This window comes from Cryptomeria japonica, chromosome 9 (genome assembly GCF_030272615.1).
Source record: "Cryptomeria japonica chromosome 9, Sugi_1.0, whole genome shotgun sequence".
In the NCBI taxonomy this organism is placed as follows: domain Eukaryota; kingdom Viridiplantae; phylum Streptophyta; class Pinopsida; order Cupressales; family Cupressaceae; genus Cryptomeria; species Cryptomeria japonica.
In genome coordinates, this window is record NC_081413.1 from 392,316,005 (window position 1) to 392,388,093 (window position 72,089).

Consider the following 72,089-nt stretch of genomic DNA (forward strand, 5'->3'; position numbering starts at 1 on the left):
AACAAATATTTTAAGGAATTAATTAAATATTTAGGTTGATTGATTGTTAAACAATTGCAATTCCCATGTAGCTTAATTACAACTTTCCAAACATGATACATTTGAAAAAGGTAAATGAATACCTCTAGAAATAACTAATTAAGAAACTTATTTATCTTACAAATGCGTAAATAGACCTAGGATTATTTTTTAACAATGAAAAGGGTACAAAAAAAGATGTTTGAAATATATGATTGATACCTTAGACTTCAATTAGTATATAAGAAGAATGCCAACATTTGTTTGGTAAACAACATTGATTGGACAAGCTTGATTGATGATTGAAAGAAAACAACTCGGTATATTCTCAACATGGGATTGGAAGGTGACCCCATTCAATAAGAAGAAAATGATTGTTGCCATATCTTTTATTAGAGCATAATACTAGCATAAATATCTTAAATACATGTATCTAAAAAATGTTGAGAGATATAGATTTCAAGGGACTTCTAACAAACTTGTGACATATTTTGTATGGGTGCCTCAAGATTGATATCTTCCAATATCTTTAAAAATTTTTTTTAAAAAATATCTATGTTATTTAGGTTTCTGACTTTTCAAGCTTGGTATACCTAGATATATCACACTACCATCACCTATAATTGGGCATGATGAAAACTTGATGTATAAATAGCCATCAAATTTATGTTATATGGTTTTTTAATCCACTCACTCTATTACAAACCCCTACTCCCATTATAGTTACACCTCTTAGTATAACAAAGTAACACAAATAGTTGTTTAGAATGCATTCTAACTTAAAAGAGATTTGGTCAATATGGGTTCCCCTTTTGAGAAATTGACAATAATCTATTTGACAAACCATATTGTATCAAATATGATGAATCCTATTTTGCATGAGTGGTCCAAGAAAATTTAACTTCATTGTAAATTTATCCAGGAATATGTGCAAAATAATAAAATAAAGATGCAATTAATTTCAAGCCAATCAACTTGCAAATGATATTACAAAGTCATTGTCTTCTATCAGATTTGATTAGTTGTATAATAGACTTTTTATAGAGACAATACATACAAATTAGGCATGAGGGGACATGCTATAAATTAGAATAAATAAATTAATAGATATAGTTAATTATTATTAGGTCATCACTTCACACTTAGGGTAAGGATGTGACAATCTTTTCCCTCCCCTATCCTACCCCCAAATTTTGTTATAAACATGTTCCCTTTGGGATCCTTATGCTGAGCCATTTATAGTTTTTAATACATATTTTTAGCTTCTAAATCAAAAGCATAATAAAAAAATTATTTTACCATAGTTCAAGAGTTTTGTGTTTAAATGGATATACCTATATTCCATACTTTTGAAGATATATGGTGTTGATCTTGAGTATTTATTATATTATAAAAGACAAGATAGATAAATGTAGTTTTTAAAGACATAACTTAGCCAACAATTTGTCATATTAGACTCCATTGTCTTTAAGCATATTTGTTAGGTTTTGTGCTCCATTCGTTTTCAATTTTTTAACCAAACTCATTTGGAGTTGATAATTAACCCCATAACTCTTAGAAATCACCTAGTACCAAAACACTTATCACATCTAGAGAAAAAATGCTATGATTGATATACTATGCAACCTTGACAGAGATTGATCCATAGAAAAATTTAATATAGTTACAATGAACACAATGAATGCCTATAAAGGAATAATGATAAAACACTAGATCTAAACCTAAGGCGAAGATTAAGTTAGACCATGACAATTGTCCTCATCCAATGTAATGAGACAACAAGACCTATATTTATCTCAATATAAATATAGAAAAACACTCATAATTTTATCTTAAATGTAATAAAGTAATAGGGGGTGTAAGTAATTAGTGATTGCTCAATAAATTACTAAGATGATTACCTAATTAGTCTAACACAACCCCTTAAGATCAACTTCAGGAGAATCTAAAAACCTAATGATGAATGCAAAGATGGATGCATGGATACATGAATGGGTGGGCTTTAACTACAAGGCCTAATGAGGTACCCATGTACAAAGAAATACAATTTCTCATAATCAAAGAAAATGAGAAAACCAAATGGTAAAAAAAAAATCCCTAAAGAGAGAAAAATGAAATAACTACACTCACTAACTCTTTTGACTGCAAAATCCAACGAAAGTCCAATAATTAATTGTATTGTTGGGTACCTGTGTATTGAATGTGAATATATATTTTTTTAAATGTATGCTTGACGTTCGTCGAAATTGTGACACTCCTTGATTTTCGTCGTTATTTCAACACACTTAATTTTTTGGGCTAATGGGTATATGGTTAGCGCTCGTCTATACTTGCAACAGTGCACTGGCAGTTATATTTATCATTGAGAATGGTTTTCAGATATGATTTTATTGAACAAGGAGTTCTAACAGGGTTGCAGATCGAATTAGTTCACTGGGAAGACTTATCGCAACACTGGACGTGTTTTCATCATGATTTATGCCCCTATTTTTGTTGCAATTAATTGTCAATAGTAGAGTTAGATATTAGGCATGTGATTCATGACCTTTGAGGGTCTTTTACCTTCTATCAAATTAAATGTATGCACTTTTGTGGTTGAATCTTCAACTTGATCCACTGTAATCAAATTTGCATATACTTGGGAGCTTTAATAATGGTAATTCTAAACTTTATTGGTTGAATGCTAAGTTCTTTAATGGCAAACTTCAAGTTGCTGTTGCTCTGGGTTGGTAAAGAAAAATCATGTCAGATAATATTATTCCAGAACAAAATGAAGAGACAATTGCTAAATTGTGGGCTATATTGAAAAGAAAGGGTGATGGGAAATGTTATTGTTCTTGCAATAATTGCAAGGGCTTAAAGATGAGAAGAATTTTACTCACAACAGCTCAGAAACATTGTAGGCAACATGGTCACGTTGAAGGGGGGCATTATTATTGTCTATTGGTAAGTTATCCATTATATGTCTTTATATTGATTGAATTTGTAAATGTTTATATCGTTTTAACATTTTATATATATATATAAGAAATCACTTGATCATAATCATGGTTTATTTGTGTTGATCATTATTATAAAGGTGGGGCGCCCTAGGGCACATGATATGGATTATCACGACCCAAAGAATGTCATTTTGCAAGCGGAGGAACATGGAGCTGTTAATATCGAAGATGAAGTTAATGATCCTATGGAAGAAGATGATCATGCACAAGAAAACACAATTGAAGATGATGGTACAAATAGATTGATCCATGACACATTTAGTGGCACAACTAATCATGATAATCAAGATGACTTTGATGATGTTCATTATTTACCTTTACTTGAGAAGACATACGAAACCCTTTATGAAGGCTCCCAAACAACTCTTCTCTTTGTCGTATTGTTGTTGGTGAACTTGAAGGTTATGAATGGTTTATCCAATAAAGAAATCTCATGGATGTTAAGGTATGTCAAATATGTCATCTTTTTTCATCTATTTTTGTTAGTTCATCACTAGTAATAAAGGATGAAATATGTACCATTAATATTCTTTATATTAATAAATTATTTTTTTGTTGTAGATTGATAGGTGAATTTTTTTTACCACCATCAAATATTTTACCTCGCTCATATAGAGATTTATCTACCATTATGAAAGATATTTTAATGGAGTATCAAGCAATAGATGCATGTCCCAGTGATCATATTATATATCATAAACAACATGAATTTGCAATAGAATGCACAAAATGTCATATTAGTAGATATCGAACAGATCAAGTAACAAAAAAGGTGCCTCACAAGGTTCTTCGTTATATTCTCATTATTCCACATATGCAACGAAAAATGTCATGCCAATCATGCAATGAAAAATGTCATTCAATTAAATAGCGATGGAGACCAAATTAATATAAGTGCCCTTCCTTGGTTATTAACAGAGCATAAAAGCAATGCTATAAAAGAAGTCATACAAAAAAGTGGATTTCCCACAAGATTTTCTGCGAACATAAATAATATCATAACAAAGAAAGGTGAATTTGGGTCAAGGATGAAAATGTATGATTGGCATACCTTCGTTGAGGTAATTATTTTGGTATATTATATATATTTTTATACTGCATGTACTTTTCAATGTATTATGTTTACTAGTTTTGGAAAAATAATGAAAAAATCATTTTATAATTGTTACAGTACATTCTACCTCTATCTCTCCCATACAACTTTGACAACAATGTCAAGAAAGTTATATATGATCTTGGAAAATACAGGAGGTAAGTAGCGATATTTGTTCAATTCGTTGTATAGATCTTATATTTGCCATTTGTTTTACTTGTTATGTAATATATTGTATATTTTTGTTAAATCTCGTTAATATATTTGTGCCTTGAATCACTTGTAGATGGTTGTCATCTAAAGAAATCCATAAAGAAGATATAAATTATTGGAAGAGAAAAATTCCTCATCTATTGTGTGAAATGCAAACGTGTCTACCTTCGATATTTTTCAATGTGCAAGAACACTACCTCATACACCAAGTTGAGGAGATTGAATTGTGTGAACCTATACATACAAGGTCAATGTGGATGGTTGAGAGGCACTTGAAATTTTTGAAGGCTTTGGTTAGAAAAAGAGAACATCCCGAGGGTTCTATGGTGGATGGATATATGGTATACCAAACCATGGTGTACATTACTGAATATCTTCCTAAGTTCGCAGCAAATATCTATGTAGATCGCATTTGGGATCCTAACTCCATTAACAAATTTGAAGGGGAGTACCTAATGGGGAAAGGTAGATTGAGGAAAGTGAGAGGTAATTATAAGATGGGTGATGGAGATAAATTAGAATAAATTTTACATTGCCTTCAATTGCTTGAAAAGAAACAATAGAGAACTAGTCCAAATGAAAGAATCTTCCACAAACAAATAGAAAAGTAATGGTATTGTATTACTCTAGAAAATAAGTCTTTCACTGCTGAAAAGTATTAAAATCTTAAAAAGTGTTGATGATCAAATATTACAATTCAAATTTCATATATATAAGAAGAAGACCCAACAAAGGTGTCTCTTTAGATTGTCTTTTGGCAAATAATTAAACTAGCGATCTTAAATAAACTTATACAACATTTTAATCTTCTCCTAACATTGACTTAGCTGCTGAGAGATGTTTTTTATACTCCTCCAAGGTGTTGGTTCTCAAATCAATAGATAGTCTGATTGAAGTTATCTATGTCAGCTACCCAACCCTCAATGTTATAATTTGATATCTTTTATTATAGTTAGTCTAATTTATAATTTTTTATTTTTAAATTGTTTATATTTCTAATTTACAATTTTATTAAATTATATAATTATTCTATATAGTTTAATAAGTGACACACTAATATAATATATAATAATTTTAATTTACAAATTATTTTATATATATTAAAAATTAAATAATATACATTATAAATAAAAAATAAATATTATTATATTTACATTTATTAATGGTCTATAAAGATGTGAAGTTTTAATTTAAAATTATTTATATTTCTAATTTACAATTTTATTAAATTATATAATTATTCTATATATTTTAATAAATGACACTAATATAATGTATAATAATTTTAATTTATAAATTATTTTATAATGTTAATTATTAAATTATTTTTAATTATATAGTAAACAATAATATAAATGAATGTAAGGATTGTCGCTTATAATTATTTTTATAAATACCTATATAAAGTTTGTAATCCCCCAAATTAGATGTCATAGTTTTTAATTTAGAGTTCAGATTTTAATTTAAAGTTCTCAATAATATAAAGTTATAAAAAATAAGGAAACGATGGAAAGCGTATTCTCGTATTTCTCAAGCTTTATCAGTTGCAGAAATGTTATTTCCAATTTTTTATTTATAATTCCCAGGTGAAACAGTTAGACAAGGTGAGACTCTTATTCAAAATGCAAACAAAAATATTTAAGGTTTCAATTTTCAGCAATACAGAAAGTCATTAAGGTTTTACAGAGGTCAAAATGTCCGGCAAAAAATTAAGCACAAAAATTTCAAACCCTAACTGATTCCATGCAAACTATACCCAGAATCGGTCTATTTTCACAGGTGATTTTTAGTGTTTATGTCATTTTTTTAGTCAAGCAGATATTTCACAATTTTTAAACATGATTTTGCAAAGTTCTACCCACAATTAATCGGCCAAATTGCGGCCAAAGTCGTTGACTGATAGTCAACGATTTTTTGGCCCGACTTTGGGAAAAAATCAGCATTTTTGACGATTCGCGATTATTCATGATTAATTGTGACTCAATATTGAATTTTGCTTCTTTGTCCACAACACAATTAGCATATAAGAGAACTGGCTTCTATATTAATTTCAAAATAAGAGTCTTTGCTTGAACATGTGTATGAAAATTATTGATAATGTCTAACTTGTCACTCCTAACTTTTGTCTTGCAAATGATTACATCAAATATTTATAATATATCATAGGGTCATGCCCTTTAAAAAGTGTCTTTTGGAAATAAACTAAGAGATTAACTTAAAGGAAACTAATCATTATCTAGTCAAGCACAAGTGTGCTTTGGTCAAATGCTCCAAGTACTCTTTGTTGTAATGGCTGTCACAGTAGTGGATTGTATCTCTTGCTTCAAGCTCCATTGTCACCATGTCCTCCACGTAGTCCACCACTATGTTCATGTTTCCTCCTTTAACTGCTTTCATTGCATTCATGAATACTATCTGACAATCTCGAACCCAGTCCATTTTCTTGTTCAGGACTCCGTCTTCATTGAGAAGGGGTGGGATGCCATTTGATCCATCTCCTATAAAATCAACACTTTTAGACCTTGACACCTCTAGATATTCTTTATGTGTTTTGATCAATTCTTCATAATTTTTAACAGCATCAAGGTCCACCTTGTCTTTCCCTTGGAGCTCCTCAATCCCATCTTGGAGTCTTTTCTCTAACCTTTCATGCTCCTTAATGGCCGATTGGTTCTTTAAGTACATTTCCCAATATTTATCCATCCATACCATATAGTTGGTAAACCTTTTCTGAACAATTAAAGATAGTGTCTCATCCTTGACACTTTTTAGCTAGGCGCGAAGCTAGAGAATTTCTTCATTAAGCTTGCTAGCTTTAGTATGTGGCTATGAGCTTTCACCTTATGTTAACAATTTATGTGGCTCTTTTTGCTTTAGTAATTCTTTTTAATGATCATTTTATTTACTCAATCTTATTTTCTCTAGCCTACCAAACTCCTTCTCTTTCAACAACAATTGAATTTGAGCTTTATTGAACTTAGCAACATAACACCCAGACTAGCAGTGACAATTAGATTTGTCTCTCCTACCTCCAATGTCATGATGTGTGTTGGTCCTCGCAATTGGAATAGCAACTAGGTTCTAACAACTTAGCTCAGGGATTAGACATCCTTACTAAGCAGCTACCTCTCATTTAACAAAGGTTCATTTACTTTATCAACCAAGGACGTAAACTTGAAATGGGTTGGCACTGTGTGTGCACTAAGCTCAAATTGCAGCCATTCTATCCTACTGCTGGAAAAGGAAATTCTCTAAATAAAATATGTAGAAACATGATGACTGAACACTTTGTTAAAAATCACAATTGAAAGTAACTTAATCAAATGCTACTTATGACAACGTTCTGGTCAGCGGACATGAACTAATCTGCCTACTTTGGTTGCAGGAATAGACACAAGAACTATTTCCTATGGCTGCAGGAATAGTCGAATAACAAAACAACAACTATAACAAAACAAAAATTAACCGAAAAACACACAAGGACTACTCACCAAGTGGGCCCCCTTGAGTGAGTATATCCAGAACTTAGATAACAACTGATAAGCTCAGAACACCATTATTTTATTTACTTCAAATTGATTACACATACATAAGTCTAAAAACTGAATACTACTAACTCTATGGTCATTTTGTCTACCCCCGTGAGGAGATAGAGACCTTTTATTTATAATAAAACTTATAGAAAACTCCTAACTGATCAACCCATGTCCCAAAGGAATAGGTGAGTAGGACTTATTACATTAAAAGAAGAAGTTGGCACATGAATGCAGAACAACAACTGTTCTACTACTGAGAAAATATAATGCAACCTCCTTCCTAGATTTATGTTCCATCAGGAACAAGCATGAATGCTCCATAAATCACTCTGTTGAGGAAGCGGTCAATTGGTTATGACCTTATTCAATGTTGCTCCACTTTGACTGGGTCTACATCCAGCGACACATTGATGTGTCTTTTAACCACAAGCTTAGTCATCCTTTCATCCTGAATGACCCTGTATAATGGCGTTAATGTGCACACAAGCATGTGTATCCATTGATGTTAACATAACATAAATTAAACCATATTTTAGATTAATTCAGATAATTTTCATAGATTGGTTGTATAAAGATCTTTAGATAACAACCTCTGGTCTAGGATAAATTAGGTCCAAAAATACTAAAAAGACATCAACCAGGAAAGTCCTATGACCCATACATTATCCAAACATATGACCAAAGCAAGAATTATATGACAATCTAACAAAACGGAGCCATTATTTTGGCTCATCATCGCCCCCTAACCTAGCTTCTTTTTGGTCCTCCAACAACAAGAAAATTTCTAATTCTAGCATTAATTATGAAATTCCCAGGGGTAACCTATCCAGAACCTCCTATAGTCAAGCTCCAATAGAACCCTTTCATTTTTTCCAACCGTGTCCATTTGGAGCGCTCTGTTGCTTCTTCATAAGGTGGGTCATTATCCCTGCATCCCATCAGTGGCCATAGAAGGGTGGTTGGAAGCTAAGGATCAACCAGTGTCTTCCTTTTGTTCTTCCCAAATGTATATATTTGGGTGCTTGTCTTTGTGTTGCATGATAGTTTGACAAGGAATGTGGCTCAAACTATTTCAATTCATTAGGTAGAATATTCCATCATTGTACTAAATGTCCAACTACCACTGGATCGTCAACCATAGCCATTTTCTCATACTATCTGAATACCTCTTCTCTCAGGGGTAGAATGTTATTCCCATAATTTGGTCGATACAGAATTTTTTGCCAGTCATAATAAATCCTTTTTGGATTCTTTGATTCAACTCTCAATGGAAGTGAGAGATCAAGTTCCTCTTTCTTGTGTGTCCTAAATTATTCTCTACTAGTAATTTCATTTTGAATCCATGACATGAGAGCCCTTAGTTGAATATATCCAATGTAGAGCAGAGGATTCCAGTTAGCATCATCAGGGACAACATAGTTATGTAAAGAGAACTCACAAAACAAATTTTTGATGGCTACAGGAGACATTTGATAGACATAGTAAAAATCCCAAGGTGTTTCTAAAGAAGGACTCAGGTCCCCTACAATTCTCATCAACTAAAAACAAGTATGATGCTCTTTCAAATACAAAGAGTAGACCCAAGGTGGCACTCTGCACTGCATTAGTTGTGGTATCATAGTGACTACCGTATCCACCTTATTTTTAAGCTGAGCAATTTCCTCATCTTTTTGTTCAATCACTTTTTTATTGTTGATCAATAAGTTTTTGCATCTCTTCTTTTTCTAATTCCCATTCTCTATAGAAGGAAAGAGAAACAACATGACTAATAAGAAAAGAGGGTGGTCTGTGAACTGGTGCTCTAGGTTTTGACTTCCCATCTTCGCCTTCTATTTTAGTAATCTGTTCTACGATGGAGGCCAAGTTGCCAAGCCCATCCAAGTCCACACCTTCTTGATGCTGTTCATGAGGGCTTCATTTCTCTATTTTTTCACCCTTATCTCCTTCTTTACTAGGTTCTTCAGGTTCCTTAACCTAGTAAGGACTGCTTGGTTCTTTCTTTGGGGAATCAATAGGAATGCTGGCACTTGGCTTCTCTGACTGCTTTTTATTTTTTAGGTTTTCTCCAAAGCCTACTGCTTCTTCTCAGAGGCATTTCTTCAGTGGTTGTAGGATGGTTTTCTATATCTAACTCTTTAGGTGTTTTTGCAACTCCTACGGTGGCTATAGGAGAATCTTCTTTTGCAATTCTTCTTTTCTTTGTGACAGGAGGGGCTGAATCCACACTTTTTCCCTTCTCCTTCTTCTTCTCCGTGTCAATTTTGTTATCTTTACCTTTCTCCCTTCGTGCAATGGCCCTAGTTCTCATTGGGGTTTGTGATGGAACCCCTATCAAGGCTTCTGCTGCTTCTGTCAAGGTTTCTCTTGGTGAGGCTTCCTTTACTGCAGGAACATTCTAAACTGGTGACATCCTAGAGGATGAGGGCTCAACGATAGGACTAGGTCCTTCTAAATTTACCCCTTCTTGAGATGGAGGTTGTTCTGCTGGACCCACATTATTCACTCTAAACCTTTTAACTTTTACAAATTTGTCACAGGTCATCTGGGAAACATCTCTCAAAGACCTTTCAACCAATAATTTGATCAAACAATGGTGAGTAACAGAGTGAGGCCTACCTTTTTGTGTCTCCGTTGCACATATGGAAAGAAGATTATACAACACATTCAGAACATTCATTTTCCTCCCATGGTGCAAATGACTCAAGAGCTTAAAATGGTGGGAATGAATGCATGAGAATATCCTTTCACAAGTCAAATATTTCATGATATATAATGCTACTTCTTTCCATTTAGGAGGAAGGGATTCTCATCTGGTCCACTGCTTATCTGTTACCAAAGGTGGGTCAACTTGTCATGTGAATTCTGCCCTCGCACTTCGTGCATCCTTTCTTTCAGGGTATTTTTCCCCATATGTTGGCAACCCTGCTACCTCTACAATCTGCTCTTCTATCACGATAACTCTCAACCCTTTCACATGAGCTTCCCTATGAGAAAATATACGAGTGAATTCTCTTGCAATATCCTCATTGAACTCAGTTTGCTTAATAAAATAGTCTAACCAATCACTATTGCGGAATTCAGGTTCACAAACTTGGTCTTGCAGAAGGACATCATGCACTGTAGGTTCATGGCGAACTAGCAGACCACCCATTGTAACATTGGCACTCACAACTCACCACTTGCAGAAATATACCCAATTTTATCTAAACTCTGCAAATTCTCAAAAGAAAATATGCTCTTCTTGCAAATAACCCAGCTACAATTTCAAAATAGCTAAAGGTAAGTGAAAAAAATGGTGGCGACAGAAGGTATAGTAATAGGAACAGAGTAGATAATGTCACATCAAACCAAAATAATTTAAATTTAAACTTTATTTGAGATGAGAGTAATTCACCATCATACTTTCCCCCCAAACCTAAGGCTTAACAAGTGTCCACACATGCGGAGGATGACTAAAAAGAATTCTATGCAAATATCATTATGATATGAAATATGGTTTAATAAATGTATGCAACAAGAAATAAATACACACGATCATACCTAATATTGTGTCATAATGACAAAAGTTGGAGAAATCCATCATGCATGAAGTCGATCAGCTATGTACGAAAACTGAGGTGGAGAAATGAATGGCGAAAATGGAATGATATGGAGGAGTGATGGGTGAGTACTATTGTCCTTGATTTCAGCACGACCGAAATCGTGAGGCAATCCTATGAAACTAGTTCATTTCGTACCTCACATCCTCCGGGAAAGGTAGATCGACTTCGTTGGTTAGTCGCCTTTTGTTTTTTGTCGTTTGTTTTTGTTGTTTTTGAGTTGTTAGATTTTGCAGTTTTACTTGCAAGTCGGACTTTAAAGTCTGATCTGCAGGGTGCTTTTTGGGTAAAACTACACATTGAACTTTAAAGTCCGATGTGTAGTGATTTGCACTTTTTTCCTGCAGGTCGGACTTTAAAGTCTGACCTACAGGGGAGTGTGACTACACATCAGACTTTAAAGTTTGATGTGCAGTCTCATCGAATTGAAGATGCATGTCGAACTTTAAAGTCTGACCTACAAGGATTTCTTCATGCACGTTGGACTTTAAAGTCTGACATGCATGGAGTGCATTGTAATTAATGTCGTCATTAATAACTTTTATAAGGGTTATTAATTTGAGTTCTGGTCATTTTTATTTTCATTTTTCGGTTGATAGTTGCCTCATGCGTGCTCTCTGGATCTCCTTTTGCAATTTTCTCATGATCATGTCAATGAGTGATCTTCTTCTTGCCATTCATCATTTTTGAGGTAGGTTTTCATTTTGTTTTCATGCTTTCCTAGTTTTTATGCATGTTTTTTTGCATAGGGTAGGGTTTGTGTCTGCGTTGAGGTTTTTTTGTTTTTGTTGCAGATTAGGGCATGTCAATTTTTTGGATCTGAATGCCCTAATATTTTGCCCTTAGTTTTTTTCCCTTCACCCTCGCATTTAGGGTTTTCAATCTTAACATGCGAGGGGATTGTTGCTATTTTTTTCCTTCTAGCATGTCCGATTTCAAAATCCGACATGTAAGAATTGTCTCTTTCTCCTCTTGCATGTCGGATTTTGAAATCCGACATGTTAGTCGCGATGTTTTTCCCTGTTGACATGTTGGGTTTTAAAACCTGACATGTTAGCAGTGTGTTCTACCCTTGGTTAACATATCAGAATTTAAAGTCTGATATGTTAACAAATCATGTTTTGCCCAGATGACATGTTGGGTTTTAAAGCCTGATTTGTCAATCTTTGTGTATTTTCCAGCTGACAGGTCAAGCTTTGAAACCCGACATGCCATCTATTGCATTTCCTTTTGATTTCCACATCGGACTTTAAAGCCCAATATGCAATGAATTTTTTTTTTCCCTTGCACATCAGAATTTAAAGTTTGATGTGCGAGTTTTGGTTTCTAATTGATATGTCAGACTTTTTTCTCTGACCTGCCTGTTTTCGACAATCTTTTTCACAAGTCCAATTTAGCTTTGGATTCTTGTTCCAATTGATTAAATTTTCTTTTCTAATGGTGATGATTTTCAAAATGCTAATCCTTGGTATTGGATGTAGTACTTTGCAAATGTCAAATCCTACTCAAGGTAAATCAGAGCCTTCCTCAAGTCAGTTAGAGTCCTCACCAAACAAGCCATCGGTAAAAAAGATGAAGTACAAGTATGATAAATACTTGAACATGTTTCCAGAAAGCTAAGTTGACTCCAATGTCAGGGAGATAAGGGATACAAAAATTGGTCATGTGAATATGCAGGAATTCATTGATCGAGTTGAGAAATCTCCTTCGCATATGTTAAGTTTGATCAAATCGAAGCTGCACAATATGCTTCCTTCCCAGTCACAGCTTATGATCCAGACTTTGTACTTACAGTGGCAGATCATTTTGATCCAAATACAAGACAAGTAAATAATGTCATCCATAATGTTGTTACGATATTAGATAGATTTTTCTTTAATAGTGTATTCAAGGGCTCTCTAGTTGAGGAAGTAGCTGACATTACTCAGGAAAGTGCTCAAGAATTTTTTGAGAAAAATGAAGCAAAGTGTAAGAAAATGATCAATACAGTTTTCCTATCTTCTGCTAGGGGTTCGACCAATACAAGATGGCCAAAATATTTTCATAGAAGTGATTTAAATGAGGAATACAATGATATGGTTAGCATGCTAGCACGAGTAAAGGGTTTAAAAGAATCTAATTATTTTCAAAACTAGATGTGTTATTATATGAACAAAATAAAAAGGAAGCTACCAAGATAGATTGAGGTGAGCAGATTAGTGGTGCACTTTGTGCACAATTGAAAGAGGTCAAAATAACACTGAAGTTCTACATGACCTCATACCTTGTGTATGAAGCCACCTCTATGAGGCAATTCCAGGTTTGTCTACAAAGGGCAATAGGAGGTTAGTACTTGTTTGGAACTATTATGATCAGCTCACAATCAATAATCAAGGAATTCATTTCAAAAGGGTCAATGATGCCTTTTTTGTTGTATGGAAATGTATGTTTGATAAGGACTTACAAAAGAAGAGAATTTCAAAAGAAGCATACAATAAGGTTTCTCATTTTGGTTGTGTCTTTCTTCAATTTCCTACATTCACTTACATCCGCATAGGATGTTTCACAAGTGAACCTTTCATTTTGCCAAGATATCCATCTGATAAGATTATACTCATGAATTTATGTCGGTAATTGATCTATGTGCATGAAAAGCAGTCACGGGCTCATAAGACTGGCTTAAATTTTCTAGAAGCTATTGGTTGATATCCAGTAATGACCAACCAAAGGCCAAGAATATGGAAGACAAGATGCAATGGAACACCATGAGGAGATTCAAAGCCTGAAATAATTTTGATTTTCATGGAATGAAGAGCAAACTCAAAAGAATTTAAACTCATGTATACAGGTTTGAAGATGTATGGGCTGATTGTCAAGATGAAGAGGATGTGAGGAAGATGGATTTTAGTCACCTTATATTGGAGCAAATTAAAAATCTGGATTTGGCTAAAATCCCGATGACCATGGAGGATACTAATGATATAGTGGATCCAACCTATTTTGAATGGAAGACTGTTGATTCCCCATTTCCACCTGTTCAATGGTCAAAAAAAGAAAGTAAGTCCATTACTCAAAGAATTGCCCCTATTTTGGCCAATACTAATGCATGGTTATTGAAGAAGAAGATCAGAATGAAGCAGCTTCCTGCCAATTTTGGTGATGGCGATAACAGTGATGGTCCAGTTAGTAAAACAACTACAGCTGAATTGATCAGACCAAAATCAAAGCAGATGTGCAAGCACCACCATCGATCCCTTTGACATGATCCAAGGGAATAGGATCTAAAATCAAATTCACTATCAAAGGGTCGAAGAAAGTCAAATCTTCTTTAGCAGTACAAGTGACACAAACAAAGGAGCCTGAGAAACAAGTTATTCAAGAGGCTAAAAAAGAAAAAGAACAAGAAGAAGGAGAAATTCCTCATGAAGAGGAAATATAGGTTGAAGAACCAACTCATCAAGGTGAGAGTGATACTCCCACCACTTCATAGGTACCAACTCCTACACAGGTTATTATTCATTATGTTGAATCTGATTCAGATCAAGAAGAAGAGGAACATAATAATGAAGGGTTGAATATGGAAATACCATAATAGGAGGGTGATCAACAGTATATTATCAACATCATCCTAGCGGCTAGGGGGGAATCTATGAATGGAGGGAACAATGCGGCTAGAGGGAAATTTAAATTCTGCGAATGGAGGGAACAACGCGGTTGGTTCCTCTAGTTCTGCTACCTCTGCAGCTCAAGGAGAACCTGTGGAATCTACAGTGGATGATGAGGATGGGAGAAATGATGGGGACCCATGGCATTGGGACCCTCCTCCTGACCATAAAAATAATGAAGATTCTTCAAAATTGGGTCTCGAGATCGTTAACGTTGACATGGAAAAGACGACAAAGGTGAAGGCTCTCAAACCCTGGAACCATGTTTTTGCAAACAAACCCATTGGTAAATCATCCTTCCCTTCAGTGGAAGACATTTCTGATAAAAAGATAGGCAAATTTGCTATTGCAGTACTAGATATGGTTATCGATCATAGTATATCTCTAATGGCCTTTTCTCTAGTGGGAAAATTTGTTAGACCACGACCCAATATTGAGGATGTTAGATCTTTTGTTAAGAGAAAATGGAGGTTGAAAGGTTAGGTTGATGTTTCTGCCCTGTCAAGGGGTTCTTTTGTTTTCTCCTTCTTTTGTGGGGAAGATATGGAAATGACCTTGAGTGGCGGACCATGGATGTTTGGTAAATCTTCACTATCCCAAAGGAAATGGTCTTCAAATATGGAACTCAATGACTCCTTTTTTGAATTCGCTCTAGTCTGGGTAAGGTTGCCTAGTTTTCCACTTGAATTTTGGGTGGAGGATGTTTTCTCAGGTATTGCTAACTCCTGTGGGGAGCTTGTAGCTATAGATACTATGACAACAACATGAAAGAGACTGGTGTATGTGAGGATTTGTGTCAATATCTCTCAGAATATGGATCTTCCCAGTTCTATTGCAATAAAATCCAAACCTGGGTTATGGGAACAAACCATAGAGTTTGAGTCCCTCCCCTTTGTGTGCTTCTATTGTAAGAAAGATGGACATTGGGCTAAGGCTTGCCCAAGTAACCCCAAAAAGTCCCAGAAGTCTAACAATCATGTTAAACAGATATGGAAAGAGAAGACTAACAAAAAGGAGGACAGTAGAGTGGAAGGAGGAAGTGGACTTCCTAGTAACCTAAAAGATATAACAGAAGATGATAGGAAAGCTAGTCCTCTCAAGGTTACCCTTTAGAAGGAAGATAAACAAAATGAAAATAGTGGATTTGAGATCAAAACAGTCAATGTATTTGAAGTTTTACAGACTCAAGAGGAAGAGAATGTAACCATAGAAGAAATTCTTGAAGAGGGTGAGATTGATGACATGAATGAATCCCAATATGAGGCCCTTCACATTTCAGTAATGAAAAGTATTAAAGCTTGTCCAAATGACTTTGAAGGACCTGAAGTTATTGTTGGAAAAAAGAATAAGTTCGGATCGCCTCAGGTTAACCTAAATTCTCTATTTTAGAGTGTTGGAACTGAAACGCCCACCTCCTCTCAGAAAGGTGGAGAACCGTGCAATAATAAGAAAGTTTCTCACAAAGATGAAGATGATGAAGAGATAATAGGGGTGGGAAAAAAGAAAAATAAGAAGACAGGATGTTCTAATGGGGTTAAAACTAGGACTAGATCTAAGGCAGATATTGGTCTTTCCAAATCTTTGTAGGGTCGTAAACCCATGAAGTGGCACAGGGACCAGAAGATAAAACAAAACATAGCTGATGGAAGGCAATGAACTATTCAAGAATCTTGCTCCCAGGTTTCCAAATGAAGGTAATCTCCTGGAACATTCGAGGCCTAAATAGTCTCCATAAATAGGATGTTTTATGGAATCTTATTAGAGATCATATGCCAGATATCATCCTAGTTCAGGAAACCAAAATGAGTAAGGAAAAAGTTGAAAATTTAAAATTCTTTAAACAGGGAGGAGTTTGTGGTAGTAGCTTGAATGGGGCATCAGGTGGGGTGGCTATATTCTGGAACAAGAAAACTATTTTTGGAGATCTGATAGATGAAGATGGTAATATTATATCAATGAAAGTAAAAAGTATTACTGAAGGAAAGGAATGGGTAGTTACCAACATTTACGCCCCAAATTCCAAAGGTACTAGGAGTAAATTTTGGGACAAAAACTAGCAGAAAAGAAGGTTTTTTTCTTAGGATAGCTGGCTGTTGATGGGAGATTTCAATACCCCGTTGCAAGGAATTGAAAAATTTGGGGGAACTCAAGCCCAACTGGATAGCAGAGTTGACTTGATGGATTTCATCAATTCCAATGCCTTGATTGATGTTGATCTTACTGGAGCTTCCTACACTTGGTCTAATCAAAGGGATGGAGGAGACCTCATTCAAGTAAGGCTTGATAGATCCCTTATCACTCATGACTGGATCCTTACACATAGATGTTCTTTGTCTGTCATCAATAGAATTGGCTCGGATCATTATCCCATTTCTTTTGTTGTTGAGTCTGTTAAGAGCAAATGTTGTTTTCCTTTCTAGTTTGAGAAAATATGGATATCCATTGCTAATTGGTGGAATATTAATGGGGATGGATCTGCCATGTACAAAGTTGCTAAAAAACTTAGAAACATCAAAGATAACATCAAGATATAGAATAAGAAGGTTTTTGGAGATATTTTTGAATCCAAAAAAAAATGAAGGAGGAATTAGAACAGATCCAAAACTCTATTCAGAAAGATGGTTATAATAAGTATCCCAAGGCTAAGGAAGATGACATTCTAGCCAAACTTCACAACACTATATCTAGGGAGGAAATCTACCAGAGACAAAGATCTAAGGCTTTTTGGTTGGAAGCCAAGGATAGAAACACTAAATTCTTTCACATGACTTCCATGAAACATAAAGTTGCCAACAGAATATCTAGATTAATTGTTGATGATAAAATTCTTCTTAAAGATGATGGCATTAGGGATGAAGCGGTTAGGTTCTTCTCTTAGCTCCTCACTGGTAGTAGGGATATTGACATTGCTAAGCAACAAGACCTGGTTGATAACATTCTGAAGATTATTGAACCTCACCAGAATAAGACTTTATCTGCTATCCCTACTGCTGATGAAATTAAAAAAGTTGCTTTTTCTTTTCAAGGGGATAAGGCTTTGGGCCCAGATGGTTTTCCCATTTTCTTCTTTTAGGAATATTGGCATATTGTGGGGAAAGATACGATCAATGTTGTTAAAGAATTCTTTGGGTGGAGAAGAATCCTTAAGGAAATCAATTCTTCTTTAATTGCTCTAATTCCTAAGGTGGTTGGGGCTGACTCTATGGGAAATTTTAGGCCAATAAGTCTTTATAATTCCTTTTATAAGATTATTTCTAAAGTTATGACTTCCAGACTTTTGGTTGTTCTCCCCTTTGTCATCTCTGAGGAGCAAAAAGGATTTGTCCCTAGTAGGCAGATTTTGGATTCTATTATTCTTGTGCATGAGAATATCCATTATCTTACTACTGCTAATAAAGAAGGGTTTCTAATTAAATTGGATCTGGCAAAAGCCTATGATAGAGTGGAATGGCAGGTTCTTTTCAAGATTATGGAGGCCTTTGGATTTGATGAGAAGGTAATTAAAGTTACCAAAGAACTGATATCTACCCCAATTTTTTCTATCCTTATTAATGGGTCCCCGTCTAGATTTTTTAAATCTTCTAGGGGACTCAAGCAAGGAGACCCTATTTCTCCTATCCTTTTTACAATCTTGGTGGAGAGTATGAGTAGACTAATTCAAAAAATGAAAGTGAATAAAATCATCAAAGGACTACAACCTTCCTCTACTAATGTGTCTTGTACTCATCAACAGTTTATTGATGACACAATTTTAATGGGATATTCTTCTGTTGGTGAGGCCGCTGCCTTCAAAGGTTCTCTTAGCTCTTATTCTTTGGTGACTGGTCAGCAAGTTAATTGGGAGAAGTCAGCTATTTATTTCATAAATACCCCTATTATGAGGCAGCAGAGAATTGCTAACATCATTGGTTGTAAGGTGGAGATGCTCCCCTCCACTTATTTGGGTCTCCCTCTAGGTTTGGTTCCCCCAAACTCCTTTTGGAACTTGTTAGTTGATAAACTCAACAAGAAAATGGTAGGTTGGAAAGGATCTATGCTATCTCAAGCAAGTAAGCTTCAGCTTCTTCAAGCCACCCTTTAGAATCTTCATGTCTATGCTCTTGGCTTGTTTGGTATTCCAGCTAAAATTGCTGAAGCTTTAGAGAGGATTCAGAAAAGATTTCTTTGGTCAGGAGTAGAAGACAAAAAAAGGATAGCCTTGGTTGCCTAGGACAAAGTGTGTAATCCGAAGTGCAAGGGGGATTTAGGTATTAAAGTTCTTAAAACTTTTAACAAAGCTCTGCTTGCTAAACAGATATGGAGGGCTTATGGCATTAAGAAAGATTGGAGTCAGGTGTGGTTTGATAAATATATTCATGACCAACCACTTCATTCTCTTCTCTACTAAAAAGATATCCCTATTGGGTCTTTCATATGGAATAGTATAATCAAGTCCATAAAAGTTGCTAAAGCTGGAGATGGATGGGTCATTGGCAAAGGTAACAAAATCAAGTTTTGGGAGGATGTTTGGATTAAAGATGAACCTCTCTTTAATCAGGATTGTAGACAATTCATTGATGAATGAAAAATAAGGTATGGGTCTATGGTTTTTAATTACTAGAAGGAGAATAAATGGGTGATGCTTGATGCTATTTATGTTGGGTTTTCGCTACTTCAGTAGGATCTGTTGTCCTTTTTTGTTAATAAAGAATTTGATGATGTGTTTCTTTGGAAGAGTAATCCCAGGGGTAACTTCACTATTGCATCTGCTTATAAAAGAACTATCACTCAGGTCAGCAACCCAATATGGACTAAAATCTGGAATAGAGTCCTCATTCCTAAAGTTAACATGTTTTTTTGGCTTGCAGTTCACAACAAGATTCTTACCATTGATAACTTGGCTCGTAGAGGTTTCATGTTTCCTAACAGGTGTGAGTTATGTTAAAAAGAGGTAGAATCTATGGATCATTTGTTTATCCATTGCTCCTTTACCTAGGAATCTGGAGTAAATTTTTGGTGCATTGGAAATTTGAATGGGTTATGCATAACAGTCTCAAGGAAGTCATTTGGCAATGGATCTTTCCCACCAAATTTCCTCTCATCAAGACCCTCTGGTCCTTGATCCTTCCTATGACCTATTGGTATATCTGGAAGGAGAGAAATAAAATTTTTTTTAGGGAGACTAAGTGTACGTCTCAAGTGGTTTTTGAAAAGATTTGTAGGGCAATTAAAGAAAACATAAACACTCTTCACATAAACAACAAGCAGTGGAGTTATGTTAATATGAATGATAATGAGAAAGGTATCCTCACTGAAGGGAATTTGATTCACAAGATTTGCAAATTTGACATTAAGATTAGGAGAGAAAATGTTATTTGGAGATTTCCCTTTCATGATTGGGTCAAGGTGAATTTTGATGGGGCAGCCAAAGGCAATCCTAGGAAGTTAGGAGGGGGAGGAGTCATCAGAAATACTCATGGTGTTTGTGTTGCTTCTATTGCCTCTCCCTTTGGAGTTCAAAACAATCATGTTGCTGAAGCTCAGGCAATGTTAAAATGCCTCCAGCTTGCTCAGGGTTTTAAATTTAAAAAAATATGGCTGGAAGGGGACTCCCTCAATATTATTCAGCATATCAAAGGCACTAGTTCTCCCTCTTGGAACATTTACAATATCATTGAAAGTGCTAAAAAATTATTAAATGACTATGATAGTGTTTTCATTTCCCATACTCTAAGGGAAAGTAATAAGGTTGCTGACCTATTAGCTAATGAGGGGGTTTATTTAGAGGAGGACACTAAATATATCGGAAGAGCCTATTGTAAGAAGGATATCTGGGCACAATTATTATTTGATCATGTCCATGGTTCAAGTTAAGTTTATCATTACTTTTCTAGCTCCGGATATCAAAGACGGAGATTGGGGTTATGTGAAGTGTTAGCTAATGATCTTTTATAGGCATTGTGATTATGATCATTGTTGTGATGGGGCTAATCATAATAAGTGTTGGTTCATTGTGACTATTATTAAATACCTCTTCAAATTCAAGGAAATTACCCTGTTTTTCGAGCCCAACATTCTGTTCAAGAGTCTGCACTTAAGTCTTGGTTTTTAGTTTTTGAGTAACATGTGCTATGTTGAAAGCCTCTACCTATATTTCAACATGGGAGGCAATGTTAATCAGAATGAGCCCTCTGGCTGTGATAATTGGAAAAGTGAACGGAAAGTTTGGTGAAGGCTGCATAGACATAGTTTCAGAGACTACATGGAAAAATTGCATGGTAGTAAAAAGTTGGTGTCTCAAGGATTTGCCAAGGGATGGAACAACAACAAAGTCACTCTGTTTGGGGAGACTTGGAAGCTCAATGATGATTTGGTGGTGGAAGTTATTGGTTTATAGAAGGAAGGTACCAAGTTTTACAAAGATCGAAAGTTTACGGTGGAAGCTATTAAAAACTTCCCTAAAAGTGATGAAGAGAAGGTTTGGCTCACAAAGGAGGACAATGTATCTTACTACCTCCCTCATCAGATAAAGTCCTTCTGGTGGAAGATGTTAAGGGTTTTGATGGAATTCTTAATTGTTGATGGTAGGTTTACAAAGGTTTATAATTATCATTTTGCTATTCTAAACAATTTCTGTCATGGGTTTAAGATCTCTTTGCCTTTCTATTTAGCTTCATCCCTGAATGAAAGCTTGGCCGACCATGCAAAAAAACCCAAATCCTATCCCATAGCTCACCAAGGTCTCATTCTGCTCATTTATGAGCATTTGAAGAAAAAAGATAGGGTTAATAAGGAAGATCCTTTGGTGGCAAATGCCCATATTTCAGATAGTCATGATGGTTATGAGTCTGACGATGATTCATCTAATGTTCCTCTTCATAAGAAAGGGAGGGTTGATGATGTAAATAAAGAGGACATGGATGTGGAAGCTAGTTCAGAGGAGGAATAGGGGAAGGTGGCTGATGATGAAGTGAATAATGAGAAGAAAGAGGTTGCAAGAGAAGAGGAGGAGGTGCAGAGAAAAGTGTATGTCGAAAAGCCTGATTCAAACCCTATTGTCTCGATTAGTAGGAATGTTTCTTAGAATACCATGGAGGAAGTTAACCCTAAGTCTGTGAGTTCTGCGTAGGGTAGGGAAATGGTAGACTCCATTTTGAATGCTGCCAGAAATAGCACTCTGGAATTTTTCAATTTCTAGAAATGGGTAATTGAAAATATCTCCAGTATTCAGAACAAACAGAGATATTTGGATTATAAGATTCAAAATTTGATTAAGGATACCAATACTGGGAAAGAGGATGCGGAGGTGGACACCAATGAGGCAGATGATGAAATTGAAATGCAGGATTGGCTGAAAAAAGAAATGATTAAGGGAGACTTGAAGCATCTTGAAGATGTGATCAGAATTGTCAAAGATAAGGCTGAGGTTGACAATGATATTATTATCAATCGGATTACTAAAACCAAGAAGGCATTGAAGAAATTTATGAATCACAACCTTGAGGTTTTGAAGGTCTCATCTCAAAATATGAATGCCCTGGTTGATTTTCTAGAGAAGAACCAACAGAACAAAGAGATGGTGATCATTGATGATATGTCAACCTCTAGCTCTACTCCCCAATCCTCCAAAAGAAGAACAAGGCAGACTACCAATGATTTGGAGATGAAGACTAAAGACATCCATCAAAAGTAGGAGAACAAAGACTTGAGAGAAGCTGCTAAGGCTATAATGATACTGGTTAAGGACGTGGAAGAGCCTATAAAAGTTTTCATCTAAAATGTAATACTAGTCTTTGTTTGCCAGTCTCTCATTGGCTTTTTGTTGTCTTTTTCCCTAGCTAGTGTTTTTTTTGCTGGTCTTTTGTAGCTTTTATTTCTATGTATTGTTCTCTCTAGCTTATTTCTTGCTTATCTTTACGTTATGTAAGCGGGTTTCAGGTCCCTTAAAACCTGATTTTCCTTAATCAAAAACAATATATTACATTGTCTAGTCTTTCTAGTTTTGATGATCTTCCCTCATCCATTATTGAGTCTTCAATTTTGGATTTTATTGAATCTATGGAACAAGCATTTGCACAGCAACAAATGGTGGCCTTACCTTCCACAACCATCATAGCTAAAATTCCATTCAGTGTGAGTACTATTGTTGCCACTAGTGCACCATCCAAATTTCCATCCATAGTTGTTTCCAAGGAGGCATCAATAACGGCTACTATTGCTCCATCAACAGAAACACCATTGGTCACCATAACCTTGATACCAATGATTTCATCTACAACTGCTGCAACTTCAAGTCAAAATGTTCCTTAATTACCAGTTGATATTCAGAAGGAGGCCACAACTCCATCCACTAACATAGAATTACCACCATGGATGGATATAGTAGCACCAAAAAGAAAGAAACATGTAATTTCACCAGATGAATTTGATTTTGAACAGTTGGCTCCTCCCAAATCCAAAAGTACTAAAAAGCCAAAGACTATTTCTTGGGTGCAGGTGGATCCTACTACCAAAAGGAAATTTGTTGAGGTTATGGTGCCATCTTCAGTTAAGAATAAAGATAATATTCAACCTGGAGATTATACTATGGAGACTATAGAACTTGGAGTGGAGACACATGAGAGTGTCAAGTTAGACTCTCAAACTACTTTCAATTCTCTTATGCGAATATTTGACCAAGAAAGAGATGAAAAGAATGAATTAAATAAAAAATGTGAGCAGTTGACCAGTGTGCTTCTCAAGGTCACACAATCTTCCCAAGAAATTGAGAAAATTGTTTTTTCAATGGATACTGAGGCTCTTAAGAAGGTGGAAAAGGTGGGCGTCAAGGGCCGAGTAGTGGATGAGTGGATTGATCGATTGAAATCAAAACGTTCCCATCTTCTAGATTCAACGATTAAGTTGTTGACTAACTTTGAAGTTATTCAAATTAAAATGCAAGGTGTTAAAACTTCCTTATCTCAAGAGGTAGAAGATATTTAAAAAAAGTGTAACTCTTTGGGGTAAAATGGAGGATTTCAAAATTGACGTCCTTGTGGAAAATAAAGTAATTCCAACAAGAGAGAAATACATCTAGATTTTGTCATTATTGTCTCATAAGAAAGAAACAATAAGGTTAATGATTATGGAACTGGATCGGGAGAAGAAGGAAGGTGATGATGAGATTGATCTTATTTCAGCAAGGGTAGCTAAAATTCCTTGTTATTTGTATGATAATAATCAAAATCTTGTGACTAGTGACACCATCATACAATAATTTCTTTCTCTGATAGATCACTGTATAGAACAAGATTTCACAGTGAATGCATTTGATAAATTGCTAGAAATACAAGTCAGTTTTGAAGTTCTTGCATCAATGTTGAAAGATGGAAAAAAGAAATACATGAAGGTTGAAGATGTGGTTTCCCATGTTTGTGTTATCACCAATTCTACCACAATGCTGGACAAAGATGATATGGAACCTATTTTGGTCAAGTTCAAGGAATTCCAAAATATCCAATGAGGAGGAGAAAGATGAATAAAGTGTCCCCTTTTTGACACTTTCTTTTCATGTAGTTGCATTCTTAGTCACTGCAAGTTTTCTCACAATTGCATATTTTCTTTATGCATACATTGTAGTCAAGTGGGACTATGCAATTGAATTAGTTAATTCTGCTCACATTTTTCTCCACTCTTTTTCTATATAAGGGGGGCCCTCATTTGTAAATATTTATCTTTGATATGCTTAGCAAAACTCTGCCAAATTTTTTTGCCAACTAAGACTTTGTGCTTTTTGATGTAAAATTTTATTCAAGGAAATAAAAATCTCAATCAACTTATTTCCAAACTTTACGTTGAATAGAAGATTTTGATTGTGATTGGGATTATTCTTATGTTTAATTCTCATAATCATTCCTTATGTTCTTGAATCTTTTGGTGAAAACTGTGAATTTTATGAAAGAGCTTTCTAATTGTGGAAATAGACTTTGTGTTATTTACATATTTGGGAAATTTTTAGATGTTAAGTGATTAGTAGTAGGCTTTGTATTGCTTCTATTACTTGTAGTTTAAGGAATTGAGAATTTATACTTGAAGACTTTGAGTTGCAAGTTAAATTAAATATCATCTGTAATCATTAGCTTAGTTAGAATTACATTCAAGAAAGACTTTGTGCTTCTTGGTTGTAAGTTTTAGTGTAATTTGTTGGAGTAGTTTCTTCATTTCTTTAAGTATCATAAGTGATAGAGAATTGTAACAAGTGGAGGGAAAATACATAAACTCTGAAAAAAGAGAGTTATATGCTTGAAACTTACCCACAGATTTTAGTTTCTTGTTAATTAGAGAAGAAATTTCAACGTGAACCTCCCCTTGCTGAGAGGAGAGATTAACTTCTTGACATAGTTCTATGTGAATTATATATTTTATCATTGGTACGCTAGTGACAAAATATTCACCCAACAAGTATGAAAATGGAATATTTATTGTGAAGAAGGGTACTTCCATGGGATATGGAAGTATTTATTATAAGCATGCAACAAAAAATTAGGAAGAAGGTGAGACATCAAGTCTACCTTCTTTTGTTGTAGGAATCTCGGTACCTTCCTAAGTAGTGAATTGTTGCAGGAATTCCTCTTTGGAAAGATGCTTATGATAGAGGTGCAACCGATGATCATTTACCAACAATTTGAATTTTACAAGATCAATAGTGGCCAATCGTATTGCACCATTTGGAAATGTTTCAATCACCTCATAAGGCCCTAACTAGTACGTCCGCAGTTTGTCCAAATTTTCCTTATACCGAGAGTCATACAGATGGTCCCAATCTCCTAGTTTGAATGCTTTATCTTTGATATATTTATCATGTTGTTTCGTGCGCTGATTCTAAATTGTTTCTGTGTGTTGTAGGGTGGAATTCCTGATTTCATCTAAGGTATTAAGCTATAGGAGCCTATCTTGTTATGTTGTAGAGAGAGTCATATCCAAGTCTATGGATGTTCTAAGTGTTTTATGCTCAAACTCCACAAGCATCATAGCTAATTTCCCATACACCATCTCAAAGGGTGTAAAACCTATAGTTGTTTTTCATGTAGTCCTATATGCCCAAATTGCTTCAAACAACCTACTAGACCAATCCTTGTGATGAAGGGCTACTGTTTTGGTCAGTATATATTCAATCTCCCTATTGATGATTTCAGCTTGTCGATTTTCTTGAGGATGGTAGGGGGTTGACTTCCTATGCCTTATTTTATATTCATTGACCAAGGTTGTAATCAAAGTGGAAGTAAATTGTGTCCCTTGATCAACCACAATCTCCTGTGGAACTCCATATCTTGTAAATATCTCTTCATACAAAAACAATTCTACCCTTTTATCTCTGGCATGCTTGAGTGCTTTCACCTCAACCCATTTTGTAGTATAGATAGTACACACAAGAATTTATAATCTACAATTTGAGGGTGGATCAATTGGCCCAACAAAATCTAACCCCCATTTGTCAAATGGTGTAACATCTACCTGTGGATGCAAAGGCATCTCATCAAACTGAGTGGGTCTGCCCATCCGCTAACATCTATCACATTTTCCGGTATACTTGACTACATCTTTGTGCAAAGTCGACCAATAATAACTTGTATTCAATATCTTTATTGTCATTCTCTTGGAAACAAAGTATCCTCAACAAGCCTCATCATGACAGGCATGAAGGATATCATAAGTTTGATCTTCATGAACACACCATCTCATAGCTTGATCTGGCCCTGTATAGAATAAGCAATTTGTTATCCATGAAAATTGAAGTTCTTTTCTACAAGTAACCTTCTTTCTTTGGGTGAGAAATGAGGGGGAATTTTGTTAGCTACTAAGTAATTAGCTATGGCAGCATACCATGGAGTGTGCACATTAATTGAAAAAAAATGCTCATCTGGAAAGGAATCATCAATGACTGTAGGATCATCCTTTGTTTGAACTTGAGACAAAAAGTCTGCTACTACATTTGCCTTACCTTCCTTGTTGATGATAGTGATGTCAAATTCCTACATCAGCAATAACCACCATGCTAATCTACTAGAAATAGAACTTTTATTCATAAGGTATTTGATGGCTGCATTATCAGTATGCACAAATATTTGATAGCCAGTGATGCAGTATTGAAACTTGTTGAGGGCATAGATAACAACTAACATTTCCTTTTCTGTAATAGTATAATTTAGCTCAGGTCCCTGCAAATTTTTTCTGATATAATAAATTGCATTCTCTAAAACTCCTTGTTTTTGTCCCAAGATTGCTCCAATTGCAAAATTTGATGCATTTGTGTGAATGTAAAAAGGGAGAGACCAATCAGGTTCTTTGAGCATAGGAGCTTGAGTTAAATCTCCCTTGAGTTTGGAAAATGCCTCTTCACATGCTGGTGTCCATTCAAAATCAACATCCTTTGTCAAGAAAGAATATAGAGGTCCTACCATCTTACTAAAGTCCTTTATAAATCTTCTATAGTACCCTGCATGGCCTAAGAAACTTCTTACATAATTTTGTTTTGTAGGGGAAGGGAGGTTAAGTATTACCTCAATTTTGGCAGGGTCAACTTGAATACCCACTTGAGAAATATGATGTCCCAATACTATCCCTTCTTGCATCATAATGAAGCATTTTTCACTATTTAGGGACAAATTATGATCCTCACATAGCTGCAACACTATTCCAAGATTTTCCAATGCTTCCTCAAAAGTAACCCCATAAGCAGTGAAATCATCCATATAGATTTCCATGCAATCATGAGAAATATCTGAGAATATACTGAAGACAACCCTGTGAAAGGTTGCAGGAGCATTACATAGACCAAATGGAAGAATTGAATAGGCATATGTTCCCCAAGGGAAAGTGAAGGTTGTCTTTTCCTAGTCTTCTGGAGTAATTATAATTTGATTGTAACCACTAAACCCATCCAAAAATCAAAAGTATTATTTTCCTGCAAAGAATTCAATACCTGATCAATAAAAGGAAGTGGGAAATTATTTTTGTTAGTAGTAGTGTTGAGCTCCCTATAGTCCACACAAATTCTCCATTTACCTCCTTTCTTATGGATTATAACCAAACAAGATACCCATAAACTGTCTGATATAAGGTAAATGAACCCTGCATTAAGTAACTTTTGTAATTCTTCCTTGACTATTTCCCTTAATGCGGGATTAATTCTTCACTAAGCTTGTCTAACTGGCTTACAATCTTCTTTGGTATAAATCCTATGAGTACACAATTTAGGATCTAATCCATTCATATCATGATAATCCCATGCAAAGGCATGTTTATGGGTCTTGAGTAGTTTTGTCAAGGACAATATTTGGTTTGTTGTAAGTTGACTATTGATATTCAAGTATCTTCCTGAAGCAGCCTCTACTTGAGTAGTTGACTCAATCTTAGATACTTCAGGTAAACAAGAGGTTTCGATTTCCTGCGATAGCAAGGTATGAAATATATTTGTGACTGCAGGAGAATCCAAAGAACTGGTAGATGGAAGGAAAGTATGCAAGGGACATGTTGGCAAACTAGGTAACTGCTGAGCTACACCATAATAATTTTCTATGATATTAGAGAGTACCTTATCATCTTCTTGGAGTTCTATGAATGGTTCCTTGGCCAGCATAAGTTGTTGAACAAAAATTAAGTTCCTCTGCTTCTTCTTCTACATCTAGCCATAATACTTGCTCTTGATCAAGTTGCGGTTGTGCGGGAGAATAAAGTGCAAGAGTTTTAGTGGTGGTACCATCTAAAATGGTCATATTCCCTAATCTACACCCTATATATGCATCAGCTATAACAAGCCAAGGTCTTCCCAAAATAATTGGATACCCCCAATGTTGCTTTAAGAGAGAGTATCATAAAATCAGCTGGATATTCCCAAGAATCTAATGTTACAACAATATCCTCAACCATCCCATCAGGTCGGATAGTAGAGCTATTTGCTATCTGCAAGATTGTTGGGGTAGACCGAAGACTAATAATACTAAGTTGTTGCATGACATCCTTGGTCGTAACATTTATAGTTGCTCCTAAATCTATCAGGGCATTCTTAATTTGGGTTCCATTGATGACTACCTTCACAATAGGACTGCATGGGTTAGAATACTTAGGGACAATAACTTTTCCTAACATAATATCAGCCAGTTGTCCCATTACATGGACTATTTGTGGGTCCATTTTCTTCCATCCAGGTTTCTGTAAACATGCCTCCTTAATAGCTTTATCATATATGGGAATATCCTGAATAGCTTGGAACAATGGAATCTTTACACATATATGTTTTAACTGATCAATAAGATCAAAAGCTATGTCATCCTATTGCCTAGTCACTTCTACCTGCAATCTTTGATAAAATGGAGGTGTTCTAACAATGCCTATAGTTTTAGATTGAGGTATCTGTTTAGGATCTGTAGACTGATCAGGTGTAGTATCTTGTGCAATCTCCTCAGATGGTAATTCAGTTATAAATGGAGGAGATGGGGTAGGCAAAATTGTTCCTAGCCATAAGTGAATATCACTTATACTAAGAGAGTATACAGGATATTGATTAGGATCAACTAAATAAAATTGTTGATGTTGCTGAGGTTTATTATTAGGATTTGGCACAAGTTGTGTTGGCAATTGAGTTGACTTGGGTGGAGTAGCATTAGCAGCTGGTGGAATTAAAGCTATCTGTTGGGACTGTTGTGGTGGCTGGAGGAAACCAGAGGATTGGTTTGACCATTGTTGACCTCCCCTCCATTGAGGTGACTGTTGCCAGTTACCCTAACGTTGTGACCAATTTCCTTGTGGTTGTTGCCACTGAAAGGAAGGGCTTTGATAATTGGGCCAAGGATTTTGGGAGTTGTTAAAAGACTGAGGAGTATAATTCCCAAAGTTTTGGGAATATGGAGGTTGCCACTGATTGTTTTGTGCATAAGAATTCATATAAGGACCAAAAAAAAACATTGGATCTTGTGGCATACCTTGTCTTGGGTGCCATGTCCTTCATTGTGCAATATAGAAGATTTGTTCATCATCTCCATAAACTAGCTTGAAATCTGGAGGAGCCTGTTGACTATCAATTTTAGCAAGGAGCTTGCATTTGCAGTCCTTTTTCTTTTGCTTACAATGAGGACAAAATTCAGCAAGCATTGCCTTTTCTTCTTCATGCTTCTTCTTTGTTTGAAGTGTATCCAACTGAGTAGCCATGTTATTAATAATATCCTCCTTAAAATCCTTTAGAAAATGAGTTGTCTCCATCCTTGAAACTGTTGTAGATGTTTTTGCTGCCGAAGATCCAGGCCTATAGTATCTACCTTTCTTGGGAAAAGCCTTGGAGTATTTTTGACAAATCTTCCTGATGTCATCCCATTGAACTTGAGTAATGTCTCCTCCTCCCATAAGGTCTAATGATTCAATACAACCCTCATTGATTCCCCTTAGAAAAATCAATTTTAAGGATTCTTCACTCAAGGTGTTATGCTTAGAATTCCAGACATTGAACATAAACCTTTCAAGATAATCTTTGAGACTTTCATCTTCTTTTTGTGCCATTCAAAAGATATCATCACCATTGATCAATTCCTCTGTAGTAATCTTTATACTTCTTCAAGAACTTTTCCTTCATTTCATCCTAGGTAGTTATTAAATCTCTACCTAAACTCATAAACCACCTAAGAGCAGCTTCTTTCAGAGTAGTGAGGAATAGCTTAAGTTTATGGGAATTCATGGTATAATCATAATTTCTGCAGAGAATATCAAATTCAAACAGAAAGGTGTCTGGATCTTATTTGACCAAGCCATAAAACTTTGGAAGAGAGGAGGTTAGTATATTCTTCAAATTTGCATTATCATGCAGGTTCAACATAGGGAATACAAATGTTGGGTTTATATGCAGAGTTGGAGGCCCACCTCCGCCTCTTAGAGGATTTCATGCCATTAGTCCTTGATAAAAAATAAGACATAAAATATTATGTTCAGGAGGTTCATTTAAGAAATCAAGGTCTCCTTTTGATAAATCAAAAACACCTTGGTTTCTAGCTTGCACAAAAGCTTTCGCAAAAGGATTTATATTTGGGGCTTGATTTGAGTTTATTTCAAGAGCAGAATGTGAGGGAAGAAATCTTCCTAATGTATATCTTCTTCTTTTATGCATGCAGATTTTATGAAAGAATTCTAAGAACTAATTCTAAAACAAATTGAAAGATTTAAAACTAATGGATACAACAGGTTCTTAGTTTGGCTCCATCCCCGACAATGATGCCAAAAATATTGGTCCTCGTAATTGGAATAGCAACTAGGTTCTAAAAATCAGCTCAAGGATTGGAAATCCTTATTGAGCAGCTACCTCTCCTATAAAAAAGGTTCATTTACTTTATTGACCAAGGATGTAAACTTAAAATGGGTTGGCACTGTATGTGCACTAAGCTCAAATTACAGTCATTCTATCTTATTGTTAGAAAAGGAAATTCTCTGAAACAAATATGCAGAAACATGATGACTTCACACTTTATTAAAACTCACAATTGAAAGTAACTTAAGTGAATGCTACTAATGACAATGTTCTGGTCGGTGGACATGAACTACTCTGCCTGCTTTGGCTATAGGAATAGACACGGGAACGATTTCCAGTGGCTACAGGAATAGTCAAATACCAAAACAACAACTATAACAAAACAAAAATTAACTAAAAAAACACACAAGGACTACTCACCAAATGGGCCCCCTTGAGTGAGTATATCCAGAACTTAGATAGCAACTGATAAACTCAGAATACCATTATTTTATTTACTTCAAATTGATTGCACATACATAAGTCTGAAAATTGAATACTACTAACTCTATGGTCATTTTGTCTACCCCTATGAGGAGATAAAGACCTTTATTTATAAGAAAACTTATAACAAACTCCTAACTGATCAACCCACATCCCAAAGGAATAGGTGAGCAGAACTTATTACATTAAAAGAAGAAGTCAACGCACGAATGCAAAACAACAACAACTATCCTACTATTGAGAAAATATGGCACAAAATCCTTCCTAGATTTTTGTTACATCCGGAACAATCATGAATGCTCCACAAATCGCTCTGTTGGGGAAGTGGTCAATTGGTTATGACCTTCTTTAATGCTGCTCCACTTTGAATGGATTTGCATCCAGCGACATGTTGATGTGTCTTTTTACCACAAGCTTAGTCATCCTTTCATCTTGGCTAACCCTGCATCATGGCGTTAATGTGCACAAAAGATTGTGTATCCATTGATGTTAACATAACATAAATTAAACCATATTTTAAGATTAATTCAGATAATTTGCATAGATTGGTTGTATAAAGATATTTAGATAACAACCTTAGGTCTAGGATAAATCAAGTCCAAATATACTAAAAAGACATCAACCAAGAAAGTCCTATGACCCATACGTTACCCAATCATATGATGAAAGCAAGAGTTCTATGACAAAATCTGACAAAACGAAGCCATTATTTTGGCTCATCAATGTGCCCAAAAGCTTTCTGAGTATCAATAGTCATTGGTTTCTTGTGTGGAGGGTAGAGAGACCAAATTAACATGAAATGTTCATCAGGATTATACATGGAACCCATATATAACTGGGTTACTCCTTCAGGAGACAATTTATGTTTGGCATCTATATCATGGAGGAAACTATCAAATACCAAAGCTGAATTTAAATCCCATCCGAGAAATATCAAAACACATGCATCCTCAACTAGCTTCCTCCTTCTCTTAGGGGTCATCTAACTCATTTCTTGCTCAAATTCACCTTTTAAGGTGACTAAGAGCTTATTTTCATTGGAGGCATTTACCTCTCCTACACTTTCCCTGACCGCTTTACCCTTTATCTTATATAAAAAATATTTGAATTCTGAAGACTTCACAAAGTCATCATCTGTCACAAAATCTTTACATGCTAGATGCCTTGGATCCTCTTCAATTGGTGTCTCTTCCTCTGGATCCCTAACAAGAGACACATGTTCTTCAATCATCATTTTAGAGAGTTTCTCAAAAGAGATTTCATCATCAATTGATGATTCTTCATTGCTAGATAATGACACATCAAGTGCCTCTCTCATCTTTTGTTCCATCTCTTTGTTGTGATCGTCAATGGCCATTTTGACCTACTTCTCATCCAATTTCCTTATCAAATCATCCCTCGCAAATGGGATATGCACATACTCACCAAGGTTTTGCTTTCTCCTTGCAGCATTAATGTATCCTTCAGGGTCAAACCCTTTTCTTGGTGCACCTAGCTTCATGTTGTAATGGGCTAATTTGTTCATTGTGAGCTCCTATCCTTCCTTCCCAATGATAGTTGTAGATGTATAAAAATGACCATATTTCTAAATGAATATTTAATGTTCATTTTATTCTCATTCCTCTATTTAGTTAAATCTAATTTAATAAAATCGCCCACATTCTTCTATTTAATTAAATAAATTATTCAATTTATTTAGTTAAATTCACTTAAATCCTTTATGTCATTTAATTGAATAAATCACTTTATTTAATTAAATCCCTTCTCCCTACTTTTTAATTAAATTTACATTTAATTAATAATTTACCCCAATTAAATAAATCTAATTTATTTAATTTCCCAACTTGCAACCAAATTGAAATAAAGCAATTTATTTTAATTCATCCTATTATTCCTCATCCACTTGCATTTTCCTACATCTCCCACTTGCATCCTAATCCCCTTCCTAAATTCTTCTAGAATCCATCTAATCCTAATCAATTAACCCAAACCCATTCATTATCCCCTTTCCCTAAATTTGAGGAGGTCACTTCTCAAATTTGGAGTAAAGTCTTCAAAAGGCATTAAAGCCTTTATGCCTTCAACAAGCCAACTTGTTGAATACCCCCAAATTTGGAAGGACTCTTACAAATTTGTCCCCAAAGTCTTCAAACCATTAATGGTTAACTAACCCTTAGTGGCATGGTTAGAGACTTTTTAACTAATGGTTAACTAACCCTTAGTGGCATGGTTAGAGACTTTTTAACTAACTTAACCCTTATCTAACCCAGGGGTCTCATCAAGCATTTATTGCTTTGACCATGGTTATCCCTTTAACCTTTGCACAAGAGTTTATCCTTTGGGTAAAAGTTTTATCCAATGGATAACCCTAACCTAACCTTAACCCTTACCCCCTAAGGTAACCTACATGTCTTCTCAAGAATTTAATGCTTCTTACATCTCCTCTCAAGCAGTCTTATGTTGACAATTGTCACCATTTCATTGGTGAAAATTGTAAACATGGATTGGTAACTTTCAATCCCGACCCTTGATTAACTCCTCCAATCTTGACCATCCATTGCCCTATTTTCACTATAAATAGAGCTCTCATTCCTCCATTTTAAGGATTCATGCAAACTTTGAGTATCTCATTTATGCTCAAATTTATCAATACATCTAGCTTCTCTTTTTAATAGGAATTAATCTAATAAACATTTTAGAGTATTTCCTTTATCATTAGCTTAAATCATTAACTAGTATATCATGTTAGGATAGTATTGCTACTAACCTTGTCATCTTATAATATACTTTTCTTCATTTGTAAAATCATGCATAGATAGGATGCATTTCATGCTAAAATCAATCTAAAGCATCCCTCATTCTTGCATTTGTCATCCCTAAGTCACTTTGCTTAGTGATCTGAGAGCAAAGGCATTGGCTTGAGGGACCTTGTGAGATAGAGAACCATGGAACCTACCTTGGGAAGTTGAGTCATTTTTCATGACTCCATAACTTGCACCAAGAAGTCATGTGGGTGTGTGGACAAGTCTCTTTGAACACATTTTTCACATTTTAAGTTTCATTGACCCACTTTTCCCACACACATTTCTGGCGCCCACCGTCAGGCTCTACCCCATTAATCAAATTGGTTTTTAAATATAATCACTTTTGCAGGAACACGGGAAACAGGAATCGGCACATGGGGAACATCCCTTAGCACATTTGGTTAATCTTCCAGCACATATGGCTCATTGTTTAGCATGTGGGACTCATTCCCCAACACGTGCAGACCATCACTTAGCGCATCAACTTTACTAACATTTTCCTATAGGTCTCAGCATGGGAAAACAATAGAGAAGTGCATTTGGAAAACAATTCAGTGCATCGGGTTTGTCCAATAGCGCATCCCAGTCATCTTATAGCACTTATAGTCCTTTCTGTAGCGCATCACAGACATAAAACAAAAATTAAAATTGTAACTGAGTTTAAATTTAGACTTGTTGAAGTCCACAAGAGCAAAAATCTATCTAACTATTTTAAATTGGAATTTTGCAGGATTTCTGACATCTTATTGTAGGGAGGAGCTTAGTGTCATTTTTAAAATTATAAGTAGTTTAAATTTTTACTAACTTATTTAAGTTAGTTAGAATTTAAAGTCTTTTAATTCTTGTAAATAAAATTGAACTCACCTTATTTGGGCTATAAAAAGAACCACAAAAACAATCTTTTCTTGCTTTTCTAGGAGAAAATTTTTCAATTGGGCTCCAAAAAGAACAAAGTAATTTTTCCATTTTTGCAAACAACGGTGTTTAAAAAGAACTTCACCATCCTTTGGTGCATAAAAGGATCCACTTCAAAAAATTTCAACGTAAAAGAATCACATGTCCTAAGTCAGTCACAACTAAAGAGGGAAGATCTTCCCCTTCTTTTGATCGATTTCTTTTGTTGACCAAACATCCAATTTACTTTGTTGACCAGTTCTTTTTCATAGATCAAAAAATCATTGCCTTAAAAAGATAAAATAAACACCATGTTTTCATGGAGCAACATCTCCATATAGATTTTAGCAAATCATTGCCTTTAAAGATAAAAAGAACCTTGTTTGCCTTGTCTCGAAAGTGGAAGGAATATGCTCTCCCCTTAACTGGGTGATCAAAAAGCCAGACCACTCTTACACTTTCAGTCATAGTACATTAAATCCTTTAGCAGGCTTGCCTTCCTGAGGGGTTGAAAGAATCTTAAAGGCATTCTTTGACCGATGTGAAGGGAATGACCTAAGTGGGAAATGACTTTGAAGCCAAGTGTTCCAACCCACTATAATCAAAAGTGGAAAGTGACGAAAGCCCTTTTCAATGGTTGTGCACAACGATTAGCCTTCCCCAAGTATCCTTGAGATACATTAAGCCTTTGTTCTAAAGGTTGGGAAGCCTCTTGAGGGAGTTTATCACTGATGGCCAAACAGGAAGCCTGATTACAAACTTTAACATAGGAACTTTGAGCCGAGTCAGTATCTAGACATTTGAAATATCATAGTACAAGTTGGTGGGGAAGAATCCACCCCCAAGATTGCTCACCATATATCTCCCAAGATAACTACTCAATTGTGAAGCAATTCACTTTGGGTTAATTTTTGGCAAAAGGCAAAAAAATGGGTGTCGCGTAGGGGTTGACATGGCTATTTGATCTGACAGAGTATCGAGACTAGTGGGCTATGATATTTCTTACGACCATTGAATAAAGAGTCTGACTGACGTGCATGTTGTATCTAAGCCTGTCAAAACATTGAGGATTTGAACACATCCTCGCAAAACATACACTCATTATTTAGATTAAGCAAAATGGTTGTCTCTTTGGTGTTGTGTCTTCATTTGTTGCTTCAGAAAATCATCTATCATCACTGAAAACTCAAAACAAAATTCTAAAAGTTGCAGAAAAATGACCAAGTCAAACTATCAGGGTAGTTTAGCACGTAAGAGCAACTTCTTAGCGCGTAGAAACCATCTTTTAGTGCATTCAACCTTCACCTTAGCGCATTAAGTCTTAATGTTAGCACTTCATAGAAATCCAAAACTGATAGTTTAAAGTAGCACCTTTCAAAAATAGTCTAGCACGTTGAAGCATCAGCTTAGCGTGCGATGACCCAACTTTAGCACGTAGAAATCAACAGTTAGCGTGTTGGCAGCTCATATTAGTGCATAACCTTTTGAACCAAGACAAAATCAAAACAAACCAGCTAGCATGTCATAGGGAGCAGCGTAGTGTGTGGGGTCTTTTCACTAGCACATTAAGGACTTTTTGTAGTGCATTGTGTCTCTGTCTTAGCGCATAGCAAAAACCAAGAAAACAGGGGGCGAAATAGAGGTCAATTTTGAAAAATTTGAAAACATTTTAAGAAACTTTCCTTCCCCGGCCTAAACTTCATCAAACAGAAAATCAAAAATAGAGTATCAGAAACTATTCTCAAAGCAATTTTTCCATCGATCAAAGTTGTCCAAACTCTGAAAACTAGTCGCAAGATAACACACATCTCTCCTATCAAAATCAGGAAACCTCATCACAAGTATCAAACAGGTCCTTCAATCAAATGTATTTCTATCCAAAAACACACTTATTTTAAAACTCCAAGTTGTCAAATCAAGTTTCCATAACAGAAAAGCTTGTATTCCATATCATTTGACACGCTTTGTCGTGAGGGGGCATCTAAACCTTCATTTGATAAAGTAAAACTTGAGTTTGCAAAACAACCTAAAATAAATCCAAAACAAATCAAAGGAAACCATTGATTGCTTGTGCATGACTAATCCTCATATTCTAAGCAGAAAGAGTATTTATCATAACACTAAGTTGAAGAAACAACAACTGAGTTCTTTGAAACTTGCCAAACGGAATAAATTTTTATACATCAAGCGCCAACTCTTCAAATCTCATCGAACATTCCTTCATCATATGCGCTTGTATCTTCAAGACAAAACAAATGAATTTGACAAGGAACCATTGAGGAGTAGAGCATTATGTCAAAAGTTAGCATTTAGTCAATGCCTGAATCAAGGAGGAAAGATAAATCTGTCCTTCTTTCCCGAAGAGTGCATCACTTACAACATACCCCGATTTAAACCACCAACCCCTAAACAAAACATCGAAGAGGAGTTTGTTCCTTTTGTCACAGAAAGCTTTTATTAGATGCATGTTGTTACTCGTTCTCAACGAAACAAATAGAGTGAAATGCAACCAGAGCCTAGCATGAATTGAAGATTATCAAATCCTTTCGAGTGTCTAAATTTAGAGGACACCAAAATTTCTAAGGAACTCCTCCAAGAATGTCAAGAAAGCGCTTCATTTCAAAAACTTGTGGAACGACTCATGGAAAACGACAAGGAAAAATATCTACTCATGCTCACAAGCAAAGGAGTTAAACTTTTTGAAGACTTTGACACCGACATTTTTAGAACAAGGTCTCAACATTATGATTATCAAGAACAACAAAGAGAGGAAGAAGCCTATGATCCTAAACAAAACATACATGAGAAAAATTTACCAGAGCATAACTTGCCCGAGCAAAATATCCCTGAGAAAAACATACCATTCCACACACCATTTCAACCTAAAACTAATGCAAGGGAAGAAATCTTCCCTCGACAAAATAATGCACCTTTGATTGCTCTCACTCAACAAATGCAAATGTTACAAAGACAAATGCACGACATGCAACAAGGGACAACAGTACGGTACTCCTTAACTGAAATTTGTCCTTATCCTTTTGACAGACGGTTAAACATGGTGCCTTTTACCCCAAACTCAGACATTCCCAAATTTGACAGATATGATGGGAAAAGTGATCCCCATGATCATGTTAGGGAATTTTGTACCATGAGTCTTGAATTCGCCCATGATGACACCTATTTGATGAGGTTATTCCCAAGAAGCTTGGGAGGACAAACAATGGAATGGTTATCCAAAATCACACCTCTTGTCAGATCATTCAATGAATTAGTCAACAAATTCATAACTCAATATTCCTACAACATTCAACATGCTATCACTATGCTAGATGTCTGTAATACCAAGCAGAAAAATAATGAAACATTCATGGTATTCCTTCAACGTTGGCAACGTATGGTTTCGAGATATCCTCGAGATGTGCCGAAAAGGAAAAGATGGAAATTTTCATCGACAACTTGAATAGTGAGATGAGTTACATACTCAAGCTTCAATGCATACCATCTTTTGCCAAATTGATTGAGAATGGCATCCAAGTAGAAGAGGCATGTGTCAAGAAAGGAACATTGAAATTCTTCAAAGAAGGAACAAATTCATCCAACTACGACAACCAAAACAACAACAACAACTTAGACAAATCCAGGTTTTGGACCCGAAACAAAAACAATGGAAATGAAGGAGGAAACGAATCAAATGATGTAAAATCCAAGCAACCTATGCTAGCATTATCAATTAATCCTCAAGCTACAAAGAATCCCAAAGGTGCTAACCAAGGTACTAACACTTATGCACTGAATACCAATCAAGATCAACTCAACACAAACAACACCAACAATACCCAAAATAATAATACCAATCGAGGACCTAATCCAAACTCACGAGGTAATGCAAACAAATTTCCAAAATGCATTTACACACCACTAGGGCAATTACTAGAGGCGGCATTCAGAGAACTCCTGGCAAACAAAATTATCTCCTTACCTACAATCAATAACTTTGAACCACAAATCAAACCACCCTGGTGGAATGACTCATGATTTTGTGGTTTTCATCTCAACAAAGGTCATCAAAAAATTGATTACATGAGACTGAAAAACATTGTTCAAGACATGATTGATAGAGTTGATTTAACAGTCGATGGTCTCAAGACAAATGGTGACCATGGCGCCTTTAAGAATCCTCTTCCCAACTACAACAAGGATGGATCTTCAACATCAAATGATACACGTGGAGCTTATATCAATCACATATACAATAACACCATCAATCATATATCAGCTGAGGACAATCAAGTCAATGTTATCACAATCAAAGACAAGCGTGAACATGAATCTGTCAATGTAACAACCAGAGCTCAAAAATATGTCTTGAAGGGGCATATGTCAACAGCAAACACCATACCCAAAATTCAGTATGATCTAGTCAGTCAACTATGCAAAATTCCTGCTCAAATATCTATACTGGAGGTGCTGAAACTTTCGCCAAAACACAAAGACATCTTGGAACAAGCACTATTGGAAACTAATGTACCTCAAGACCTGGGTGTTGACAAATTCTAAGCCATGGTGGCTCATATGACAGGGCCTCATAACCTTACCTTTTTTGAGCATGATAATATCTCATTGAGCCATCCACACAATACTCCACTCCACATTGAAGTCTTGGTCTACAAACATTGAGTCAAAAGAGTATTAATAGATGGAGGAGATGCACTCAATATCTGTACCTTAAAACTTATCCGTGCATTAGGCTTCTCTGAGCAATCTATTGATCCATGCAAAAAGATCACTATCAAAGCATATGATAATGAAGAAAGATCATCTAAGGGAATAGTAATGTTGCTAATTCAAGTAGGATCAATACAAAAGGACACTATGTGCTAAGTCTTAGACATAGACCTCACATACAATATCTTATTGGGTCGACCTTGGATACATGAAATGCAAGCAGTACCTTCTACTTATCACTAGTGTGTTAAGTTCCCTTACAATGGACAGGAGATTTCTATATGAGCATATCATAACCCATTTCAACATTGTAATGCTATGGGGGCAGCCCAAGATAGCTTGGTTCCACAAAATAGAGAAAAACAAAGCTCCTCAACACTAGATCTTCAACAAGAAAAGTCTACATCACTATCTATGGATTTCAAGCAAAAAATGAAAATCAAAGAGTAAGGCATGGGAGAATACTCTTTGGAACCCATGTGTTTGGCCAACTTACCAGCATCACCTAAATCTCATGGATTACCTACAGCATCAACACATCAAGCAAACCAGCCCATCACCAAGTTTGATGGAAAATTTATCCAACTAGGCACTCTAGCACATGAATCAGAGGAAAAAGACATCCTTAGTTGGCTATACAAGGATGAGGAAGTAGATAGAGTGGCTACTATGGAAGTAGCTATACCAACGCACCTGTATGGAAAAGGCTACTTGATCATGCAACAAATGGGATACAATGGCAAAGGACCTATTTGTAAACACTAGGAAGGCGTCACAGAACCATTAGATCCTCCTTCACAATTCAGTAAAGACAAAAAAGGAATGGGATATGAATATATTTTACCACCAAGGAAGACACCAAGAAAATACCAAAAACCTCAGTGGAAAGAAAAGAAGAAATACAAGGAGGACTCCTGGCAGGAGGCACTATTTGAGTTAGCTGAGACAATACACAAAGAACGTGAAAATAAAAAATGAAAGTAATATCAAAGGAAGCCCATCAAACAAAAGAAGGAAACACCTACTGCAGAAGCACATCATATACAAGAACCAATATCTGAAAAAGAGGAATCACCTCCTGATAACATCATTCCTCCCCGAGGAGAGATGGTATACGAACAAATGAAAAGACTTGTTCTCACCCTACAACATACTAGTCCATCAAAGACTTGTTCTCACCCTACAACATACCAGTCCACAACACTGCCAAAATCTAGGATAATACCTCTGAGACTGATTCCAATGAATATGAATGGGGCAATTGTTCTAATGTTACTGAAGATATTGGTGCAAATGATAGTCATACACCCATCTCTCAAGAAGAACACGGCACAAAATCTAGACCACTTGAATTTGGTCCACAAAATATCTATGACGCCTAGGAAAACGAGCAACAAAATTACGAGTAAGTCTACACAGAAGACAATACCATCGAAGACCTCGAAGAAATCCTTAACTTATTTAACACCCAGGCCAACCAACATGATACCTCCATCCTGACACTTACAGCAGCTGAACTTGATCCACCTAATGACTCCTTACCACTTGTCTTTTCTGACCTCATAGACTGGGACGAACCTGAAACTCATGATATACCAATTTTCCCAAATGACAAATCCATTATCCATTATGTACCATTAACCCGGAAATAGACTTTGCCAGTGAACAAATTAATGACATCTACAATCAGGGGAGTGCCAAGTCTCTCAGTCGCAAAAATGAACAACATAAAAGATTTACTGTTGAAAACCAGTCAATGGTAGCAATAGATCACAAAAAAGTAAAAATAAATGATGCGTCTAAGGGTGAAAACCTTTTTAAGGCACCTAAAGATGGGAGAATTGACACTCTTCCTAAGCATTATCATGAGCGATCACCCATATTGATTGAGCCCACTCAATCAATCAACATTGGTACTATAGAAGCAGCTAAAAATATACACCTTGCAGAATCTTTGACAGAGGAAGAAAGATCAGAGTTTATCAAAAAATTTAAACAAAAGCGAATCAACTTTGCTTGGTCATATGCAGATATGCCCAGGATTGATCCACGGTTAATCATGCATCACTTATCCATTACTTCAGGAGCTAAGCCAGTCAAGCAAAAACTGCAAAAGATGAATCCACATGTGGCACTCATGGTTAAAGCTGAGCTGAAGAAACTATTAGACGTTAGATTTATTCGACCTATCGACTATGCTGAATGGATTTCCAACATCATACCAGTATCAAAACCAGATGGCAATATCAGAATATGCATTGATTTTAGAGATGTCAACAAAGCCTATCCAAAGGATGACTTTCCTTTGCCCAGTATCAACATAATTGTAGACCTCACAGGAGGCCATGCAATGCTATCACTAATGGATGGTTTTTCAGGCTATAATCAAATCAAGATAGTCCTAGAGGATCAGGATAGAACAACGTTTACCTGTCCTTGGGGAACGTACTATTGGAATGTCATGCCATTTGGCTTAAACAATGCAGGAGCAACTTATCAAAGACCAATGAAAACAATATTTCATGACATGATGCATACCTTCATGGAGGACTATGTGGATGATTTACTAGCTAAATCATTCACTAGGGCAGAACATTTAAACATCTTGGAAAAGATTTTTGATAGATTGGAAAAGTTCCAAGTTAGGCTCAACCCTAAGAAGTGTGTCTTTGGGGTTACATCAGGCAAGTTACTAGGCTACATAGTTTTAGCTAAGGGTATTGAAGTGGATCCAGAAAAAGTACAAGCCATGATGGAGATGCCACCACCAAAGAACATCAGCTAGCTCGGATCTCTACAAGGACGGCTCCAGTCAATCAGGTGATTCATCGCTCAACTAGCAGATAAAAGTCTACCGTTCAATCATTTGCTACATAAAAATGTACCATTCAGATGGGAAGCCAAATGTGTAGAATCATTCTATCAAATCAAGAAATATCTAATGAACCCACCAGTTCTAGTACCACCAATAGCAGGGAAGCCACTCATTCTCTACATTTCAACAATAGATATATCATTGGGGGCATTATTAGCACAATAAGATCAACAAGGCAAGGAACGAGCTATATATTACATCAGCGAGACATTGAATGGATATGAACTCAACTATACATTCATTGAGAAGGCTTGTCTAACAATGGTATTTGCCTCTCAAAAATTCTGCCACTACATGCTAGCTCACACAATTAAGCTAGTTGCAAAAATTGACCCTCTCAAATATTTACTCAGCAAAGCAGCTCTTATAGGTAGATTGGCTAAATGGAACATGATTCTGAGTGAATTTGATATCCACTACACAAAGCGAGGAGCTATCAAAAGATAAGCAATTGCAGATCAACTGGCTGAAGCACCACTACCTAGAAAACAACCAATGGAGATCAAATTTCTAGACATGGATGTTCTTGCTATTTCCACCAAACAATGGACCCTATACTTTGATGGATTCTATACTCAACATGGCTCGGGTGTTGGCATTTTGTTCATCACTCCTGAAGGGCACAGCATACCAAGATCATATAGGAATATGTTTCCATGCACAAATAACGTTGCTGAATATGAGGCATTGGTAATAGGCATCAAAATGGTCATGAAATAGAGAATCACAGAATTAAAAGTCTACGGAGATTCACAACTAGTCATCAATCAAATAAAAAATGAATACCAGATGAAGGATGACAAGCTGCTACCATACAAGCGAATGGTGGATGATTTAAAACAATATTTTGTACACATTACCTTCGAGCAAATACCAAGGTTAGACAATAGAGCAACTAATGCAATGGCTACTATCGCTTCACTACTGCAAATTCTAGAGCAACAGAATCGTTACGAGTTTCTAGTAGAGCAACCGTTCTCCCCAACCTATGACCATTCTGATTCCCATGTTATCTATGCCTTGACCAGTTCTAACTCTCCATTATATGGACTAATATATGACTATCTTAAGAGGAATATCCTACCCATTGACCTATCTCGGAACCAAAAATGCAACTTTATCCGGCAAGCCTCCCGTTATACTCTCATTGCTGATACTTTGTATTGTTGAGGTCTAGATGGTACTCTTCTTCGTTGCCTTGATCATAATGAATCTAACTCTAGTTTACAAGAGCTTCATGAAGGTATCTATGAAACACATTCAAGTGGTCCTACTCTGGCTAAAAAACTTCTAAGAATGGGATATTACTAGCCGACAATGGAAAAAGACTCGTATCATTTTGCAAAGAAGTGTCCTAAATGCTAGATTCATGGCAATCTTATACATGCACCAACACAGGAACTGCAGCCATTCACAACATCCTCTCCCTTTTGTCAGTGGGGACTAGACTTAGTCGGCAAAATTCATCCTTCATCTTCAAATGGACACAAGTTCATTATCAGTGCAACATAATACTTTACCAAATGGATTGAAGCATTCCCCATGACCACAGTAACTGGGAAATGAATAGCCTCTTTTATCCTTAATTATTTGATCTACAGATATGGCATTCCAAGTTCCATCATCATAGATAATGGATGACCTTTCAAAAACCAAGATGTGCGAGAACTATGTGAAAAATTCAAAATCCAATATCGTTTCTCTACACCTTACTACCCACAAGGGAATGCTTAGGCAGAAGCATCCAACAAAACAATATTGAAAATCCTAAAGAAAATAGTGAATGATGCAGGCAAAGATTGGCATGTACAACTCAATCCAACACTTTTGGCATACATAACTAGCATTCGCACACCTACGAGAGCTACACCATATTCATTGGTATATGGATCAGAAGCAATTTTACTATTGGAGGTAGAAATTCCATCTATCAGAGTCTCTTTGAAAGGCCTAATTCCAAATGAAGAGTATCAAGTCAACCAACTGCAGGAGCTCAAACTTCTAGATGAAAGATGCCTACGTGCCTACACTCATCTCAAAGCATATTAGCAACACATGTGCAGAAGCTACAACCACAAGGTCATTCCCAGAATTTTTTAAATTGGTGTCCTAGTACTCAAGGAAAATCCTAGAAATCAGCAAGATTGGGAAAAGAAAGGAAAATTTGAACCTAACTGGTTAGGTCCCTATGTCAACATATCAACCTATGGATTAGGCGCTTATCAACTAACAACTTTAGAAGGAGATGTGCTCAATGAACTAACTAACAACATCCATCTGAAGAAATACTACACTTGAGCAATCTAATGCAAGAAAAAGTCAAAAAATAAATAAATAAATAAATATATATATATATATATATATATATATATATCAAAATCAAGAAAAAGCAAATAAAGAGGTGCAATAAAAGCAACTGGTGAAAACCTGGTAACAGGCACTATTGTGAGAGGACAGCTCCTCTATTTATCTTTACTACCAAACCAGTATATCCACAGTCAAGCACTATCGGCCATCGCCCGACATTTTTTATCACAATATCCATCCAGGACATACTTAGCGTAGTCACTATCCTAGTTTATCCAAATATAATTTCATAATATCCCACCATGACTTGGTAATCACTGTGCAAATCCAGAGGGAAACTCGGCTAGGGGCAACATTGATCAAAACTTGCAACAAATTCGAGACATCAAAACTTGTAGCAAACTCAGAACATCATATCCAACAAACAAACTCAACAATCACAAAACCACACATTGATCACTTAATGGGATTCACAAAATATGATGGATGATTTTCTGAAGTATCAAATGTTTGCATCTTGCATGAAGTTTTGACTATTTTGCACTTGAACTTTTTGAATTATTGGATCCTCTATATTTTCTCAACAATGCTTCAAGCTAGAGAAAGTCGTGAGGACTCCAATATTTTTTCAGTTTTTTGTTTGTGAGGGGATCACTTGTACTGTGCAAATACTTGTCTCAAGACATGATTCACCACATATCACTGAAGACATGATTCCACTTTGAGCATACAACTGGTTTAATCTTGTTTGTTTATAGGCAATCCGCACTCAGGTCGTCCTAGTTCAAATATACCTTGATGCTTGTGCTATCTTGCAAAATCAAAAATCATGTAAATTTTTTGTCAGGACATTTGTAATGCCCCACCAGGAAACCCCAAAGGGATAAAGCTAAAAACACTCAAACAAAGTGTATATATATATATATATATATATATATATATATATATAAAATTAGATTTATAATAATAATAAGAGTGTAAATAATAAGACACAACATTAAGATACATTGGAGTTATCTAAAGCTTAGATAACACAGCAGAAGACTAAACGAACCTAAGGAGTTTCCCAATGTGATTTCGTAACCTTACACCTAACCCAACTCACGACATTTGATCCAATTAAGCCAGATATCTTAATTACATGTTAATACTTAAGACATGGATATATTATGTTCGATGAATTGACATTTTAGAATTTAGGAAGCATTCATCTATTATGATTGGAGATGAGGCTAACATGAGGATATTTACTCAATGAAGTTAAAACATAATTAACTTAAGAATTCACCCATTAAGGTTTAAGTATGGTTAACTTGACAAGTCCATCCATTTTAGATACAATGCAACTAATATATTGAAGTTCATTCATTTAGGTTTAAAAGTAACCAACCAAATGAGATCATCCTTTATAGTTAAATTATGGCTAATAAGATGAAATTCATTCATTAGGAATTAAGATGAAAACAATAAAACGAGGTTCCTTCATTTGGTTTTAAACATAACCAACTAATAAATCATAGTTCATTTATAGAGGATAAAATGTAAATAGTCAAATGAAGATCATCCATTAGGGTTAAGATATAGGTAACTTAATGAGTTCCCTCATTTTAGTTAAAATAAAGTTAATATGAAGTATTACATTTGCTAAGACTAAGATATATACAACTAAATGAGTTCTCCCATTTTAGTTCAATTATAACTATTATGATGAAGTTCATTTATTAAGGTTATAATGTGGATAACCAATTTGAGTTCATCCAATTATGGAACTAATTTGGTGAGGATTATTTGTTTAGATTAAAACGTAAACAATTAAATAAATTCATCCAATTTAGTGAAATATAGCTAACATGACGATGTTCATTTATCAAGATAATACGGTAAGTAGCTGAATGAGGTTCATGCATTAGATTTCAATTTAGATATTATGACAGTTAATCCAATATTTGTTACCCATTCAATACGTTCAAATTACAAGCTTTATAACAAGTTAATCCAATAATTGTAACCTAGCGAGTTTCTTTCCATGCTAACTTCTTTTCATTAACATTAACAAAATACTTTCCATAATCATATTTACAATCTTTTATGACCCTAATTACTACATTTAACAAGATGACTATATTCATGCATTCAATAAATAACTTCATTAAATCCCCATTATACACTTACAAAATGCAACCATACATGCTAGCTCTGAGTATGAAATGGGAGAAAACAAAAGCATCGCATAACACAGATATGATCTCGGAGTTCACCCTTAGAGGGCTACATCTCCGGGTCTGCTCAACTGCAAGACCCCTCTAGCAATTAATTAAATTAAGATTACATAAGTTTCATGTCAATTACATCTCTGCCTATTAGGTGAACACAACCACTTTACAACAACCACCTCGGTCAATAATTACATAATGATCCCTTTTTGAAGCGGATCCAACTGTACACATCAAAAGCAAATACAAGGGTTTCTTGACTATCGGTACCCTAACTAGGGACTTGACCCACTATGGCCAACCACAGACCCACCAGACGACAGGGTCCTAACAAGAATACCAAGTCTTACCATTACATAACCAAAAGCGAATATAGAAATTTAAACCTGCATAGGCATTAACCGGTAGAGGCATTCATTTACCATATTGATTTATCTATTAAAGTCGGTCAAGTTTATGGATTTTCTAAATTAACTTTTATTTATAATCCACATTAATCCAAAATTAATACTTAATCTATGTTAATAATATATATTATCCAGAGTTTGGCACAATCAATACCTATTTAATAACATGTATTAAAGTATGGATTCCTAAATACCAATTATCTAAAATCCAAATATTATTAAATAAACTAGCATTAGATAATATATATAAAAACAAAAATTGCATTTAAATAATTAAATTTCATCCAACTCACTTATTAATTTAATATTATATTATTAAAATTATTTTTTTTAACAATAATTTTTTTTTTTTAAAGTTACTAAATTTTAAATAGAGAGGGAGGGGGGTACCCACGTCGACAACCACGTGGGCCCCCTTGGTAGCCCATGCTACCATTGGTAGGACTGCTACCATTGGTAGCGCCGCTACCAGCTGGTAGCAGTCGCTACCATGGTAGCCATTCCTTTATTATTATTTTTTTTTAAATTTAAATTGTAATTAATTTATTATTTTAAAACAATAAAAGGCAATAAAAAAAAATTTGCCCCCAATGTGCAGTCACAAAGACAGAGAACATTTTCTGGGCAATTTTTTTTTTTTTGAAATTGTAAAAATAACAAATAAATTTTCTGAGTCAAACTGAAATTAATTCTATTCTATCTAAAATCTGACATTTTTTTTAATAAAAAAATCAAATCAATGAATCCCAAAACGAGAAATAATAAAAGGATTCTACATTTACTGGACTGTATTTTTCCAGATCGTTCAAAAACAGCAAAATGGGGAACAATTTTTTTTCCAGTAGTCATGATTTTCTAAACACCCAAGAAAACTTTCAGATGGGCAATATTTATTCAAACACAAAACCATTTAATCATTCTTGAATCCAAAACATTAAATTTAAGAACATGCATGGATTTTTTATTTTTTTTTTAAACCAGAATTTCATGAGGAAGAACCAAACACATTTTTTTTGATTCATAAGGAAACAAAAGATAAACAAGAAACCTACCTCCTTTAGCATTCCTAACAAGAATTTTGAAGAAGAGCCCAACCTGCAACTGTAGAAAAATCCCTCCTTCCAAAATTCCCAAATCTTCCTCCCAATATTTTCCTCTTACCTAATTTCAATCCTCCCCCCAAAAATGTTTTCCCAACCTAGGTTAAATGAATCACATTTTGACCTAATTTCTAATTTCAAAATTTAAGCATTTTTTATTTAAAAAAAAAAGAAATAATAATTCTTTTCAACTATTTGGTTAATTTAACTTGATTTTCTAATTAAAATGCTTCTCTCTTATTTAATTTTATTTTCTCAATACTAATTAAGCCAACATTTATATTTTGAAATATTGACAAGGGTAAAATATTTAAATTAAATTAATTTCCAAAATCAATCTTTCACACTATATCAAACTTTATAAATTAACAATGATTTTCTTTAAATAATAAAAATTACCCTTTCTTTTCCAAAATGCAAAAGAGGTTAAATTAATTATATTTCAAATAACTTTAAATATTTCCTTTTTAAAATGCATAAACTAGATTAAATTCATTATTTTACAATTAACCATTAAATTAAATTCGCTACAACTTAAATAAAGCGATCTTTTTAATTAATGATTAATCACCTAAAAGAAACCTACTTATTTTGATTTCTCAATTACTAATGCGTAAATCAACACATTAAATTGAATTAAATACTTAGGATAAAATACTCCATTTACCACACACAAGGCATGCAAACCAAGAAAGTCCACCAATCACATGACACGAAACCCAAATGACAAAGGAACACTACAGACCACACACGACACTCACCTGATCATGGCTAAGGCAAGACGAGAGTTTTATGACCACCTAATCCGAATTCTAAGGATGAAGGAGGTATACTCAACCCTACGAATCCTGATGGAGATGAACCTCGCACCTAGGCGGTATAGTACCTGCAATCTCCTGCAATCATGAGTCACGCAAGCATACATATATATACATATTCAATGAAGGCATTAGCTCGAGATTTATAACAAGAATTAGGGAACAATTACATTTACACAAGCATCGATGCAAAAGCACAATAATAGGTATGCACAATTATTTATATTGTCTAATCTACAACATTACATCACGGTTAATCAATCATTCAAGAATTCCACATAGGAAGTCAACCAAGGTCAAACGGGTTTTACAAGGCCGACTAGGGTAGGGGCATTACAACATTATGGTTCAATTATACCATTATGCTTGTATAAATTTTCAACATATCCCAAACAAATCAATGCTCAATGATGATACCTACAAAGAAAGCAAAAACATGTGACTATACAGGCATGACCAATGCAGAATGAGCATGCTCAAATCAATTAGTTGCATATGATTTTACAATTAGTTGCATATCATTTTAATCTTGCATTAGTATCTCACAGCATATCTGTAATGCCCCGCCTGGAACCCTAAAGAAAAACAACACAACTAGGCAACTAAAGGGTGAAATAATTTTTATTTATTTTTGTTAAAGACTAAGTGCACTAACTAAAACCATTGCACGTTTAATAACACAGCGGAAGTCTAACATATGTTTTCCTAAGGGTTACCAACGAAGATTAAATTCGTAGATTATATTAACACCACAGTTAATCCATTTAATTAGATAAATTGAATGCTTAAGTTTAAAACTACACATACATCCAAATTTCATAATAAAGAAAAAGTATTCCAATGCATTCAATTTTCCATAAATCATTTATACATCAAAACAAAGCAATTGAATTAACTTACATTCCACTAACATACTATTACAATATCCATAAATACATGGCTTCCAATAATACCACGGATTACAAAGTTACAATATCAAGGTTACATAAAAGTCTGATACAATGACCACAAGGTCAACTAAACAATGATCTCGAACAAGAGCTGGTACATAAACCACAAACCAAGAAAATACTAGTGAAGCCTTTCCTCTCCTGAAGATACAATCCAAAACATCCAATGGGAAGTGGCACTACCACCCGACCATGTGATCCCGAAATGGAACCACCCCACCGTGCTAGGAGATAGTAGAAAACCCTCAAGCAAGAAAAATAAGACAAGTACAAAAGGACTACAAGACTCTGCAATCATCCATGTAACTCAACTCACAAAACACTAGTGCCTCTAAGGAGAGAGTGTCATCGCATAGCTTGATGGTTACCATGGTACAGCCTCCATAGATCCTTGCCCCCATCCTAGGTTTCTCCTAACCTCTCTCGAGCCTCTAGTTCCAACTAAGTCTCATGCGGACCCTACCAATCCTTTCGTGAAGACAAGGTGGTAAGTTTGCCATTCCAGGCCTTCTCGTAACATTATGAGCCCTATACAAGAACTCACATATGCACAAGGTACACTTATCTTAATTAATACTTATCTCACTCCCCCCCAATATATTATTATGTTATCACTTTTTAACTAACTTTCGACGGGTTATCCTGTCATCCACTTCGGGCACGACCCCCACTCGAAAGCCACTCTCTCTCATTAGAATCATAATAGATCCAAGGAATCGGCATTTTGTCTTTTTCTCCAAGTGTCACTTTCTCCAAAGTCAACAAGCACAAATGAGACAAAATAAATCACTTTTACCTTTTTATAGGGTAAAATGAAAATTAGGGTTGCGTGGACGAGCACGTAAATTGCTCGTGGGCTCATTTCTAAACCTCGCAAACATCATTATCGGGAGATGAATCAATTTATCGCATTCAACATAGACAAATATTTAAAATGTAATCAAATTTATCAAAATAAATTAAATTTTCAAATTTTTGATTCATCTCCCGAGGGGGCATTATCAACATCATTTATCAGAACTAGGGCATTGTTTATCAAATCTAGGGTACGACATCACACTGATCATAACCAAATCATGACGACACATCATTTTATTTGAATCAACATGTGAACACACGTCACTTCAAAGAGGGGCAAAATGTAGACATATAAAAATGACCATATTTCTAAATGAATATTTAATGTTCATTTTATTCTCATTCCTCTATTTAGTTAAATCTAATTTAATTAAATCACCCACATTCTTCTATTTAATTAAATAAATTATTCAATTTTTTTAGTTAAATTCACTTAAACCCTTTGTCATTTAATTGAATAAATCATTTTATTTAATTAAATCCCTTCTCCCTACTTTTTAATTAAATTTACATTTAATTAATAATATAATTTATTTAATTTCCCAACTTGCAACCAAATTGAAATAAAACCATCTATTTTAATTAATCCTATTATTCCTCATCCACTTGCATTTTCCTACATCTCCCACTTGCATCCTAATCCCCTTCCTAAATTCTTCTAGAACCCATCTAATCCTAATCAATTAACCCAAACCCATTCATTATCCCCTTTCCCTAAATTTGAGGAGGTCACTTCTCAAATTTGGAGTAAAGTCTTCAAAAGGCATTAAAGCCTTTATGCCTTCAACAAGCCAACTTGTTGAATACCCCCAAATTTGGAAGGACTCTTACAAATTTGTCCCCAAAGTCTTCAAACCATTAATGGTTAACTAACCCTTAGTGGCATGGTTAGAGACCTTTTGACTAACTTAACCCTCATCTAACCTAGGGGTCTCATCAAGCATTTATTGCTTTGACCATGGTTATCCCTTTAACCTTTGCACAAGAGTTTATCCTTTGGGTAAAAGCTTTATCCAATGGATAACCCTAACCTAACCTTAACCCTTACCCCCTAAGGTAACCTTCATGTCTTCTCAAGCATTTAATATTCTTACATCTCCTCTCAAGCAATCTTATGTTGATAATTGTCACCATTTCATTGGTGAAAATTATAAACATGGATTGATAACTTTCAATCCTAACCCTTGATTAACTCCTCCAATATTGACCATCCATTGCCCTATTTTCACTATAAATAGAGCTCTCATCCCTCCATTTTAAGGATGTTGGCAAATGCACACTCCAATGAGAAATTGTAGGTGATTGAAGGTATTTTCATTGGTGGCAACCTTACAATCATGTGATACCAACAGGCAGACATAGGCACCGGCACCGGCAGACTCTACACTGGCATACAGTTCACCGACACCCAAAAAGATTGATTACCGGCACCTTGGCCAACAGGAATTTTGTATAAATGTATTTTGTAATTAATTGTAAAATCTTTTGTAAGACGACATGGTGGATTGTAATATGACTCATATATGTATGAGATCATTATAGATCATTTAATAGATGAATAATGTGAAGTATGAAAAGAAGGTAGCAGACCTAATATGTGAATTATTGGATAAAGGTTTATGTATATTGCAGAGCTTAAACCGGTACGAAATCTAGCATAGCAAATGCTGATCTGGAGCAGTACAAGACATTGGATTCGTATAATCCATTTTTGTAAGTCAGTGTGACTTCTTTTGTAATTGAGCAGTGAGCTCTAGGCACTTGGCCTTCCTGCATGTGCAGGCCCCTATTGTAAGCAGTAATATTCTCTTATTGGTCAGTAAGTGAATATTGTGGGTCACAAATCCCACAGAGGTTTTTCCCACTCCGATTTTCCTCATTAAAATATTGTGTTATGGTGTGCTTTTCATGTTGTGGTTGTTGTTCTTATTTGTTGCATTATTTCTGGTTTACCGGTACACAGTTTTAATATGATTTTCATGTTATAAGTTAAGAAAATTATTATACCGGTCAGATACCGATTCACCCCTCCCTCTCAATATCTTTGGGAATCCTAACAATGATACCAATTGTTAGGATTCCTGAAGATACTGAGAGGGGGGGGTGAATCAGTATTTGACCGGTATAATAATTTTCTTAACTTATAACATGAAAAGCATATTAAAACTGTGTACTGGTAAACCAGATATAATGCAGCAAATAAGAACAACAACCACAACATGAAAAGAACACCATAACACAATATTTTAATGAGGAAACACGATGTGGTAAAAACCTCAGTGGGATTTGTGACCCACAATATTCACTTACTGGCCAATAAGAGAATATCACTGCTTACAATAGGGGCCTGCACATGCAGGAAGGCCAAGTTCCTAGAGCTCACTGCTCAATTACAAAAGAAGTCACACTGACTTACAAAAATGGATTATACTAATCCAATGTCTTGTACTGCTTTAGATCAGCATCTGCTATGCTAGATTCAGTACCGGTTTAAGCTCTGTAATATACATAAACCCTTATCCAATAATTCACATATTAGGTCTACTACCTTCTTTTCATACTTTGCATTTCTATTAGCAAAGGTTTAGGCTTTTCAGTTTTAGCCGGTGGCACTGTCTCGGTATGAACCTGTGTCTCAACTTGTTTCTATTTCAATTTCTCCATCTGTGTTTCAGAAGGTTTCTCCATCTGTGTCTCAGAAGGTTTCTCTGAGCTCTCAACAACTGGTTTCTCAGATGTAGTCTATGTATGCACTTCTGGTTTCTCAGTTTGTACCTCTGCACGATCCATTTCCGGTTCTCCTAATTGTTTTTCAGTTTTATCTACCGGTTCTTCTAATGTTTTACTAGTGGTGTCTTCTGTCGGTTGCTCTGTTTAAGTAGGTTTTTCTGTGCTTATGTTTACAGTATCATTAACCTCAACCTCAACATCTGCAGTCAGTGATTTAGTAGCCACATCTTTCCTTTTATCCTTAGTGGTTTCTCTATCAACCACAACATTTACTTCATGTGTGTCAATATTCATAGTGTACAAAATTTCACTCAGGATTTGTATCCTCTAGTGGAGTCTCCATACTCTCAATAGCCGATTGATTGTCTGTAGTTTCTACCGGTGGAGTATCCGAAGGAGGTGGGGTAAGTTATCAGTTATCTTTAGGCTTTTGAAAATAGAGGACCAAGCTCTGATACCAAAGGATCCATGCAAGCTTTTAGTATCTCATTTATGCTCAAATTTATCAATACATCTAACTTCTCTTTGTAATAGGAATTAATCTAATAAACATTTTAGAGTATTTCCTTTATCATTATCTTAAATCATTAACTAGTATATCATGTTAGGATAGTATTGCTACTAACCTTGTCATCTTATAATCTAGTTTGCTTCATTTGTAAAATCATGCATAGATAGGATGCATTTCATGTTAAAATCAATCTAAAGCATCCCTCGTTCTTGCATTTGTCATCCCTAAGTCACTTTGCTCAGTGATCTGAGAGCAAAGGCATTGGCTTGAGGGACATTGTGAGATAGAGAGCCATGGAACATACCTTGGGAAGTTGATTCATTCTTCATGACTCCATAACTTGCACCAAGAAGTCTTGTGGGTGTGTGGACAAGTCTCTTTGAGCACATTTTTCACATTTTAAGTTTCATTGACCCGCTTTTCCCGCACACAATAGTAAATTCACCAATGCATATGGTCCCTAGCATAAAAGCTTGTTTTTCATGTGAGCTCAAGTGTGAGTGATTGGAAATTTCCATTTGTCTAATAATTTTCAAATAGGCTCTCTTGTTGGGCACTATCTTAGGTAACATAAATGGGGATTCTTCAAAGCCATAAACCCTAATCATTGTCATATCTGAGAACAATACCAGTCAGCCCAAATATGTTTGATTGTCTCAGGTCCCCCAAAGTCTACAGGCCTTAGGAACCTTTTGACCTCATATGTGATTGTAGAGCTACATGGGTGACCATAAAATTTGTATACTTTTCACAAAATATTCTTCAAAATAAATATAGCTAGACCTGACAAATCTACAATCCCAGATTGAAGTCCATAATTGGACTAGCAAAGGTTGATTATCATCATCAAAATGTTTAATCCTCATCTCCTCAGGCCAGATACCAAGTTCTTGGCCATAGAACAATATCATGTGCATTAACAAAAATAGTGTGGAAGATAAATTTTAGATGGATTCTTCTTAATAGCAAGAAGGCTCAAATCAATCTGCCTCAAGACTGTCTCACCTATGATAATGGAACATGAACAACTCATATCCCCTAATGTTGGTGTAGACATCCCCCATCTTGTTGTAATTATCCTCTAGTTTTCATTGTGCAGACATCTTAGGTTTAGGGGTTGACCTGGGTAATTGATCAAGCAAATCTTGACTCAATTTCCTTTCTTCTATTTTAGTCTGATCTATTTCTATATTGGTATCCTTTGCTTTGTTTTTTTTACCCTTTGTCTTACTGGTTTCCCCTTTTTTGTCTCTTTCTAGTACTGCTAGAACTCTCCATTATATAAACAATTCAATGGATCTTTTGATGAAATTGCAGGTTTATTCTGAAGACTTACTTGTTTTGCAGGCTTGCTTGTTCTTGTCACCCTTTTCAGCTCACTCTAGTTTTTCCTTTAGCATCTATAGAATAATGTGTTTTGATATGAAACCAACCTGAATATATTTGTAGAGAATATCGTTCGTGCACAATAAATGTCTCGACCTACTAATCAATACAAAAGTCTTTTCAAAATTTGAATTGCTTTTGTTGACGTGTGATATCAATTTTGTCAATACCTCTAAATCTGGCACCACTTTGACATAGTTGTCGCTGCATATAAATATGGTAACATTTCGATGTATTTTATAATTATTTCACTCATGTCACTTCAACAGAGGTTGTGCTGATAAGCCATTACTCATTTGATCCCTATCTTTGGGTTAAATATACCAAAGACCTTTTGGACAATGCCCATTGATATTACTTTAACCATTGGCATCTCTCGGAATTGCATTCCTGACTTCTTTAGTTACTTCAATGAAAGCCTCGCCTTTAACTTCACTAATCGCCATAAGTTATCTCGATGTTGATTTTCTAGTTACAAACCTGGGATTGGAATAGTTATTCTAATATTTTTATATGCATGCTCTATCGGAATAAGTTACATAGTCGGAGCATAAACAATTCATGATTTTGATCTCATTAGCTATACCGACAAACCATTGGTTATCCTAATTTCGCTTTCTTAGTTGTGAATTCATGATTGGAGTAACTTCCACGACATTATTTTATTTACTTGTCATCAAAACAACTTCCATTGTCAGAATATTGTTAACTTGTTATTCCATCTTCAATAGTTATACCGATAAGCATGTATAATGCTCTATCGATGAGTCCTCCTTTATTTTCCTTTATCAGGATAAGTTGCATTATTTGGGTAACCTTTTAAACTTGTCCCGATCCTGTATGTGATCCTAATGGAATTCATATCAGTTTAACATATTCCAATATCCATATATCAGAATAGTTTGGTCTATTAGGGTTATAGATATTTTTTGTTCCACCTTTGACAGTTACTCTGATAGACATTTGGTTCTCCTATTCAACACAACTATGCCGATATAGTGATTTTGGGTTAGTTCATTCTATCAGTATTATGTTGGATTTCTATCCTACCTTTTTTAATCATTTTGATAGGTACCCTCGATTTCTATTTTGGCGAAGCTATGCCGATATAGCAATATGGGAATAGTTTATTCTGTCGGTATCACACAAAATTGTTACTTCGCCTTTGTCAGCTATTCCGATGAGTGGCTACTTGTAAGTCCCTGTCAGGGACTTCTTCATATTCATCAATCATCATCTGAGAGACTGTTCTCTACTATGATTGTGCTTCATTTTCTCCCATAGATTCTTCTTCAGATGAGTCATCCATTTCTTGCAACCTTTGGTTTTTTTATTCTAACTCCATGAAATTTGAAATGTGTGAATAATGCGTCTTGGATACATATAGTTCAGAGGGTTTTTACGAAAGATAATAAGATCATTGGTAGTGAGATGTTAGGTTTTCAAGTACATCAATTATAAATTAATGTCGTATAATGTGGTAATTAACTAATTATACGTCGTTTGTGAATTTCAATTTTTTTTGATATAGTTGGTCGAGAGTGGGATGCACTACATTTGTATGTCACAAACAATCTTGATTGGATGACAGTATGGATTGAACGATGTCAACAATCTAGTCACACATTAACATGGGAAGGTGTGGCTTCATTGGTTAGAGAAGCTCATCGTAATGGAGATTCCATTGTTACACCAAGGGAAATTGATTTAGCATATGGTTTAAGAGATAAATAGGTACGTATAAATATTTTAATCACCCATATTATTTAATTGTTTTCAATTATATTGATGTATATATATGTTGAGTTTTTTTCCTTTGCATACATTCAACCAAGAATAAATATGTTTATCAACTAACGATGCAATAATTTTTGCATGTTTGACATATTGCAGGTGAAACACCACAAGGTTATGTGGTGCAATGGTCATAAATTTCGAATAAAAAAATTGGATGACACAAAAAAAAACTTGTGATTCTAGGATAACTGCAGTCTTTGAGGTGACTAATGTTTCATCTAGAAGTGACATACATCCAGAAGTCTCAAAAAATTGATACTATGGGATTTTGGATGATATAATTCAATGTGACTTTAAGTCCTTCAAATTAGTTATGTTTGTCCTCCAATGGTACAGGCTATGATTGAATAAAAATGATCTCGAGAGAACTGTTATTGGATTTACCATGGTTAATACAAGGTCGATCGAGCAAGCTAGAAATGAGCCCTATGTTCTTCCAAGCCAATGTGAGCAAGTATTTTACTTAGAGGTTCCAGGTAAACCGGGTTGGTCATTTGTTGTTAGACATGTTCCAAGAGGAAGGTCGGTAAAGTATAATGTGGTGGAAGAAGAAGATACCAAAGAACTAGAAGATGATGTAAATGATGATAAGGATCAACAGTTAGTTGATGATGTGCCTAATGAAGATTTTGAAGAAGAGGAACTAGATCATGATGATGCAGGAGTTAATGTTCATGAAGATGATATTCGTGTAGATGATGAAATTGTCGAAACTGATATCAATGATGATGATGATGATATGACCAATCCTTACAATGTTGAATCTAGATTGGATGATACAGACAAAGAGTTGGATGAAGAAGAAGATCAGTGACATTATAATGTATCAGCTATGCAATTATATTATCTATTTGATATTGATTTCTTGACAGAATTATATTTGACTTATATGGTTACATAATTAATTCATGATGTTTTTAATTTTTATGCCATTACATAATTAATTCATGTTGTACTTTTTATTCTCCTATAAATTTCCATATGATCATATCCTAATTACTCTACGCCTATTTATGATTAGATATTATTTGATCATATCTTTGGTTATTTCATTCCCAAAAATTAGTGTTTCCTCATGTTGACCCTACATAGTCACATGTGAATGGGGCCAACGCTAAATTTTTTTCAATTTGTACTTGTATGGAGTGAAACTTGATATGGTTATCCTAGACGCATGTGTTGACGATATGGGAGGTTTTCGATACTCAAACATGAGGTCATGCTATATAAAGGCATCTCGTCCTTCCTAATAATACAAGTTGCCTTATTCTTTATCTCTTTCATATATTGTTCTTAGCATTTCTTTGGTTAATGGTTTCAAAAGATGAGGCTCTATTACACATCAGTTTGTCCATTTTCATTAGAAATGAATAATTAGATGGTTTTTAAAAAGATCATTGAATATAAAGATGATAATAGGAAGCTAAAAAAATGAGTATATTTTGTTTGTGGAACCTAAACCACGAGGTCTGTCACTCTAATGCTAAAACCAAGTCAAATTAACCCCTAACACCTATTGGAAAAGTCAAAACATTCCTTTCTTTCAAATTCACAATAACGTATAAACCTTTTGAAACCACACATGCATGTTATGAAAGTGTATGGTAATCTTACTTGTAGCAGAAGTTCACATGATAAGCTAACCAATGGTGTTGGTGTAAATAATTATTCATCTTGGATATTATTACACTTTACTTAAGTTTACTTAGGAAATGCATTTCATTTTAGTTTGGGTATGAGACACTTGGGTGTTTGTGCCACATTGGGATAGTGTGTGTAGGAGAAATTCCACCTTTTATGGTGTTGATCTTGTTGTTACACTCCACATTCAATGGGTGATCCACCTCATGTGGACTATTATATTATTTTTCCTACCTACCCACACCTATTTCCTACCTACCCTTGTTTCTTATTGAGCCACATGTCATGTTTGTGTGCTCACATATCCCTAGCCTTGCCTATATAAGCAAGCTCATCTACATTGTATGTAATTGACATTATTGATCATTTTCTATTGATGAGAATACAGTTTATTCTTGTCCTATATTGTGTCTTTATTTTGTACATTTCATTGAGCTCTTGATCTTGGCAAAATCTCACATGGTATCAGAGCTATTGGGGCTTCATTGATTCGTCTTGAAGAGGCATTATTGCGATGTCAAGAGGCAGATCTAAGGGGCAGCATCTTTTGGAGGCGTCCTAGACCAGATCCGACCCCGTCATTGCGTCCAGAAGGCCGTTTTCATGAATTTTGGTTATAAAGTCGGCCTATTTTGGTGAGAAAAAAATTTTCGCCAATTTTGCTAGTATTGTATGGATTTCGAAATTTTTTTATTATATTTTTCGAAAAAAATAAATTAATTATTTTTCTGAAAAAAAAATTTCGAAAAATTAAAAATCAAAAAAAAAAAAAGAAAAAAAAAATTCGTCAGAAAAAAATCAAAAAAAGCAATTTTTTGGGGGGTCCGCAGACCCCCCCGTGACCTGTCGTACCCTGCAAGTCTGCAGCACCGGTCTGGACTTGTCGCCGTCGCCCGCGCCTGTACTCGCCGCCTTGTTCCGCATGTCGCTGCTTTGTCTCCGCCGACGCCCTGGTCCTCCGCTGTCCGGCGACCACCTCCCTGGCATCTCCATGGCTCCTGGTGACTTCCCAACCCACTGTCGGCGAACCTAGCCTGCGAACCCTACTCGGCTGCTGCTACCTTTCCCTAGGCCGCTCGTTAGCTCCGCCAGCACCGTATTCTGCCCGGCCTCCGTGCTGCCGCCACAGACCACCGAGCTTCGTGCCACCGGTCTTCGCCCTCTGTGTCGGCCCCTACCTCTTCGCCGACAACCGCAGCCCCCTCTTGCCGGCAGAGACCTCTGGCGACCACTAAACTGGCGAATCCACATCCGCCACGTGGCAGGTGGCCACTGGCCTGTGGTCAACCTCCGTACGCCATGCCATCATGCCATGTCGATCGTACAGCAACATAGTCACCGCGCCACGCAGTCCGTCCGTACAGTGCCATGTCATCATCTGTACTGCACAGTCATCTACACAGTCAGCAGTCCGTACAGTATGGACGCCCAGTCAGCAGGGAGGTGAAGTTTTTGCGACGGTCATACGGTCGTCAAATTTAACACAGTGACTTGCTGACATCAGTGCCACATCAGCATTTTTCAAAAATTTTGCAGGCCCCTCTCATTGAGCTTTTTGATTTTGCAGTTCAACTTCAAATGGCCATAACTTGCTCATTTTTGCTCCTTTTTGGGTGCAATTTTTTTTTAAATGGGCTAGAATTTTGTGCTCTCCGCAGTGGTGAAGAAATTTTTTGATTTTGATGCATTTTTTTTAGAAAATGCAGTTTTTGGTGACTGTACCTGAGTAATCCCAGTTTTTGCAACTTCAGAGGCTTCATTTAGGGTCATACGACCTCCTTTTCAGGTGTCATTTTTTCTGAAAGTGCGTATTTTTTTGTCTACTTTCACATGATGCTATCAGATTGATGCCATTGTAAGTAGAAATTGTACTTTCATATTTTAGCCATTTTTGGCTCTCTTGGTACTTGTATATTTGCTTGAATCACAGTTAGATTCATTGCACTATTGATTGAAGTCTCTTGTATCTCATTTGAGAAGTTGTACAATTTGCATAATAAGTCCACTTTGCCTTGTTCTGCAAGTGGCTCATTGTAATCGCACTAAGTATAAAGTGCCAAAATCATCACTTTGGGGGGGGGGGGGGTACTTTGATTGAGTGAATTTGGGGGGGTGTCTCTTGTGCTTTTGTGCTCTTGTGTTCCTTCCTTTTTGCTGCTTTGGGTTCTTCTAAGTTTCCTCTCTTAACTCCTCATAATTATGCTACTTGGAAAATTGATGCATGGAGTAAACTTATGGAAAAAGGACTCACTCATTACATTGATGGAACTATTGTTGCTCCTACTGATCCTAAGGTTGATCCAGTTGGTCACTTGGATTGGCTCACTAAAAATATCACGGCAATTGGTACCTTAAGAAAGTATGTATCAAAGGATCTCATTTTTCATATTGAGAAATGTACTCTAATCAAGGATGCTTGGCAAAAGTTTCAAGACTTGTATGGTCAAGTTGATGAGATTAGGGGATATCAAATTGATACTGATCTCACCATGTTAGATCCCAAGAACTTTGATACTATACAATATTATGTCACTAAGGCAAATGAGTTGAGGGCACAACTCAAAGATTGTGGCATTGATAAGAAGGATACTCAATTGATATTCAACTTGACAGGCAAGCTTCCATAAGAATATGCAACATTTGTTTCTAGTTTCCAAACCCATAGGATGACAATGGGTTCAAGCTACAAAATTCCTACATTTGATGCTTTCAATGAAATGTTGATGATGGAACAAACTAAGTTGATAAGCATGGGCATTCTTAAGGCTTCTAAGTCTCAAGCATTAGTGGCAAATCAAGGGAACAAAGGAAATCAAGGAAAGGACAACTCAAACAAGAAGAAATGGCAATCAAAGCCTAAAGAAAAAGCACCATCTTCTCCACAACAAGGAGATTCATCCTCTTCCAAGAGAGATAATTCACCAAAGAGGGAGATACCTACTTGTGCTTATTGTAAAAAGATTGGTCATGAGGAGCATCGTTGCCATTCTAAGAAGATTGATGAGCTCACACATATCATCAAAAAGCATAACATTGATTTGCCTAAAGTCTACAAGAAGGATGATTCATCAACTTCCACTTCCTCACATTCAAAAGGAAAAGGGAAAGCATTCATGGCTTCTACAAGTGGAAAGACTCACTCTTTTGGAACAAGTAAAGGAAAATCTCTATGTGCTACTATCAGTCATGATTCAGAGAGATGGCTTCTAGATTCAGGGGCTTCTCATCATATGGCATCTTTGCAATCTATGTTCTCTACATTTGAGCCTTGCACCATGCCACAGATTTTGATGGGCAATCATACATACATGGATGTGATTGGGAAAGGATCTATTGACATTGGGGATAACTCCTTCAATGATGTGTTGTGTGTACCCCACTTGACAAACAATCTCATTTCTATCTATCAAATCACACATGGCACAACTAAGAGAGTTGTGGAGTTCACACCTGACTCGGTTTTCATTAGAGACTTGGAGACTAGAGCTATCATTGCGACTAGGGTGGTTGATCATGCATCTTGGTTATACTCCTTTTAAGATTTTGTTGATGATGATGATTTCACATTTGATGATTCTACACATGATGATCACACTTCTTGTGATGGTTCTGTTTTTGAGGAGAACTTTGGACACTTGAACATGGGAATTCTCAAATGTGACCCCATTCTTGAGTCTTGTATTTCATCTCCTCATATTGATATCACATCACCTATTGCACCTGATGATGTGGATAGTGCGATAGTTTTGCCTTCATGTGATTCAGTGCAGCAAGATATTCATTGTCTTCCAGCTTCAGATTCATGGGATGATTACTTGACAGATATTGTAGGTTTTTTTGTGGAATCCTACATTGCAGATTTGGGAGACATCATTGATGACATTCATCTTCTCTTTGATGAAGATGATCCTTCTTCGATTGTTGCGAGGGAACACTTTGACCCTCTTGTTCATTCTCTACATGATCATTCTTTCGAGGTTGACATGATTGTGGATACTTATGTACAGCAGTTGGAGGAGGTCTCTTTATTTTTTAAGGAGACATGTGAGTCTTTGGGACATGTTCTACATCCATCTCCACTAGATCTTGGAGTGCCTTTTTCAGCAGTGTGGCACAATTTACCACCTTTGGAGGGGGTATCTTTCAGCATCAACATGGGGACACTTGAGTAGTTTTCAGAGATTCCTTTCATCATGAGTTTTCTTCATACATCTTCCCTTCATGATTGGGGAGACTTCATGGATACACCTTTGGTTTTGTTTCTTCCTAAGGGGAGGAATGTTGTTCAACGTTCGTGGAGCAGTTTCTTCATACATCGAGCTTCTATCATTGGTGCAGATTCCACATTGAGGGGGGGCTTCCTAGCTTCTCTTCTTCTCTCATATGGGGGGGACTTTTTCCTCACATGGGGTTTTGTCCTTCACATTCTTCTATGAGAGTTCTCTTGTATGTTTTTCATCTCTCTTTTGGGAGAGGGTTTTTTCCCATTCGGTTTTTCTCTCTTTCCCCACTCTGTGAGAGATTTCATTGCATTGGTTTGCATGCATTTGCATTTGTTCATGGGTACCTAACATGGCCTAGTATCCGGGACCCATCTTGCATTGCTTAGTTGCATTGTAGACTTAAGTGCATTCCCCTAAGTTGCACTTAAGGGGGGGTGTTGGTGTAAATAATTATTCATCTTGGATATTATTACACTTTACTTAAGTTTACTTGGAAATGCATTTCATTTTAGTTTGGGTATGAGACACTTGGGTGTTTGTGCCACATTGGGATAGTGTGTGTAGGAGAAATTCCACCTTTTATGGTGTTGATCTTGTTGTTACACTCCACATTCAGTGGGTGATCCACCTCATGTGGACTATTATATTATTTCTCCTACCTACCCACACCTATTTCCTACCTACCCTTGTTTCTTATTGAGCCACATGTCATGTTTGTGTGCTCACATATCCCTAGCCTTGCCTATATAAGCAAGCTCATCTACATTGTATGTAATTGACATTATTGATCATTTTCTATTGATGAGAATATAGTTTATTCTTGTCCTATATTGTGTCTCTATTTTGTACATTTCATTGAGCTCTTGATCTTGGCAAAATCTCACAAATGGCACTATATTGGATGATAAACCCACCTATGGAATTAATTTAAGAGGTAAGGGATGCCTCTTAGTGGAATTTTGAGTCTTGGATTAATCTATACTACTAAAATTAGTTCTAGTGTTCTTCCCTTGGTGTTATATCTATCTCTACAATTTCCCATACTTAACCATTTCATCATCCCTTTTCCCAAACTATTTGTATCATAATATAAACTTGGTCCAATCTCACATTATCCCCTTAGGTAATTATCTATTTCCTCCAAGTTGAATGGAACCTTTTTCACCAATGCATCTATGTTTTCATACCCTCATGGATCAAGACTTGACAACACCTTAACAAAATTCTTTATGTCATAGCATATCTCTGAAGTGGCTTTGGCATGCTTTAGATGTGTCAATATTAACTATATTGAATATATTTTAAAGTCTCTTAACACATTCCATGACAAGAAAATGACTCATTTGGATTAAGGAGTACTTTCCTAAACCAATCCTTCATATTCACCAATCCCTTCTCACACCCACATCATAATTCATATCCATGTTAGTTGTAATGAGTTGTTTAAACCAACAATCAAAGAATCATAGGATAGAAGAAAACTTGTTATGCACAAGGATAAGAATCAAAGAGACTAAAAGAATCGGTTCACTAGATATGCTCCCCACTACTGTAATAGAGTAATGTAAAAAAATAAGTCATAACAAGAATAGGACCAAACAAAACTAGGAAAAGAAACCTTGTAGGCTACATTAATAAGACATTTATTGCAATCATTTCTTCCATGATGTTTAAATGACAAAATATCAAATAGCTCAATCTTTAGTCGAGTAGTATTTCAATCACTGATTCTTAGACATCCATTATGATTAAAAATCACATATCATAAGCCTTTTTAACAATCACTAGGACTGTAGATAATATTAAATCATATCAAAGGAAATAAATCATCAAAAATTATAAAGAAAGAGAAAACCAACTATATAAGCTCAGCAAGCCACCATACAAAAATTATATTTTGTAGAAATAAAATAAAATATTTGTTGACATAGCCTATATATTTTGTATATAAACTATATGTTCACATATCATATATATCGGCTATATATTTTTAATTTTGGTCACGAGCACAGGAGTATACTGCAACAAGACCCTAACTGGAGAGTTGCACCGAGAACCACTGCATCCAGCCCCTTAGTGGAGAGTTGTGAGACTTTATTGGATGAGTGTTGCAAGGCCATTGAGTTGAGGAGGAAGACTAGGAACCATTTGGCAGGAGGAAAGCCAGATCGAGAGGTGAGGGCACTCAGAAAGGGAAAATCGACCAAGAGACAATGACTTTAAGTGATTTTTCCCCCACATTTACAAATATTGTTGCAAGTACAATGATTTAGACTCTATTTTTTCCCATCGAGGTGTTGCATGCTATATTTTTCTCAATTCGAGCCCATGTCCCATTGACAAACCCAAGTACTACCTAGTACTAGTGTCTGGTTAGTTTGAACAACCAAGCTTTGAGATGTTCCTTCAGTTGGGTGGCCATTTTTGGCTTGTGAACAGTAGTTTTTGTATCTGTCTTAGCATACTTTTTCTACTATAAGATTGAAAGGAATTATCATCACATAATAGCACACGAAGTTCACTAGGGTTCAAATTTCTAAACTTCAATGAAATAAATTTACATATTGAGGTCCACAATGTATTAGACTAAGCACTAGTTTGGGTTGTTGGTTCCCAAATCAACAAATTCTAAGTTGTAAAGAAATTGCCACTAACTTATCAACAAACTCAGAATGGAACTTGGCCAACAAACAAGAGTCAGTTGAAAATTGAGGTCTTCTACACTTTAGACTCTGGAAAACTTAGGTGGGTTCCCCTATACAGTGACTGAGAAATTTTCAACTCTTTAGACTTATAACATTGTAGAACAAAGCAGATTTCTCAATAAAAATATACCAAGGAAATGTAGATAAACATTTGGTTATGGCTCTAACCTTGGTTTATACCATTCCTATACACATTGAGATTGATTCTAAACTAATAACTACTCCTAATGCAGAAAAGTAAAAGGTAGAAGTATAAAAGGTGAAATAAGAATGATCCTAAATGGGTAGTATGACCAGTGCTTATTCTAAAGAGAACACAGAGTTAAATAGAAAGCTTAATGATAAACAACATCATATTATCAACATTAATACTCAACATTAAACATATAAGACTTCCTTAATATGCTTAAACCGAAAAATACATCCACACCCTCCTCACACTATCTTACACATATATTGCAACGCTTAAGACATAATTTAGTTCATTTTCTTGAAATGAAACCCATCAAGAAGACACACATTCCCCATTGGAGAAGACAAGCTAAAAATGTCATTAACACTTTAACTCATACAATTTAACACAAGAAACAGGAGCAAGCAATGAATGTTCTCTTTATTGATCTTCAAAATAAGATTGATACATTCATGATAAACTGCTTAGTACACTAAACCTAAAAAAAAACTAACTATCGGTGTATTGCTCTTAAGCTTTCTTAATACATACAAATCAAAAGTTTTTTTCCTTCTTCCTAGCCCTGAATTCCCTTTTATAACACAAGGGAGAAAAACAAGCTTTAGGCCAAAGAAGACACATGTCAAAATCTTAATGTACTACCATCCGCCCTAAGGCTTCTATCCTTGATTTTTTGTGTGCAATCTTCTTTGATGCATTAAATGAAGGCAAATGAGAAGGCATCATCCTAGGAGCTAGGGTTGTGGATCTGTAAAAAGTGTCCTTACACTGGTACTTTTATATCTGTTCCTGTCAAGGTCAAAAAGTGTAGTTGGGCATTTGGTGGCAAGTATCTTGGAGACAAATTCTTGATGACTGAATGTTCTTTATCAATCTCCCAAAATGGATAACCTATGCAAAACTTTTAGGAGAAACAAAAATGGAAAGGCTCAGACTAGTCTTCCTCTTCACGATGGTCCTCTTCCAGAGAACAATACTTTTTATGCAATGTGTCTATTTCATCAACTATCCAAGAAAAAGCCCTTAAGCCTTGCAGCTTACTCATTGCCTCTTTTGTTTTATGGGTTGGCACAATTGCGGCTTCCAAAGTAAATCTATGATGCATCAAATCAACTTCTGTGATTTTATCAATGATATTATGATATGTATCATTTTGGGTAGGATCCATAGCCAATGAATTCAAAACTACATTGATGGCATCTTGGAATCCTTGCTTCCATATGTCCAAGTCTTTGATATGTCCTTCCCCTGTCGAAATAGTAGGAATATCCCACTTTTGTAGCCCTTGGAATGAGTCAATCATACCCATCAATGCCTTCTTCTCCTCTTCTATGTAAGGCAACTCCTTAATCAATAAATTATAGTTTTTCCAAGTTATCCCCACAATTTAGGGTAGAGAAGCCACATTCTTGACTACTAATAGGACTTCCTTTAGAATTTGACTTTTTGGTAGCCATGTAATCCTGATAGGTTTGAAACAATGAAATAATTTCATACAATTGGCTGAGAAGTTGTTATGTCAAAGAATAAGAGGTGTGCACCTCATTCAAATTTTCAATAACTTTATTAGAAATCTACAAAATTGAAGATTTTCTAATTTCAAAATAGTTCTTGTCAGCCTCATCTTTAACATTTTGCAATTCTTTATTCATTCTCTCCAACTCTTCAGGCCTTATACCTCCTGAAGATTCTGCAGTCATTTTATTTATTTTGTTCTTCAATGCAACGTTTTCAATGAAAAAATTATTATGGCTTGCACTGAGAGCCACATGCATGTCCTTAAGCCTGACATGTTTTTGCTCTAGGTCTTTCACAACTAGTTGAGAAAACTTGACTGCATGGGATGTTATGGCCACAGCTTAAGATGCAGTAGTGTCTTCCTATGTCCTAACTATAGCATCCCCTGTTATTTGTTGTCCACCTTGTAAGACTACAGGTTTCTGAATGTTTGGGGCGTTAGCCCAAAAAGAAAATGCATTCAAACTTATACTAACCCTTGACCCATGTTCTCCAAATTCTCTAGCAAAATTGGGGTCTTTTTGCCTCATGATCTGGTCTAATAAGAAGATTTTTTTAAAATCCCAGCCAAGTACCAGAAGCATGTCATTGTTTGTTACCATTTCCTTGCCTTCCTCAGGGGTACATTGGAAGTTGTTTCTATCAAAATATTTGATCTCATCATCAGATAAGTTCTTCAATTTCTCCCTAAGCCAAAAATTCTTGAACTCAAGAGTATTAACAAAATTGTCATCTACCATGAAATTATTAGAGACAGTAATCCTCTCATCATAAACTTCCTCCTCCAAGATTATGCTTGGGATGATGTCCCTATCCATATAATTTAGGACCTCAACAACTTTATCTTCATGTAAAGTATCTCGCGGGGGAGAAGGTGGTGGAACACCACCATCAAAATCCTCCTGTATATCTGCAAAGTCAGATATCTTTTCTTTTCCCTTTTCAATTTTTTTGATTTCTTCAGTTGTAGGTTGCCCCTTCTTTGTGCACTTTGCTGAGAGGTCAGTAGAGGCAACTCCTCAATCACAATTTTACTTTCCTTCATTTTGTAAGCTTTTGGATAAGTATCAACCGACTTCTCTTCAAATTTTATTCTCTTCTCCATGGCATCTTTTCTAGCCATCTCATCTTTTATAATCTCATCAGACTTTCTGATCATGAAAGACATTTTGGAAAAATCATTCTGAAAATTTCTTCAAAATCCTTCAAAATTGGGATCCTCCCCCTTCCTTTCCCTCTCCAATTTCTTCAAAAGTTCCCACTTCTTCCTTCTTTGGGCTACATCAATGGGGAAAGCATTTCTGATCAGATCTTCCTTTTCATCAAATGAATGGAAAAAATCCTTTTCTTTCAAATTATTTATTCTTAAATCTTTTATGCACCCCTTAGGGTCAAAATGTCTGGCTTGGGTAGCCTTCAACCTATAGTTTTTCATTAAAAAGTCTTGTAGCTTTTCCAAGACATCACAACCTACAGTGACTTCTTCAAAAATTGTTACCCTAGGGAGGAGTTTCCCTTTCTTGTTTGTCTTAATCTGGTCCCTCTCCATCCACATCAATTGCCATATAATTTCAATAAATGCCAGCCTTGGGGAGACAAAAATTGGTAAGACATGAGGTGCTTGATCACACACATAGACTCTAATAATAGTGCATTTTCCATAGAAAAAGAATTCCCCAAAATTATGGGTGAAGGCCCCCTTTGGATAATTTAGCCCTTTATCCCTACAACTTCTTATCCTCAAAAATGTTATGATGCTCTTGGGCAACCTTGGCAACATGACTCCAAGCCTTGACAAAACCTTCATAACAAAATGATCAAAGAATATGCAATAATCTCCATACCTAGACCCTTTATCCTAGACTTGGGTCCATCTTTGCACTAGCCATTCATAATTGGTATGTGGATCATTGACCCTTATTTTTAATTCAGCATCCCAATAGGCCCTGTTCTGGAAAAATATTAAATGACACAATAATGAGTAGTGCCTGAAATCCAACTTCACATCCTTCCTTGCTGCCCTTTTCAATCCCTCGTGGATTTTGTCCTGTATTATGGTAGAAAAATCATACAATTCATTGATGGAAGGATGTTGGATATTTATAGCCAACATCATAAAATCAATGGGTATTTGTGCTAACCCACAATCCACCCCACGTATCTGGCCTAAGGCAAAGTATGTCTTATTGTAGTATGGCTCAAAACATTCCAAATTGAAAGGCTCCTTCTCTGATGGTAAAACATAATTTTGGGAGTTCTTGAAGAGCTTTCTCATGAAAGGGGGAATGAGATCCTTTCTGTATATGTCCCTTTTGTATTGATAGTCTCTTTGCAAGCTATCCCTATTAATACCTCTTAGGGCAGACCCATCTAAAACAAAGCATTCTATAATTTATTTGTGAGAAATACCAACTAAGATAAATCCCTCTATAGTCCTTACTGTTAAACTTGGTGGGTCATATGCTTTGGCCAATTCTCTTATCAACATTGGTTCAAAAAATACATTGGGTACTACTAGCTTCCCCAAATTCAAATTCCAGGGGTTGGACACTGGGACAAGCTTGTCTTTGTTCCCATAGAAATAATAGATGTCCCTGTTGGAATCCAAGAACATTGAGAAGGGTGGTGGATCAGTGTTCTACTGGCAAGATTAATTTTAACCTTATTAACAAATTATTTCAGTAACCGATAATCATAAAAGAGTATAACAATGAATAGAAATGAAGCAAACACAAGAGCATACACCATAACACAAAGATTTATACATGGAAAACCTCAAAGGGGAAAAATCACGGTGGGATTGGTGACCCACAATATCTATCCGCTAGCCAAATGAATAAATATTACAATAGGGGCATGCACATCCAAGAAGGCCAACACCCTAGAGAACACTACTCATCACAAAAGGAGATTCACTGACTACAAACACCAAAAATGGAGTTACAAACAAAATTTTGAACTCTGAGAGTGCATCTGCTATGCTGGATAAGTTCTGGTTAAAGCATTGTCTGTACCAGTTTTCACTGTGTCCTCCCTTATCGGTATCTTGCTTCCCTTTCCAAACCTCTAAACCAATATCCAAGACCGACTACAAAATATTACATTTGCATTATGTCGATCAAGATCGCTCGTACAATATCACATCACTATATTTCATTACTTTTGAAAATAACCTAACCGGGCTGACTTAAATACCCTTCCCAAACACAAACATAAATGCCTTATGTCGGCTTACAATGATATTACAATTTATTTACATGTCAGCCTAGACAAAAATAAATTTATTAAACTTCAATATCGATGCCTTTGATCATTGTCGTGTAACCTATGGGATCAATCTCCTATGTCAGCCTCACATATCGGTTCCTAGTTTGTTGGTTTCCCTTGTCTATCGGTGCCAGTTCCTTGTGTGTCGTATGACTTGAATGTCGGTTGCCAAACAATGAATACCAGTGAGTACTAGTTAAGTGACCAACCCAAAATGGTGTGTGTTGCCATCAATGACAACACTACAAAACCGGATGAGTGTCAATTGCCAACAATCTCCCCCTTTGGCATTGATGGCAACACTCATGTGAAAAATGGATCACTGAAGTG